This window comes from Ixodes scapularis, unplaced genomic scaffold, assembly GCF_016920785.2.
Source record: "Ixodes scapularis isolate PalLabHiFi unplaced genomic scaffold, ASM1692078v2 PGA_scaffold5__190_contigs__length_132052651, whole genome shotgun sequence".
Taxonomy (NCBI): Eukaryota; Metazoa; Arthropoda; class Arachnida; order Ixodida; family Ixodidae; genus Ixodes; species Ixodes scapularis.
The window spans coordinates 65,897,519-65,969,607 of record NW_024609880.1 but is presented as its reverse complement, the minus strand read 5'-3'; the positions used below and the strand labels follow the sequence as shown (position 1 = coordinate 65,969,607).

Below are 72,089 nucleotides of genomic sequence, written 5' to 3'. Positions count from 1 at the left end.
GGGGGGGGGGGGGGGGGGGCAAGAGAGACCTTCGTGTGGGCAGGATAGGGAGCCTAGATTAGGGTTAGGGAGAGTTTCCAGCTGCAATATTGGGGCCACGTGGTTTACGGGCCGCGTTTGCAATAAGAGCCGCGAAGAGGTGACGAACGCGTTGGTCGTCTGCGTCCCCGCCTATCCTTCTGCTTTCCCCCTTACAACGCCAAAAACACAGCGCATGCGCACTTGCGACCAATTTCAGCCGGCGGCGTCCGTCATTAAGTTTCAGACGCTCTCCATGGTTTGAGATGAACCAGAATCGGCATACTGACGATTGCAAGCAAGGCAACTGGCCGCCGCCGTGTCTCGGCTCGTGCAGGAAAACCCGTGCAGTTTCAAGTTTGCCAAAGCTATGATCATGCGCACGCTGCACGTGCTTGCACGCATGGGGCACCAGTTGAGGCGCCATGCTTGCAATTGTCTATACGAAGCTAGAGTGCACTAGAAGGTACGAGTGGGACGATCTGCAGGCTCCGCTCATGCTTTCAGTTGCACCTCAAAATGTGGAAAGCGGTCAGGTGGAACCAAGCCACTTTGATCGCAGCGCCAGCTTCGCTGCGATCAAGCAACGACACAGGTCAAGGTGATATGGGCAATATAGCCCCTAAAGCGTGTTTCACATGCAGCGGTTTTGGCCCTAGAGCAGCTCGATTTCTGCCGTCGCGGCGCTCTGGCCAGCATCAGCGTCTGAGCGGCTCGAGCGCCGCGACGGCAGAAATCGCGCCGCTCTAGGGCCAAAATCGCTGCATGTGAAACACGCTTTAGGGGCTATATTGTAGTTTTTATGATTTTGACGTGCGAGGTAACGTCAAAGCGTCACGACACGACTATGCCACGACGTCTTCGTCGACGACGTTACGCGACGCCAAGATGCTGTCGTAAGACCGTCGTGACATCGCGTCGCGTCGAGGACGACGCCGTTTGGCGACATCAAGTCGCCGTTGTAACGCGGTCGTGACGTCGCGTTGAGGACGACGCCTTTACGTGACATCAAGTCGCCGATGTGACGCGATCGTGACGTCCCGCGCCACATCGAGGACGACGTGGACGTCGATGCCGATGTTGACGTCGACGTCCCACGCAACGTCAAACATCGCTATGACGTCACGTCAACGTCCTCCTGACGTCATCGTGAACGTCAATGTCACGACGAAGCCTTGACGGCGTGTCACGTCGTCGCCTTCGCCAGCATCAACGTCGACGCGCAGTCACGACAAAGTCTTGACGTCGTGTAACGTCGTCGACGATGACGTCTGTTATGTTGGGGCGTCTCGGCCCGTAGATAGAGGGAGACCACTTCAGTCGCTGGCTGAGTATGAACTGCTTTATTCCCACGATCTTCGTACGGCCCAGCCTGCTCGCGTTGCGGGCGGCTCGGGTAACCCGATCTCCGGATGCCGCGGCGGCGGGATGGCGGCACTACGTGATCGCCCGAGTGGCGCCGTAGAGAGTTCAACAAAGCGGCGGAATGTTGCTCGTATTATACATAACATCCCTTCCTCCTCAGATTCAATCACCGTAGCGGTCCGGGCGACGCCGTTCGCGCTGGGGTCTTGGCACCGCAGTGGAAACTGGCGCTGACTCGTTCTTCCGCTGGTCGGCAGGTACCGTGTCGCACAAGTCAGATTGCGCGGCAGCTCCATCTTGGGACTCGGGCGCTGGAGGTCGATTGGATTCGGACGATGCTGGAAAGTCCGGCTGTAGAAGATATGGAGCCGGAACATGGCTTGTCACCGGTTCCTTGCTGGAATTGCGTGATGTCGGGCTCGTTGTCTGATTCTTCTCTGCACCGGGTTTAATGTGATCCAGGTGTCGACGAACCGTTCCATTTTCGCACTTTACCAGCCAAGAGCGGTGTCCGTCTCTTCATAACGGTTCCTTTAATCCAGGTAGGGTTTCCAACGAAGTTGCGGGCGAAGACGGGTTGTCCTACTGTAACTTCTCTAGGTGATTTTTCTCTGCGGCCTTCCGATGCCGGCTCTTCCGGCACGCGGGGCTGTAGGCGTGTGAGCGCTGTAGAAAGTTCGCTGCCGAACATGAGCGCCGCTGGTGTTTTTCCAGTTGTTGTACAGACGGTTGTGTGCTGTTTTAGTAAGAACCTTGCCAGTCTGCACGCGAATGTTGCTGTTTCGTTTTGACTTTTTGCCAACGCCTGCTTCGTCTCGAGGACCATTCTTTCCGCCTGTCCGTTTGTGGCGGGATGGTAAGGCGCACTTGTTATATGAGTCACACCATTTTTCTTTAGGAAGTCTTCCACTTCGGACGAAACAAAGGATGGTCCATTGTCCGTTACCATCTTTTCGGGGACTCCAAACGTTGCGAAGAGTTCCCGCAATTCCTCAATCAGTGTGATTGACTGTATGTTGCGCATGCAGCGTACTTCTAGCCACTTGCTGTACGCGTCGACAACAATCAGCAGCATCTTCCCCTCCACGGGGCCAGCGAAATCGGCATGAATGGTCTGCCAAGGCGTCGTCGCGCGCGTCCATTCGGGGATTGGTGCCTTGGGTGGTGCCTTCTGGTGTCGCCGACAAGTTTCGCAGCTTCTTGCCAGTCTTTCAATGTCGCTGTCAAGACCTGGCCACCGAAAGTAACCTCGTGCGCATGCCTTCATAGCTACTGCGCCTCTATGACCTGCATGCACCAAGTCAAGCACATCCTTCCTCGCCTTTGTGGGAATGACCACTCTGGATCCTCTCAGGAGGCAACCTTGTTGCGCTGAAAGTTCTGTGCCGAGTCTGCAGTACGGTGAAAACTGCTTCTTTGACAGTTTATGCAGTTCTCCACTTGAAATAGCTGTGAGCACTCGAGACAAGAGTGGATCCTGTCGGGTCATTTGAGCGAGTTTACGTGGCGATAGTTCGACACTTGGAGGTGACGCCAACATAAGTACGTCCGCCGGGGGACAGGGCTCGTCGACTTGTGCCGGAAGCGGCAACCTGCTGAGTGCATCAGCGTTTTGATGGAGTCGCCCCGGTCTGTAGACTAAATTGTAGTCGTAAGTGGCAAGCTTGAGGCACCATCGTGTCATCCTAGGTGGCAAGAACTTGGGGCACTTGCTTTTTTTCTCCCAAGATGCCAAGCAGAGGTTGGTGATCTGTTAAAACTGTCACGTGTCTGCCTGCAATGTACTGGTGAAAATGACTGACACCGTAAACTACTGCCAAGCCTTCCTTGTCGAGCTGGGAGTAATTCCTTTCCGCGGCTCCCAGTGTTCGCGATGCGAAAGCTATAGGGGCCTCTCTGCCGAGTTCATCTTTCTGGGCGAGCACGGCACCGACTCCGTACGGTGACGCGTCGACAGACAAGAGAAGAGGCTTCGTCTCATCGTAATGAGCAAGCACAGTGGAAGATTGAATCAAGCTCTTAAGTGCATCAAAAGCGGTCTGGTGCTTCCTTTCCCACTTCCAAGGCGTATTTTTCTCCAGGAGCTTGTACAACTCGGCGGCAACTGTCGCGCGGTTTTCCAAAAAGCGGTCGTAGAATGCGAGAAGCCCAAGAAAAGCTTGCAGCGATGTCTTATCGGTTGGCTCGGGCGCTTTAAGGATAGCTTGCACTTTCTCCTCGGTAGTGTGCACTCCTTTAGCGTCAATCCTGTATCCCAGAAACTCAACCGACTCGATGCCAAATCGGCACTTCTCTTGCTTGAGGCGTAGTCCTGCCTTGCTTAGCCTCGATAACACCTGGTCCAGGCGTTCCGCATGCTCGAGAGTGCCCTTCCCACTGACAATGATGTCGTCAAGGTAAACACTCACCCCCGGAATTCCGGCCAGTGTGGTCTCCATCATGCGTTGGAAGATGGCTGGTGCTGCAGAAATTCCGAACGGGAGCCGTTTGACTTGGAACAGTCCCTTGGTGGTGTTGATGGTGAGCACAGCAGCAGTTTCGTCGTCGACCTTCATTTGCTGGTATGCCTGGTACAGATCCAGAGTGGAGAAGACAGTTCCACCACGCAGATTTGCGAACACTTCGGTTGTTGTTGGCAAGCGGTACGATGCCTTCTTTACGGCTGCGTTAACAGTGCTCCTGTAATCGCCGCAAACACGAAATGTGCCGTCGCCTTTGCGTACGAACACCACTGGTGTGGCCCACTCAGCATGTTGTGTCGGTTCCAGGATACCTTGATGTTGCAAACGATCAAGTTCTTCTTCCATTGGTCCTTGCAGGGCCAAGGGCACAGAACGAGCCTTGCAAAACTTGGGTGCTGCTCCGCCTTCCAGTTCCAGGTGAACCAAAGGGCCCGTGTAACCGTCGATGTCTTCCTTAAAGACATCCGGGTGGCGTGCGAGGACCTCCTGTATCTCCGGTGTCGTGACGGCTGCTGGAGTGGCCTGCATTTGGTTTATGCCACAGACGCGAATCCGAAGCGCTTGGAACCAATCTCTGCCAAGAAGGTTACATCCAGTCCCTTTCATGACGAGTAGTGGCAGCAAGAAGTCTTTAGACTTGAAGCGAACGGACACTTGCGCTGCACCGAGAAGTTGCAGGCCTTCTCCAGTCCAGGTGCGCAACTGCAGGTTGTTCTCGTGGAGCTGAGGAGGGTTATGGGGCCACACCTTGCGGTACGTCTCCTCGCTGATCAGGGTACACGAGGCACCGGAATCCACTTCAAATTCTAGTGATTTGCCTTCAATCTTCAATTTCACAAGGAATTTTGGACACGGTCCGTGCGGTGTCACGCTGTTGAGGTCATGGTAAAAATCTCCATGTTCCTCTGGCTGCCGGTTGACTGCTGTGGGCGTGAAGTCCACGTTGTGCTGACTGCTTTTATGGCTTGCACTTTTACCTTGCTTTCTCTTCGTGATGCAGGCTTTTTCGATATGTCCACGCTTGTGACAGTAACGGCACCCCTCGTTGCGGAATCTGCAAGTTGAAGGACTGTGTTGGCCTTCACATCGAAAACAAGGTCGAGTGGACGATCGCCCGGGGTTCTCAGCTTTTCCCTTCGATGTCTTGTGAACGAGGGAGAGGTCCGTCTTATGCTTGATACTCTTTTGCTGTTGTGAAGCGCTTTCGACTCTGGTTGCGAGCTCGAAAGTCTTCTCGAAAGTGAGATCCCTTTCCGCAAACAGGCGCTGCTGCAGGAACTCGTCCTTTACACCACAAACGAACCTGTCACGTAGCATGACGTCTAGCGGCAGTTTGGTGGTATGTACGGGCGTCGTCGTGGCTGCTTGACCCGGCGAACCCGTTGTCGATACGGCAGTCGTGGTCGCTGCTGTCACTATTCCAAAATTGCAGTCGGCTGCAAGTTTCTTTAGTGCTGCGACGTAGCTGCTAATCGACTCGCCTTGCTGTTGATCTCGACGCTGGAATTTGTAGCGACTGTAGAGTTCAGACGGTTTAGGATCGAAATGCGTTCTGAGGGTTGAGACCAGTTCTTCAAAACTGACATCTCCTGGTGTTCTTGGTGCAACTAGAGCACGAACAGTCTCGAACGTCTCCGCGCCACACAAGGTTAGTAAAAGTGCACGTTTCTTCACCGGATCGGTGATCGAGTTGGCCACAAAGTAGAAGCTCAGCCGCTCGCTCCAGGAAGACCAACACTTGCCCGTGAAAACCTCGATTGTCCGCTCCGTCGTCATAACTTGTGGCTCGGTGTCCCACCGTAGAAGTCAGGCTTCGTAGGTTCGGATCCAGCTTCTCGTCGCCAATGTTATGTTGGGGCGTCTCGGCCCGTAAATAGAGGGAGACCACTTCAGTCGCTGGCTGAGTATGAACTGCTTTATTCCCACGATCTTCGTACGGCCCAGCCTGCTCGCGTTGTGGGCGGCTCGGGTAACCCGATCTCCGGATGCCGCGGCGGCGGGATGGCGGCACTACGTGATCGCCCGAGTGGCGCCGTAGAGAGTTCCACAAAGCGGCGGAATGTTGCTCGTATTATACATAACAACGTCGACGTTGTGAAGCTGTCGGGACATTTTCGTGACGTCCAGTTGCGTCATGTCGACAACGACGTCAACGAACTGACACCAAGCGTCCTTTTGACGTTGCATTGACAAGGGCGCAGTCATTTTGACGTTCCGTGACGTTGTCGTCATCGTCATCAACGTCAAGGTTGACATTATCATCGTTGCAACGCAATATGATGTCAGAACGCAGTCTTGATGTCGTGTAACGCACATTGTCAACGTCGATGACGACGTTGACGTTAAGGCGTCGTCCTGATGTTGCATGGCGTTGTGACGACAAGTCGGTTCGCGGGGAATTTATGTACGTGACGCCTGACGTCTAGGTTGTATAAAAATATTGTCCGGCGTTCTATTGTTTCTATGTCCTTGACCACTGTGCCGGTCGAGCTTGCCGTTGGAACGAAACGCGTTTTTCATAAAAAGCGGCTAATCCGAACCACTTTGCTCGTAGCGCCCGACAGGATATACGAGCGAAGTGGCTTGGATTAGCTGTTTTTTTTTTTTCCACATGCGGAGGCACCAAAATAGCACTCCGGTGGCCCACGCGTCCTTTCTAGTACACTCTAGCGGAGCGCATGTTAGTCTGCTTCTTTTGGAAGGATTGCGGTGACGTCAGGAGGCCGAGCTCTGATTGGCAATGATTAAAGAAAGGATAGTGGGTAGACCTCAAAGCAAGCTGCCTGGAGGTCTAACCACTATCCTTCAATTAGAGCCAATCAGAGCTCGGCTTTCTGACGTCACCACAGCCCCTGCAAAAGAAACAGACGAACCTGCGCTCCACATAGCCTCCCAACGTAGGTACCGCTGTCTAGTGATGCACACGGGTGTTAGAAGAGGACACAGTCGTCTTCGGGAAGCGCTTCCGCCAGGCATGCAGTATACAGGAGGCATTGTCACAAGTGAATAGAAAATTATTACACCACGGCCAAAGAAACATGTTTATATTGTCAAATCAATCTAGTACACGACGCCCGCATTAAAATCAATAACGCAATAAACTTGGGAGCGTGCCACAACGTTGTTCGATCGCGTCGGGTCAGATAAGATGGCTGCTGTGGCAAGTCGAGGGAGCGTTCGTTTAGTTCAGGACCCAAACAGGACGTTCCACTGGATCACCGCCTGGGAAGCCCGGACCTGGGTTTCCACACCCGCAGCAGATGTGTCCAGCTGGCTGCTTGACGGATCGCATTCCTTGTCTGTGTACCTGCGGCCACAGACACGATGATGATGACAATGATGATGCTCGCTTCGAATCGGTGACCGAGTGGGTTAGCGCACACCAGCTCGGTGCACATGGAGCGAAAGTTCGCGCTGTAGAACCTGGGAATCCTGGGTTCGATCCCCGCCCCTGCCCGTTTCGATCTGGCTAAGCATCGTACCGGCGTGCAGTCACATGTATCACTAGTGCGTGGTGCACGTTAAAGACCTCAGGCTAGCGGTTGTACTGCACTGGCTAAATTTTTCTTCTACAGCTGAGAGACAAGTCGCCCGTTGAGGCAGACTAAGTTCTAGGCTGTATAAACATCTACCCACAAACAATCTTTTTTTGGGTGAGTTGGTTTTGGGAGACGTCCGTATTTGGAGCTGCTCCAAATAAAACTATGGCACGAGCGTATAAAACCTAAAGCCTGCTTTCAGGTACGAAACTTTTAATATATAAGGGACTATTTCGTACCTCTTTTCCTTCTAAAACTCTCCACCGCTTCCACAGTGCCTACAGCTCGACTCTCTGACAGCAGAGGAAAACAGGAGTAAAAGCAAGCATTCGAACGGCTGTCCAGTGGTAGGTGCAGCACTAGCAGCAGAAAATGTGGAACCTGTGAAGGGCGACAGTCTGCGTGAGAAAAGCTTCTGATATTTTAGCTTCAGGACAATTCGATTTAGGTAAAATCTCGATTTTAGGGCTTAAGGGACTAATAACAAGCTAGAAACCTTCGCTTACGTTTGTTATACATTACTCGAGGGTTGATATAAACAAGTTTACAGATACCACCCATGTAGTCCATTGAAATACTATCCGAATCCAACAAAGGTCAAATGCGAGCAATGTATATTATAAATGTATCTTGTTTTCTTACTTTGCCCCCGCAATTGGGCTGCCGTACTTGTGATTCTCTCCCCATGGCCCAGACTGTATTTAGTATGTTGCTCGAACAACATGCAGATTTTCTACTTCGGCGATCTTGTTTAAAAACAGATACAAAAAAATATAGTATACATAAACTGCTCATTTATTCAGACCATCAGCAGTATGTATTGTGCGAAATGTAAATCTATAGTGATGCTCCTGCAATTGTGGCCATATTTCTTCATTTTCATATACCAGCTGCGATTCATGCGTTGCCTGCCCTGTCAACCATGCTTCAAATGTTGGTTGACGTTTCGCCTGTAGCTACAGGCCATACCTCAATAAAGGCGCATATAAAAATTTACACTTCCTACGAAAAACACGCCAAAAAAAAGATTAAATAGAAACGAGTGCGCCGACAGCTAGCGTCGTCACAGCCTCCACAGGGCGAGCGGGGCGAGTCGGGGAAAAATTCTCTCCTCGCCGTGACGTCACCCCGGTTCGCCGTAAGGGGGCGCCATGCGAACTTCTCGGGACTAAGTCCGTGATCGAGCGTTGCTTTCTCGGCCTTGCGGGTGGCAATATTACACCTTTGAACAGTGATTACGGTGCATTAATGCAATTAGTTTATCAACTGGCTCCGTACACAGCCTCTAAAAGTTTGCACCGTACCGCGACAAAAAAAAAAAAAAAAAAATGCCATGGAGAAATTTTAAAATCTTAGAAATTGCATGTTAGTCTTTGTTATGCGAAGTGTATTTATTAAGATAATATGTTAAAAACGTATGCATAATTGTGCTAATGACTGTGACAAGACGATCAAACAAACTAAATATGTGCACAGACGCTTAACATTACCAGATAACGAAGTTAAATATTAAAGTGACAATACATACCATGGGACATGCACGGCTTAACTGTTAGCTTTAATGAAGACGAAGGAAGTGAGTTGAAATAATCCGATATCCGTCGGGCGAGTGCAGACATAGCAAAAGGGGCAGCTATCATCCAAGCATTTCGAACTTCGTAAGACAGCAACTGCTGTCGAGCGAAAATAATCAAATTAAACGAACAACTGCCCTGCGCAAAGAGCGACTCGCTCGACCTCCTTAAAGGGGTGCGGAAACAAAAATTTAAATATTCAAATTTCATTCGGAAATTAGTCAAGCACGACGGATAATAACCGTAAATGCTAATCACACGTTTGTATTTTGAATGACTGGCTATATTTTTCGTTTCAAACGGTGCACTCGAGCAAGCGCTCGAAGAGAACCGAACGGAGGGTGCGATGCGTCATGGGATATCCGACGCAAACAAAAACAGAAAGAAAAGATTTCCCGCGTTCCTGGCATAGCAAGGCTGTCGTGGTTATGAGCTTTGCACTCTGTGGCGTCGTCAGCGTTGTTGTGGTGTCAATAGCGTCAACGCGTTACAACCGAGCCGTTGGAAGAACCCGTGGGGTGACGAGCGTAAGGCTGGCCCAAGGAGCACGTAGCTTCCACAGCACTGTCAGCTTAGGGGTGATCGGGGTGAAGAAAGCAATTTTTGTCCAATTTTGAGCGACAGGCTAATCTTCTAGGGGGAGATTAACTGTTTTTCGGATGCACAAACGATGGTTTGGTACAATGCGCGATTTGTGAGTTTAGGAAAGCTAGGAAGGAAAATGTTGAATTCCAAAGAGCGGCGCTGCTCCGTTGGAACTTGCTACGTCATGACCACGTAGCAAGTTACCCAACGTTGCTGGATTACCTCCCAAATAGGCTCCACATGCATTCACCAGGTGCAACTTGAAAAATCGTTTAATTAGCTTTAAAATTAGTTTTTTTGTGCCTTTCAACGAAAGACTGGTATCTTTGAGGGTATGCTGCAACATGCAACACATTAAAGCTAGAAAATGAGCGCTGGAATTTCGTTTCCGTACACCTGTAAGACGCGCGTTTGGAATTTCGTTTTTTTCTTTTTTTCGGTGGTGCTCGAATATTTTTTTTTTCATTAATGCAAGACCCGTCATCGTCCGTTCACTGATTATAAATAATAAAATTGAGATCTTAAAAAAAAAAAATTCGGCAAAGAGACTTAAAACTGCCTACGTGTAGGAATATAAAAGCATTCCTACACGCAGCGCATTGCTACAAGCAGCGCGACACTTCTTCCTTTTGCACACGGCGCTCCGGCGGTGACATCAGGCTCCACCACTGCCAACGTTACTAGATTACCTCAGTTGTGGCACTCCCTCGGAGGGGGATCAATCCAAGAAACAAAGTAAAGTTGAAACTCTCCAGATGCTTAAGTAAAGGCGGGAACTGAGCATGCTCGCTCACCACGCGGTCTCTGTGTGTCTCTGCTTTTGATGATATATTTTTAGTACGTATGCAATAAATACAAAATGTAAAAATATCTGACAGTATGTAGGATCAGTCTTGGCAATAGAAGAAAGAAATACACACGCAAGTTTTGCCATTAAGACCAATTATTGACAGAATTGGCCCTGAACCGCTTTCGTTGAACCGGTAACCGCAACATGACGCGTTCAAATTTGATTTTGGTTTCTATACCGGTTCGGTCAAAAATAACGGTTTCGATCCGGTTTTCCAGTTCGCCTTCGGGTTTGGTTCGACACCCTGCTTTTAATAAGTGGTTTTATTGGAAAGGTAACTTAATCTCCTTTTCTCTGGTTCAATTTATGCCTTGTTTTATGTTGTACCTGGATATTTACACCCTCGTAATTAGGCAGGCGCATAATCTTACTCGCTCCGGAGCGCGGCCTTGTATGTCGTGAAGGGGCCAACAAACATAACACACTTTCCATAGCGTTGCTTCGTTGAAGATACGGATGAGGCAGCAGAAGTGGACGAGAGGTTGTTCTGAATATTGTATTACTTTATTTCGCACATCTGCCCAAATATTTCCCTAAAATTAATAATTAATCTTCGGAAAAACCTCCCAATATTGCTGCAAATCTCGCAGCAGTACTGCAAAATCTTCAATCTGGTTAAACGAATAAAAACACGCAGATCACGAGTGTTCCGGGGTAGCACAATAGATGGCGCGAGTGTTTTTTTCTGGTTTTGAGCGGTCACAAGGTGATTGAGCGCGGTTGATCACACTCCAACGCGAATGGGTGAACAATCCTTAAGACTATTTCTTGAAAGTCAAGAGCTATTTTTGTCTGTTTCGCGTTTTGAGGTTTCCTTTTCGTTCTTGCTTCGGATCATTGCCTTTCCCCCGTTGTATACATTTACAGTACACCGGGCCTCTTAGACTCGTCAGACACAAAGTTCAAGCCGAAAGTTGGTGGAGTGCGTTCACTGGACCTCGGCGACAAAAGCGCTGCGTCATAGTTGCGTGAGTTTAGTCGGCGCGTTCCGTAAACTTAGGCCCTAGCCTTGTGTTTCACGAGTCTAGAGCCCCTGGAGTACTGCTATGGTGCCTGGAACGCGTCTCCGACTGGTGTGTGTTTACCGCATCCTAAAAACGGGTCCCTCGATTTCTCTTGATGACGCCAGAGAAGTGTCACACTGTTGCCGGTCGCGATCCTGGTGGTGGTGGATGTTGCAGTAGTGCTGTAAAACTATCGATAATGTTGCCGGTACTATCGATAGCGCTATCGATAGTCGACTATCGTAAAACTATCGATGGGTGACTATCGTGAAACTTGATAGCTTACTATCAATAGTCAACTGGCGTAAAATTGTTTATTGTCAAATATCGAGAATCTATCGATATCTAACTATCGTAATGCTATCGATGGGGTTTTATTAGGTGACGGACGAAAAACTTCCATGAAATGTCGTGTAGCTCGTAAAAAAAAAAACGCAACTGTGGTTAGGGACTTCCGCATAATTAAGGGGGAAGCATCTGAAATATATTGAAAAACAATCACAAACCGGTAGAAATTCTGCTTAGAAACCATTAACAATAAACTATGAAAATATCTAATCTATACTATAGAAAAACTAGGCATAAAAGATACCAACTTTATAGGTTGTCGAAGTTGTTTTGCAGTTTTAGATTGCATTCCGGGATGTGCCCTTTGCTTTTTATGAGCTCAATCACACGCACACACACACACACAAAAAAAAAAAAAAAGATATCCCTGTCGCCCCTTATAACTAAACTATATATTGCCGCGCGCAAGGCTGAGAAAGCAACGCTCGGTCACGGACCCCCAGAGAGTTCTCGTCTATTCATGTACCGCACGTAACTTCTATCATTTATTCCTGCTTTTGTTTTCTAGAAAGTGCGTGTTCATTCTCGCCCGATCACGCGACGCTCGAGCCGCTTTCGCCGAATTTTCGAGATAGTGACACACTCTAGATAAGAGGCCGCCCGCTACCTTGTCGAGTCAGTTTCGCCCCAGCGTTCGACTCTGCTGCTACGCCGACTTCGACGCCCGCGACGCTCTGTTATTATCTTTTATACCCTTTTATTTTTGGCACAAGTTCGCCACATTAAACGTTTATTTATCCCTGTTTATTTCTTGTTTATTGGTCACCACTCGTGACATTTTGGTGGAGATGCCGGGTACCGCATGCCCGTGCAGCGTTCCCCTCCCAGGGACCGCAGTGCAAGTCCGATTTCCGGCTCAGTGAGAAGACCACTCAGCGCGGAACCTGAAACTCGGGCCAGCCGCCGCACCAAGGGAGAAGATCCGGAGTACGGTTTGCTGCTGGACAAGCCCAAGCCGAAGAAGACGCCGATGGCCAACCAGTCGCAGAGCCCCGCCGCTCCTGCCGTCGTCTACCTACCCGTCGCTCCTCGGACACCGGCTCCCTTCCACGGCGAAAGCCACGAAGACATCGACGACTGGGTGCAACAGTACGAACGAGTGGCTCGCCATAATGGGTGGACACCGGAACAGTGCCTCCAGAATGTTTACTTTGCCTTGGAAGCAACCGCGCGGAACTGGTTCGAGAACCATGAAGCATCAATCACCACCTGGGAGCATTGCAAGGCTGAGTTGGGAAGAACATTTACCAACCAACACCGAAGAGAACGCGCCGAAGACCTCCTTCAAGCGAGGGTTCAGGGCCCTAATGAGAGCGTCGTTAGCTTTGTCGAAGATGTTCTTCGACTGAGCAGCCGCGCGGATCCTGACGCCCCAGAAGAAAAGAAGCTGAAGATCCTAAAGCGGGGCGTGAAAGAAAACATCTTCGGGGGCCTCGTGCGGAGCCCGCCTACAACTGTCCAAGGTTTCATCACTGAAGCCACCAACATCGAACGTGCCCTTCACGCACGGGCCTCGCACTACCAGAGACTTCCCGGCTTCGCTGCCCTGTCGACGTCCAGCTGCAGCATCCCGGACATCCGCGACATCATCCGGGACGTCGTGCGGGAGGAAATCAGGAAGCTGCTACCTGCTGCCACAAGCCCGGCTACGGCCTCAGTCGCCGAGATTGTCCGGGACGAAATTCATCAGGCGCTGCAGCCAGAAGTTCTCGTCGGCGCCACTCCCGAACCGCCCACGCTGAGTTACGCCGCAGTTACCCGACGACCATCGCCCCCAGCTCACCAGTATACGGCGCCACCCCGACGTGAGCCTCCAGCGCCGGAGTATTCCCGACGCCAACAAGATCGGGCGCACGTCCACCCAGAACAAGCTGCGCCGCGAAAGACCGACGTGTGGAGGACGGCTGATCGACGCCCGCTCTGCTACCACTGCGGGGAAGCCGACCACATCTACCGCAGCTGCCCCTACCGTCGACTTGGGCTGCGCGGTTTCCACCCGAACGACCCACGCCCGAGGTACGGCGAACGCCCTCGCGACATTGAGGAGTACCTCGCACGCTCGCCCTCCCCAGTGTCGTCTCTCCGCCGTGGAGCCCGCTCCCCATCGCCACGACGTTCAGCGTCCCCAGTGTCACGACCCCGCCGAGAAAGCGTGTCTCCCCTGCGTCGCCGGGAAAACTAAGTGCGGCAACGCCTGGAGGTGGCGTTGCCGAAGACGAACGTAGTAAAGAGCCTCCAAGAACGACGGAGCGCTCCCACTCTCTAGGCGCTACGGATCACAACGACGTCCCTGCATCGGTGTCGAACAACCTAAACGTTATAATGGACGGCCACGACGCATCGGCACTTGTGGACACCGGGGCAGACTACTCAGTCTTGAGTGGGAGGCTCTCCCGCCGCCTTCGAAAAGTCATGACGCCGTGGGAAGGACTCCAAATACGAACTGCCGGAGGACATCTCATCACACCAGTCGGGAGATGCACTGCTCGCGTCGAGATCCACGGTGAAACGTGCCCTGTCAAGTTCGTCGTTCTGCAAGACTGTTCGAGGGACGTTATCCTCGGAATGGACTTTCTCTGCGAGTATGACGCCGTCATCGACCTCGGAACAAACCGGCTGACGCTACGAAAACCAGCTCCACCAGCGGAGGAACCCCAAGCGACGTCACCCACGGTCCGAGTCCTCGCAAACCACGTAAACCTACCACCGCGGTCGAGTGTTTTCGTACTTGTCGGGATCGATGAAGCTTCCTGTGGCGAAGTTCTTCTCGAGGGAAGCCTCCAATTGCTACTGGGAAGAGGCATAGGCGTCGCAAGGGGAGTAGCTGAACTTCAGGATGGGCGGACTGTGGCCCTCGTGACGAACTTCCGATACGAAACGCAACACCTCACGAAAGGTGCAGCATGGGCCACGTCGAGAAACTCCGAAACCCCGCCGAAATCACCGCGATTGCTGACGAATCCTCGCCGCCCCAGCAAGACAGTACGTCGCCAGCGCAGCTCGACATTGACCCTAAGCTTCCGGACCCTAAACGGCGTCAGCTGGTTAACCTCCTCGCCGAATACCGCGACTGCTTTGCGACGTCATCGAAGGTGCGCCAGACCGCGGTTGCCAAGCACCGCATCGTTACCGAGGACGACGCGCGCCCTGTGCATCGATCGCCGTACAGAGTCTCCGCTAAGGAAAGGGAGGTGATCCATCAGCAAGTTCAAGAGATGCTGAATGACGACATAATTCAACCGTCAAGCAGTCCATGGGCCTCTCCAGTCGTGCTGGTTAAGAAAAAGGACGGAACTCTTCGGTTCTGCGTTGACTACCGGCAGCTCAACACGGTTACGAAGAAAGACGTCTACCCACTCCCCCGCATCGACGACACTCTAGACCGGCTGCGCCACTCTCGATACTTTTCATCGATGGACCTGAAGAGCGGCTACTGGCAAATCGAGGTCGACGAACGGGACCGAGAGAAGACAGCCTTCGTCACGCCGGATGGACTGTACGAGTTCAAGGTGATGCCCTTCGGACTATGCACGGCGCCAGCAACTTTCCAGCGTGTCATGGACACCGTACTGGCAGGGCTGAAGTGGCAGAGTTGTCTCGTCTACCTTGACGACGTCGTAGTATTTTCAGCTGACTTCGACGAGCACTTGAGACGACTCCGAGCTGTTCTTCAAGCCATTCAGACCGCCGGACTCACACTCAAGCCGTCAAAATGCCGGTTCGCCTATGACGAACTGAAGTTCCTTGGCCACGTCGTTGGTAACGAAGGCGTCCGCCCAGACCCCGAAAAGACTCGCGCCGTCGCGGCATTTCCAGTGCCGACAGATAAGAAGGCCGTGCGAAGATTCCTTGGACTTTGTGCCTATTATCGACGCTTCGTTCGGGATTTCGCAAGGATTTCCGCACCACTTACGAATCTCACGAAAGACGCCGAGAAGTTCGAATGGGCCGAGGAGCAACAGCAGGCATTCGACGAACTGAAACGACGACTCCAGACTCCTCCTGTACTTGGACATTTCGACCAGGATGCGGAAACAGAAATTCACACGGACGCAAGTAACGTGGGACTGGGCGCAGTACTAGTCCAAGTGCAAGAAGGCATCGAGCGAGTCATCGCCTACACAAGTCGGACATTGTCCAAGGCGGAGAAAAATTACTCCACGACTGAGAAAGAATGCCTTGCGGTCGTCTGGGCAATAACGAAGTTTCGTCCGTACTTGTACGGGAGCCCGTTCCGTGTAGTCACGGACCACCACTCGCTCTGCTGGCTTGCGAACCTGAAGGACCCGTCAGGACGCCTCGCTCGATGGAGTCTTCGACTACAGGAGTTCAACATGACAGTGGTCTATAAGTCAGGCCGCAAGCACAGCGACGCCGACTGCCTGTCCAGAGCCCCCGTCGAAACACCTTCCGGCTGCAGCGACGACAATGACGACGAGTGCTTCCTAGGAGCAGTGAACACCGACGATATGGCACGACGTCAACGGGACGATCCTGAGCTGCGCGCATTAATCGAGCACCTGGAAGGGGGCAGGAGTACCGTGCCACGTGTCTTCTCACGAGTACTGCCGACCTTCGTCATCCGACAAGGTGTACTCTACAAAGAGAACTTCGGCGACAACAGCACACCGTGGTTGCTGGTAATCCCGAATGACCTTCGAGAGGAGATCTTCCAAGCCTGCCACGACGACCCGACATCCGGACACCTTGGTTACAGCCGGACACTGGCCCGTATTCGTGAAAAGTATTACTGGCCGAAGCTCCCCAAGACCGTCCACCTATACACACGATCATGCCACGAGTGCCAGCGACGCAAGAAACCGCCGACGAGGCCGGCCGGACTCCTGCAGCCTATTTCTCCTCCAACTGCACCCTTCCAGCAGATCGGAATGGATCTACTTGGTCCTTTTCCGCCTTCGACGTCGGGGAACCGCTGGATCATCGTCGCCACAGATTATCTCACACGGTACGCCGAAACGAAAGCTCTTCCTTCGGGGACTGCTGTGGAAGTTGCCAAGTTTTTCATTGAGTCCATCGTCCTCCGGCACGGCGCTCCAGAAGTTGTGATTACAGATCGCGGATCATCGTTCATGGCACAACTGACCCAAGAAATCCTCCGACTCAGTCATACCAGCCATCGTCGTACAACTGCGTACCACCCGCAGACCAACGGGCTGACGGAGCGACTCAACAAGACAATCGCCGATATTATCTCTATGTACGTCGACGTAGAGCACAAGACGTGGGACGAGGTGCTGCCCTACGTCACGTTCGCCTACAATACGGCGGTTCAAGAGACCACTGGATTCACCCCTTTCCAGCTGGTACATGGTCGGAAGGTAACGACCATGCTGGACGCCATGCTGCCCCATGAGCCATCTGACAACGAGAGCGACGACGCCCAGGCGGTTGCTCAACGCGCCGAAGTTCGCCAGCTCGCCCGACTCCTGATTCAAGACCAGCAACGCGTCGACGCCGGCCGCTACAACCTTCGTCGCAGGGACGTCCACTTCCAGCCCGGAGATAGGGTGTGGGTATGGACGCCCATCCGTCGCCGCGGCCTCAGTGAGAAATTGCTGAAGCGCTACTTTGGGCCCTACAAGATCATCCGACGCCTCGGCGATCTGAACTACGAAGGTCTACCCGACGGAACGCGCCCATCTGCAAGACGTCAGCCGCGACCCGAGGTGGTGCATGTCGTCCGGCTGAAGCCGTATTACGAACGATAGGACTCTCCACTCTCGTCGACGAGTGAACTGTGGACTGTGAACTCCGGCTAGCAATTCTGCTGTCTTTTTGTTTTTTTGTTTTCCGTTTTTGTGCTGCATCGGGACGATGCACTTTTAAAGGGGGGAACAATGCCGCGCGCAGGGCTGAGAAAGCAACGCTCGGTCACGGACCACCAGAGAGTTCTCGTCTATTCATGTACCGCACGTAACTTCTATCATTTATTCCTGCTTTTGTTTTCTAGAAAGTGCGTGTTCATTCTCGCCCGATCACGCGACGCTCGAGCCGCTTTCGCCGAATCTTCGAGATAGTGACACACTCTAGATAAGAGGCCGCCCGCTACCTTGTCGAGTCAGTTTCGCCCCAGCGTTCGACTCTGCTGCTACGCCGACTTCGACGCCCGCGACGCTCTGTTATTATCTTTTATACCCTTTTAATTTTGGCACAAGTTCGCCACATTAAACGTTTATTTATCCCTATTTATTTCTTGTTTATTGGTCACCACTCGTGACAATATGTGTTGCATAAATCCGGAACCCAGCTTGAATATGATGCTCGCGATGGTGATCGAAAGTGCAAGCATGGGTACATGAATTTACCCGGATGAAAAGATAAGAGTGGCGTTTCTTCGAAACAAACCGGTTGTGAGATTCGGATTCACTGGGCGTTCTCACTGAAATAATGCGTCATTGCCAACATCGTTACAAAGATCACAATACATTTTTTTATAATTGATTTTTGATACATAATGTTATGTTCCCAACCTTATTGTATTTGAAGAATCGAAGAACTTAAAACATCAGTGATTACGGTGTAGTATAATCCAGGGGGGCCTGGGTGACCCGTCCTAGAAGCCGCAAACAAAACCACTAAGCTTCCAAGAGCCGCCAGGAAGAGAAAAGGCAGAAAAAAAGGGGGTGAGAATCAATTTTGTCCAGAGCAATAAATGAATCCAACGACTTTAAATCTATCCGTGTCAAAAGCACACTCTAAAAAAAGTCTGTGCGTCTACTTTCACGCACAACACTCGGAAAACCAATCAGGGCAACTTACGGAGGTAGCTCAGCGAATGACGATGCCGAAACATATGTTTAGACCAAAAAACGCAGACTGAGTTGTGACATTAAGCAATGCAAGCGTGACGTTTTGCATTGCTTAATGTCACAACTCAGACTGCTTTTTTTTTGGTCTAAACGTATGTTTCGGCATCGTCACTCGCTGAGCTGCCTCCGTAAGTTGCGGTGATTGGCTCTCCGAGTGTTGTGAGTGAAAGTAGACACACAGACCTTTTTTAGAGTGTGGTCAAGGCTATGAAAGGGAATATGTGTCAATTGAATAATAAAGGAAACACAAGCGTGAAACAAACTTGCCAAAACCCCGATGTTAAATGTGTTCAGCGAGTGCTTTCCCTAGCTCCAAGACGGGCAAAACATTCTGGATGAACTGCATAGTCTTACAAATGCAAGCACACTGAAGTTTAAACCCCACACTCTAAAAAAAGCCCGTGCGTCTGCTTTCCCGCAGAACACTCGGAGAGCCAATCACCGCAACTTACGGAGGCAGCTCAGCGAATGACGATGCCGAAACATATGTTTAAATTAAAAAAACGCAGTCTGAGTTGTGACATCAAGCAATGCAAGCGTGACGTTTTGCATTGCTTAATGTCACAAGTCAGACTGCGTTTTTTGGTCTAAACATATGTTTCGGCATCGACATTCGCTGAGCTACCTCCATAAGTTGCGGTGATTGGCTCTCCGAGGGTTGTGCGTGAAAGTAGACGCACAAACTTTTTTTAGAGTGCATGAACATACAAAATATGTGTTATGGATATCTTATATCTTGACCAAAAGTAACGTCAGATGTCTTAAGTAACTGCACGCGTTTTGAAATACAAAATAAATAAAATTGTATGGTCCAATTTGTCTACACGTGGAGTCTGACATCTCTGTGTGGCGTGTTGGGCGGCGCAGTGGATAATTGAACTAGTAGGGCGCTTCAGGGAACCGACACTTCAACATCTTCGTTCTTAAAAGTAGTGTTGCCAGTTATCTGAAGCTTCATCATAGATCCCAGGAAACGCTTTTCCGTCCTTCAGAATGTTACAATAGCCCGCGACAGACCAAAACGATATCGGACTTAGCTTTCAGGTATCGAGCATACAAAACCTTGCACGTTGCATCTTCGAATCGCAACGACCGTCTGCTGCGGCCACTTTGCTTAGGGTCACAATGGTGGAGCCCAGAGGACAATCGAGGACTAGAGTCACGATGCTTTAAACGTAGACTATTTCGTAAATGCATCTTAATGTGTTGAAAAGGCAAAAAAAAAAAAGAAAAGACAAGGACGGAGGAGTTTGAACCGAACAAGGCACACTTGCAATGAAAGTTTATCGAAGAAAAAAAAAGTATAATTCAAAGCCATTTAAAAGTTTCCAGTCATATTTGTTGAAGCCCTGAATAATGCAGTCGTGCTTTTGTTTTCAGGTAATGCCACATATTTGAGTTTGTCATTTTCTTTACCACGAAAACGCACAAGTGTTACGATATGGCCCTTTAAGGCCATATCGTAACGAAGAAAGGGTCCTAGCAGTTTCATCTTGCCACTTTCCTCGAAAAACGCATCTGGTTTCGCTAAAACTATACGACCCTTCCTGGTGCGGAATTCACAATGCGCAGCTGAATGTTTTGAGGGAAAGTGCTCAGGGTAAGTGCAACGCCTTTTCTGTGGACATTGAAGATCGTTTCTATTCCGTTCCACACAAACCGCTGTTTGTGGCGGTGAGAGACCGTACTGAACGAGACGAAGTGCCGTTCTGAAGATCTAACGCCTTTAGTATTGATAGTTTTTTAGTTCGTCTGTCCATTTATTTAATACGCACGTTTACTTCGTCGAAAGGGATACGTGTGGGCGAAAAGGGACATTTGCGCCTGCCCTGTGTGATATACTTTGTTTTTAAAGCAGATGCGGCAACGTCATTTGAGAGAGACCGGGGGTATAAAATATAATGGAAGATATTTAAGTATATTGACGATTTTCTAATAATCAACCTTGCAGCCAACGATGCTTCAGATTATGACATGGCTAAGATACTTGACGGTTTTCGTTTGTGCGCTAGCGGCCTAAAACTTACGCAGGCAAAACCCGTCTGATCGAGAAGAATTAAATTATTGTCTATCTTTGGTTCATGCATGGTGCATAAAATGGAATATGGTTCTGAACTGTAAGAAGTGCGTTCAAATGGTCGTGACGCGGAAGAACAACCCTTTGTTTTTTTACATATTCTATCAATGAAGTACCGCTCGAGACTGTGAAACAATATCAATACCTCGGAGTTTTTATTACCTCTGATTTGCCATGGAGTTCATATATTGAGTTTATAACTCGTAAACCAACGAGGAAGCTGTGGTTTTTGAAACGAAATATTAACAAAATATTAACCTCTGTTCACCTGAAACTAAACTGACTGCTTATAAAACTATCATAAGACCAATGCTAGAATATGCATGTATTGTATGGGACCCTCATACAAATCTGTCAATTGATATGTTAGAGACTGTGTCAAAAAAAAAAAAAAAAGCATTGGGCTTGTGTACAACCGTTACGGTTTTATGTCATCCGTTTCAGATTTGTACCCAAGATCGGGAATGAGTGATTTAGCAACCCGGATAAAAAAAAAGAACGGCTCGAGTTTCTTTATAATATGACGCAAGGTAATTTGCGACTGCGTCTTTGTGATTACACTTCATTTAACGAAACAAGGCCCACGAGAAGCAAACACCGATTAACACATATCGAACCATTGTGTCGAACCACTTTGTTTAAAGCATCCTTTTTTCCTGGAACCACGTGCGAGTGAAATAAACTTCCTGAGAGTGTTGTAAATTTGAGATCATTAGATACTTTTAGTGAAGCACTACTCTCCCACTTTGTTGAGTAATGGCTCTATCTGTTTGTTTGCCCTGCTTGCGCTTCTTTTTGAATATCGTTTTTGTACACCTCCTGCCTGGGCGTCCTACAGGATGTTGGCAGTGTGACCAAATAAATAAATGAATAAAATTCAGAGAGAGCTTCGCAGTCAAACGTGTCTGAGTTCCAAAAGTCTGCTGATTGACAGTATCTCCTGGTCGTACGATCCACAGTCAAAAGAATCCCCCCTTTCGCCTCACTATCGTGGCAAGGGCAAAGGTAACATAGAATATGATGCAGCGCGAAGCTAGATGCTCAGCGTATATAAAAAAAACAAAAACAACAACCGCAAAACGTAACTCTCAAGCTCTGTACCTAGTTCTATCCGACCTTTAAGATTCTCAAAAATACCTTTAAAAAAGAAAGAAAAAAGGTGTCATACACTCAGAATACTTGTCGCGGCAAAGGGAAGAAGTCTAATTTATTGTCTGCTTTCTTTCTCTGTTTTTCTGTCGCTCTCTTTCGCGTTCTTTGTCCCGGGAAGCTGGGAGCTCGTTATTTTAGCCTCTGCGAGGGGTAGAGCGCCTATGTTCGATCACGTGATGTGGCCCACGGAAGTAACTCGGATCTACTCGAGCAAGAGTTGGAGCAAAGCCAGCATAATGCGGACAAAAAATGATGCGTAAAAATGCTTAAAAAAAAACAAAAAAAAAAAAAACGCCGTAGCGTTTCATTTTGTGCAGGGCACCTACCGGAGGACAGTCCGGTGCACAGGTCGAAAACAACCTTCGCGGCAGCGTGCGGCTGGGGTCGTGTCTAATCAGTGAGGACACACCTTCCAGCCTTTACTCGGGTGACGGTCTTCCGTTTCAGGAGTACGAAACCGGAAACGGTGAGGTGCTCTACCACATGATATAACATATTCTGCGTAAAGGAAAAGGGCACTCTGCCCCAGAACTCTGCGCATTCTGAGATAGTCAAAATGGCTGTAACTATATAGCACGTCTCTGGTGGCTTCCCTCAAAAAGTCTTGCAGGCAGGCCGTACAAGACAGCTTCGCGCAAAATTTAAAGCTTCAATAACATCTCATGAAAAAAAAAATATTGTGGCTCACAATTCGAAAGCGGTAACGTGTTACAAGCAATGGGGTTACCGGTAACGCGTTACTTTTTTTAGTAACGTACTCGCTACATTTTTCAAAACTAACGGGTACCGCACTTAGGCTACTTATTTCGAGTAACGGGTAACGTAGTTAGGTTACTCGTTACACTACTTCCCAAGACCTGAAAAAAGTGCACTTAAGTTTTTTTTTTTTCTTCTTTCTATATATACTTCGTTTCACCTTCAGGCCAAACGTAACCGACGCTACCAGCCGATGGGACCAATCACACAGCTTCAAAAGAGCACCATTATCCCCATTTTTTTGTATATGTTCTATCATCGCTGAGCCAATCATAAACAAAGCAAGAAGGCCCGGCGACTTGCGGATGCATTTGACTCTACTTGATGGGCCCTATAAGCTCGTAGCGTCGGCTGCCTCCGTACTTAAAGTGACCATAAAATAATTTTTTCAACTTCTCCTTCCTTATCTTTAATCCTCAGCTCAAAAGCGAAATGAGAAGCCACGTGGTCGTGACGTGCTTGGGCACCGGATGAAATAACTCCGAGCTTCCACCGTGCTTTTTAAGCACACCACGGAATTAGTCATTCGCAAGTGATGATAAGTGCTGTCACGGTACATCATTCATCGGCCACAAACGCGAACCCAAATATTCGTCGATGAAGTTATTGTAAACGATCGTAGTTCTCGTGTCCAATGGGTGAACTGGGTTCGGCTGACGTGCTTGGCCACCGCTGACGCATCACAGTGAAACGGTGGAGAGCTACCGAAGGAAAGGCGGGAAGAAATAGTCCGCTATAATTTCTAGCTTGACGTCACGAAAAGTAAGCTTTTGACTTTCTACCCTCTTTCTTTTGGCTCAGTAACAATATGGGATTAAGAAAATCCAAATCTAAACAAGTTATCCCATCCCAAAATTCATTTAATGGTCCCTCTAAACTCAAACGAAGCATAGGTGCAAAGTCATTAATTATTGCACTTATTACACGGGCCTTCAAACGTTCGCCTGTCTTTTCCCAACTCAAAAAGTCCCACTTTATAAAAAACCCCAACGTACCTGCCCTTTTTCTCTTTGTCAAAAAACACTGTCGCAAAAAGAAAAAAAAGAAGAGAAAAAAGAAACCGTTGTTACCGTCAATTTATGATTAAAAAGTAAAGCAAAAATAACGTGAGTTACTTTCTATCGGTAACGGTAACGGCAACGTGTTCCTTTTATTTTGAGGTAATGCAGGTCGGTAACACGTTCTTTTATTTTGCAAGTAGCGAGTAACCATACCTCGGCAAACCTCACTTATCGGGTCCCTCACTCACCCTCACTCACCCTCATCTTCACAGGTGAGGTGAAGGTGAGTGAGGGTTGTGAGGGCTGTAAGGACCGTGAGTGCGTGAGGGGTATGAGTGCGTGAGGGCCGTGAGGGCGGTAAGTGAGTGAGGGGCGTGAGGGCGGTAAGGAGCGTGAGGGCCATGAGTGCGTGAGGGGCGTGAGGGCCATGAGTGCGTGAGGGACGTGAGGGCGGTGAGTGCGTGTGTGGCGTGAGGGGCGTGAGGACAATGAGTGCGTGAGGGGTATGAATGTGTGAGGGCCGTGAGAACGGTGAGTGCGTGAGGGGCGTGAGGGCTATGAGTGCGAGAAGGCCGTGAGGGTGGTGAGTGCGTGAGGGTCGTGAGGGCCATGAGCGTGTGAGGGGCGTGAGGGTATGAGTGCGTGAGGACCGTGAGTGCGTGAGAGCCATGAGTGCGTGAGGGGCATGAGGGGCATGAGGGCCATGAGTGCGTGAGGGGCGTGAAGGTAATAACTTCGTGAGGGCCGTGAGGGTTGTGAGGCGGTGAGTGCGTGACTGGCGTGAGGGCCATGAGTGCGTGAGGGGTGTGAGGGCCGTGAGGATCAGTGAGGGTGAGTGAAGAGCTGAAGGTGAGTGAAACTGTGAGGATGAGGGTGAGTGAGGGGCTGAAGGTGAATGTAGCTGTGAGGGTGAGTGAGGGCGACTTAAAAGGCCGACCTCTGCGAGTAACGTATTTCATTCCTTTTTTTCGCTAATGCCTACAACACTTAGTTCAGATGTGTTTATTAATGCTTAGAACCAATTTTGAGACAAATCAGTTACTATCGAAATTTCGCCACAGCAACAGAGATTTCATGTCCATTTTAAGAAACGCGCAATGTTAAGGTGGTAATAGATATATGGCCGTATATGGCCTTATCTCCGCAATGCTTGATATGGTCATACATGGCATTTCTGTACGCTGGGGCGGATTTATGGGTGACGCTTGATTGGGGGGGGGGGGGGGGCGGCTGCTTTGCAACGATATGTCACGTCACTCAAAAATTTAACATCGCGGGCGGATGTGACGTTACAAAAAAGGTAATTGCCATTTCACCAAGAACGAGGCGTAAAAAAAAAAAAAAAAATTAAAGCAGAAAATATTATATGCCCTTTTTTAAATAAAAAATAAATTACCTTATGGTGTAGAGTAAAAGCGGTCCCCCCACCCTCTGAGACCGACGCTCCATGGAAAGGCCCGTTTACACAGTTGCAACTGTTTATGACCAGGGAGGCTAAAAACCGATTTTTAAGCTTACGGCTTACTACCGCTTCCGTTGCAGCGCAACCAGTCGTAAGGCGTCACAAAAGGTTTGAAAACGGTCTAGTGGAAGTCGGTTCTAATCAAACGCCAGTGTGTAAAAGGAGCATTGAGGGTCTCCTTTAAGGTTCGTCAGCCTAGTTCGCCGTACGTTCTCGGACCTGTGAAGTACACCCTGGTCTCCGTCGGTGGCCTTGACGCTGCCACTGAGAAGAGTCTCCAAGTGCGCCACAACCAGCCGAGACTTGCCCATCTCCTTGAGCCTCTTAGAGCGTGACAGGCGCAGGCCGTGAGCTCCGTCGCCTTCTCTGCATCGGCGTGGAGATAATGGAGTTTTAGCTGATCGTTCCGTTTGCACCGATAATGATACCCGATGACAAAACGACGCATGCTCAAAGGCGTCGGCGGAGTGTCGAATATCGTTATCGGAGTAATCCGAACGATCCACTAAAACTCCCGAATAGGGGTTTCAGTAAATCGTTCCAGTTCCTCCGATAAAGATATCCGATAATGGTATGGTGCCTACGCAAAGGCGTCGGCGGAGTATCGAATATCGTTATCGCCGTAATGGGAACGATCTACTAAAACTCCCGAATAGAGATCTTTAGCAGGCCGTTCCGATTCGTCCGATAACGATAATTGATGATGGTAAGGTGCCTCCGCAAAGGCGTCGGCGGAGTATCGAATATCATTATCGGCGTAATGTGAACGATCTACTTAAAGTCCCGAATAAGGGTTTTAGTAGATGATTCCGATTCCTCCCACAACGATACCCGATGAAGGTAAGGTGCCTCTGCAAAGGCGTCGGCAGAGTATCGAATATCGTTATCGGCGTAATGTGAACGATCTACCAAAGGTCCCGAATAGGGGGTTTTAGTAGATCGTTCCGATTTCTCCGATAACAATTCGCGATGATGGTAAGGTGTCTGCGCAAAGGCGTCGGCGGAGTGTCGAATATCGTTATCGAAGTAATGGGAACGATCTACTAAAGCTCCCGAATAGGGGGTTTTAGTAGATGGTTCCGATTCCTCCGATAACGATACCCGATGATGGTAAAGTGCCTCCGCAAAGGCGTCGGCAGAGTGTCAAATATCGTCATCGGCGTAATGTGTACGATCTACTAAAGGTCCCGAATAGGGGGTTTTAGTAGATCGTTCCGATTTCTCCGATGACGATCCCCAATGTAGTAAGGTGCCTGTGCAAAGGCGTTGGAGGAGTATTGAATATCGTTGTCGGAGTAATGGGAACGATCTACTAAAACCAAACTTGTACACGTTACTAAAAAAAGTAACCAATTACGATTACAACTACTTCAATGTAAAAATTACCCGATTACAATTACAATTACAGCCTCAAATAGTAATCCAGAAATTGCTCAAAAGTAATTGATCACTTCCCACGTTACTTTACATTCAACTTCTTTTTGATCAGAGTAGCATAATCCTTGGGGTCTCGCGCTCAGTTGTTACGAGAAAAAAAAAGGACCCAGGAAACGAAGCATAGTGAAGTGGCCTACTAATCTTCGAGGTCCCGTGCTTAATAATTTCGAAAAAGAAAAAAAAAAAAAAAAGACCATTGCCCAGAGCCGAGTAACTCCAACTCATCTACCCCCCAGCCCCTCAAAAAATAAAGTAAAAAAAAATTAAAGAAATTGTAATGGGCAATTTCGTAATCAATTACAACAAAAAAGTAATTCTATTGCATAGTTAGTTACTTCTTAAAGGTAGGAAATAAAGCGTTACAAAATTACAGTAAAATGTAATTGATTACAAGTCATCCATTACTTGTAACGCCTTACGTACAAGTCTGACTAAAACTCCCGAATAGGGGGTTTTAGCAGATCGTTCCGATTCCTCCGATAACGATACCCGATTATGGTAACGGCTTTTCGTTACGCTGGAGTGTAACGGCTTTTTGAATGAAACTCGGCCTTTAAACGTACTCAGTCTTAAAAGTGAAGGAAAACAGGCAAAGAAGCTTCAAGACGGATAATTGTATCGACTATACTCCGTTTCATACTTAATATACAACGCTGTCAAAGTTACTGGTGCGAGCGCGTCGCTTTATCTAAGGTTTTGTTTGCGCGAGAACGCGTGGAAATTATAAACGAGATTAAGTTCCACGCTCGCGCCGGTGGCTGGCAGCGTTGTACAATAAGTATGAAACAGGGTATAGAATACACTTCCCCATTAGTCATCCTGTTCGCTTCACGAGAGCACCCAGCTCGCCTGCGTGCTGTAAAGTTTTGCAGTTTGCGCAATTTACAAAAAAGAAAAATCTACATCCAACGAAGGAAAACGTAAAAACGTATGCGAGATTGCTCACGGACGGCGTACAGGCCGACATACAGTTTACATGCGAGTTAGTGTTTGCCCACACCAGGTGCTGCGCGTGCACACAAACCAGATTCGCGTGAAGTGAAGTTACTGCGCATGCTCTGTGCCGACAGCAGCGCCACCGCAGCACCTTGACACCGGGGCCGCGTGTTGGTGCACACGTTTTCGATTCTTACCTTTCCCTAAATGTATCAACCAACTTTCTGTTCGACTGTTCGACAGGTGGAAACCGCATGCGCGAAACGGTAGCCGGTGCTCATGGATACGGTGGTTCTAAATTAGCGCTAATGTATCCTAGATCTTGGATTGAGGGCACGTCCGCGGAGATGCAGACCGAAACAAATAATTTAGTGTTCCCATCCCCTCCTGAATTAGACTAGAATTTGCAACGCGGTATCGACGAAGTCGTAACCTTTGCTCGTCGAATCGAGCATCTTAAACAACGCACGAGCGGTCCGCCGAGAAAGAGTACTCCGCGAAGGTCGTGCTCTATCTGCTTCATCTGAAATACATGGCGCGCGTTTGAGTGAGGCCCGCATTTTTCGAAGCGTCATCAAACTCGGAAAGAGTAAATAAAAGGGGCGATGCGATTCCTGTCTTTTGCGTGGAGTACATAAAATAATGTCAGAAACGACGAGCCAAAGGAATTTATTATAAAAAGAAGCTAAGGTTCTCAGCGTGCTTACTTGATAATTTTGTTTCCCAATCTGCTAAAATGTATAAAATAAATTGGATTTTTTTTACTTAACAAAATGTTTTGTAACATTTCATGACTTTTTAGCTCATGCGTCTACAATTTTTGATTAAACAAAACACATACATTTCTGGAAACACATTTTTATAGTGCCACCGTTCTTTATCACACTCGCATAACCCGTGTGAGGAAGCGGCAACTACGGGTGAATAAGTATTGAAAGAGCACGCGATAGACAAGGACAGCGGAAGAAGTAGACGGACACTGACGAAAAAGAGCATACCGCGGCAATGTATCTGTTCATGTTAGTCCTTTGCGTGTGCGTCTTTACTATGAATACCCAACTTAGTCAAACTTCCGTCTTAACGATAAACTGTCCTAAATAGAAACCACCTTGCTTAGACATTCCGTGAAATGCGATACAAATGCCAAAACACTTAATGTCTTCATTTTTCTTTTTTGCCGGAGGTATATTTCCGCCAAATTCATCGGAGGGGGGGGGGGGGGGGGGTGGTGAGGTCACATCACATGACACTGTGGCGTCACGTGACAATGTGACGTGAGGTCGTGGGACATTATGACGTCACGTGACATATGACGTCATCCGGTGTGCTCAACACGAACACGAGCGAGAGAGGTCCATGTAGGGTTCCCGTGCAAAGCTTTAGAAGTGATCAGGTCCCTCTCACAGAAAGCTCTTAAACTCGGAGGGTTTGCAGACGCACTTGCCTGCAGAAGTTTTTGCAGGGCAGGTTTACGAGCTGGCGTCCGGTGGTGTGTGCGGGTCGCCACCCACGACCGGCCGGGTCCAAGATCAAGAATTCGTTCATCTCGACGACGAGGAGTACGCTGACTTTGTGCCGCATGCGCAGGGCGCATTCGTAAGGCAGCAAGTCCCGGGCGTCCGAGCGACTCCACGACAGGTATTGGGCATCAAAGTAGTTCACCTGTACCACAAAAAAAAAAAGGGGGGGGGGGGGGAGTGAGGATCAAAGACGAGCTAGCGAAAAGACTTCGCTACACGTTGACCCCTCAACACAGTACACGGCAGTAGATTTGGTTAGCTTCAAACCCGTTTAGCCAGTTGCTTCGTTGTTGTCTACATACTCACTTCGGTTCTGGGTCGGGCGAAGGGGAAAGCGTGGTTTGTGGACTTTAGGGGTGCTAGATAAGCAGGCGCAAGTGAATGTTGCTGCTGGCTCTATAGGGAGAATCTGCGCACAACCTGAGGGCGTGTCCGGGCCAAGTCACGCGGTGCTCGTGAAGTCTGCCACTGATTCAAGACGGCCGAGTAAGATTATGGTCACTCGTATGGAATGGTCGCAAGTGATTAATTGTGCTTTGGTCCACGCTGACACACGGAAGGGAGTCAGATGTCACATGGAAGTAACCGCAAATCTGGATTCCTAAACTTCAGCGGCTTACGGCCCTTCTGTTACGCAATTTCGGTTGCCACCATTTTCTTGGATCTATCAGTCGACAGGCCCCAGAAAAGAGCGGTTTTAGAAAACGATTCTTCTTAGTTACCTGCAAGCGGGCATGTACGTACGGGCGGACAGCGCCGTATATACAGACAGTTTGGCCATTCACTGGGAAGTATAGGAGGCAAATGAGGAGACACCATTGGCAGAAAGCTGACTGGACGTGTTCCAGGGCGTCTTCACAAATTCGTATGTTGCCAACCAGAAGCTGGACATATTATCCTGGCCAGGAGAAACGAAAATAATAAGCGCGTCGGACTAACTCTCTGTGACTGAAAGTATGGTGCACGTGATGTTTCAGTCACGGCCATCAACAATCATAGTGGAGGAGCGCGACTAACAGAACAATCGACATAATCCGCACGCCAGGCGCTGAGGGTCGGGAATCTGCCGCTCGAACGGTCACACTCTGTCTGAGCAAAACAGAGTTCGAGCGGCGCATTCGTTTCCTATATTCTTTTGCACGATCATAATTGAAATATCACGTGCACCTTCTTTTCAACCAGGAAGAGTTACTACATTTAACCCTTATGCTCTTATTAAAACTGTTTCTCGCTACCACCGCCAGGGGATTCTTTTAGACCTCTGGCTGCCCAAGAGGGCATGCCACGCACTCTATCTGCGTCCGGTGCCCTGGCTGTGCCCGCTCCTCCCATTGACCAAACTCTCTCTATACACGGCTCTGCGGCGGCATAGCGTTTCTAGCGCCACGAGCGGCACAACGCGCCCACGGGCAACGGAGAAGGGCCGTTTTCGAACGATGCTCTTTATGCGCAAATGTTTGCGCAAACTTCATGTTCGCTCTAAGAACCTCAAAAGAATCCCTTCCCACTGCAGGCAATGTGCACCCAAAGTTCCACTGGCTGCGCCGCTTCTATTCAAAGGGTGGTTGATAGTGTAGCCAGCGTCACCAAGCAAGGCGCCAGCCCTTCTTGCCAGCTTGTCAACTGACTTTAGTTTATTACCGTTGGTCGCATCGTCCTTAATTATAAAACAAAAGCAGCGATTGTCTCAATTACATCAGCAGACGAAACACAACTTCTACCGAGATAATAGACGTATTATATAAGCTTTCCAGTATAGACAGCGGAAGGCGGCACTATTAACAAACAGCTTAGAGTACGGCTGTTTGTCGTTTACTGCAAATATATAAAATTTCTTGGAAGCTTTGTAAAACTTTCGGCTACTACGCTAAGCCTACTTTCTCGATGATTTTACGTGGAGATAATCCACTCGCTCTGGCTTACCAAGGCAGTCTAGCGAACAGCGTTTGTGGAGACGTGACATGTGAAACGTCATACTTGGTGTTGAAACAGCGTTGGCCTTTTGTATAGAGGACGCTGGAAGTTAATTACTGTGTGACTTTCCTCAAGCTGCGGTAAGGCTCGTCTCCGACTGGCGTTATTTTCCCAGTTATCAAACGTGGACCATCGATTTCCCCTTGACGACGTCGTTTAAGTGTCAAGCTTTTGACTGTTGCGAACCTGGCTCTGGCACACCGGAGGAGGTGGACACGGCAGGCGCTTGTTCCGCTGTGGCTTACTCTCAGCTCGACAGCGAATGGAAGCTTTTGCAGCAGCGAGTTTGGACGCTGCGACGACAGCGACATTGGTGTTTGCTTGTCTTCTAGATTTCATTGGTTAAATACGGCAGTCGAACAGGCGTTTAAGCACCATTCTCGAAACGGTGTCTCCGAGCGTCACTCACCGCAACAACGGCGTCCAGAAAGCGCCTCGCCTGGCGCGTCTCTGTCTGGTTGTAGAAGAGGAAGTGTTCCACTCCGAGAAGCAGGTAGTGGGCCACGAACTCGGCGAGTTTCAGGTCACTCACGGTGCCTGTCCTGGACAGGACACAGGCGGCTATGCTTCCATCTCCGTCACCGTTGCCGCCGTTAGAGCGTTCCTTCCACGCGTGCGTCACCGGCAGCCAATGGACGCGGACGGTGTCGACGAGCCGGAGGCCCACTTCGTCGGCCTCGAGCTGCGGGTCGCCCGAGCACAGCACGTAGCCCGGGTCCAGGGCGTTGCCCGTCCACCAGAGAGGCTCCGTTCGAGCGGCCACCACCTGCACGTGCCGAAGGACGCCGGTTATCTCTCATAGAGACTACTACAAGCAAGGCCGCTGGCCGCCGCCATGTCTCTGCTCGTGAGGACAAGTCCCTGCAATTTCAAGCCTGCCAAAGCTATTTTCACGCGCGAACTGCACGTGCTTGCACTTATGGGGGCGCCAGTCGGGGCGCCATGTTTGCAATTGTCTTACCGCCGTAAAAGTGACGAAGAGCAAACGCTACGACTTTTTCGGGAATATCATTGTGACAGAGGCGAAGTACGTTTCAACCTTTATTAAACGTACAGATACAAGAGCATACCCCAAGGTGCTGTGTTAGAGAAGAAGAAAAACTTAACCGAACCCTCTTTTGTGTGTCACAGACGTGGCGTTTTTTTTCTCCCTTTAGAAGATTTGCCCGTCACTTAAAATGCGTATAAAAACTACTTTTCTCTCTTTCTCTCTTCCTACCTGTGATTTGGGCAGCCCTGCACGCAGATTGATTAAGAAAATACCTCTCAATCTAGTAGAATTGTGTATAAGACTGTTCTAATAGGGTGAGAGGAGAGGGGGAAAGGAAATGGGTTGCCATGTTTGGGCAGTTCCGGTGGTAGTGCTCGCTCACCGGAACTGCTCAAACGATGAGAACGACGGGTGCCCTTTCAGTCTCTATACTCAGCAATTGGTTGAATTGCCGGTGGAGGACTGCCGGTTTGTCGTCTGTTATCGGTATCTGGCGCATGCCAATTCTTCTCTTTTAGGCCTACGATTCTGTTGCAATCGCGGATGTATGTAGATAGCGCTGCAATCGAAAAAGATGACGCCGTAGAGAGAGCATTTAATAAAATTACCTGTAACACAATACAAAAAAAAAGAAAAAAAAAACTGCCGAAATTGTTATTAGATGGATGTGGCGTATCTGTTATCTTCCGGGCAAGGTGAAAAATGACAGACGCGTCAGGGGTGGTTTTCTGTCCTTGTTTATGTGATCACCACGCGCGCTGCTGCGAAAGGTCAAACTACAATCCGTCTATCTTGACTGGGAGCACAGCAATGTTAAGGAAACCGATACCAAAGTCGGGATGCTAGTAATGCATGGTCATTCTTGAAGTGTATAGAACTTCCAGTGTTCTCGCCTTCCGGGGACTCGTGTGTTCTATTTCATTTTTTTGAATACCCGGTGTTTGTGTGACCATGTGAGAATCGCCGGATGCACATAGTAAAATATGGTTAAATACAAATATGTGCTCCTTGTGAAAAAAAAACTGTTTTTATATCATTACTGGGATCTAAAGTAACTATCTCTTGGGAAAGTATAGGTTTCCGTTTGGTTCATAGAATGAGCAGTTTTTCCTTGATAGTTCCATTTTAGGCGAGGCGATCGAAAGTCGCGGTGTCAAATTGCTTGCTAAAGATATTTCTTGTATACCCAGATTTCGTTATCCACACACCGGCGAAACAATCGCACATTTTTGTACTGCTACCGTATGCGGCGTCGGGGCTTGGCGGCGTTAAAAAACAATTTCTTTGTCTTGAAATACTCAAGAATAACAGCATAATTTCAACATAGCTGTGGAGGTACGCCTAATAGCCGATTCACACGACGGACTGATCCGCGGATGGATTGATCACGTGATGACATATGCGCGGTTCATCCGTCTCCCAAGCGCATCCACACGAGGGAGTCGACGAGCAGACGCCAGCGAGGACGGACCGATCCAGCTCGCCACCCCACAGTACCACGAAACTCCAACATCGCACCGTGGCACCGTTGTCCAAGAGAGAAATCGACGTTTGCTACAGCGATTGAGAATCGTACGCTGCTGTTACGCACAGATCGAGACAAAACACCGGGGCAGGCTTCGCATCAAGCGCCACCAATTTTACTAACCCAAAGCATGACAGTGACACAAGCATGGTCCTGCTCGAGAAAGCCTCGGCGTAGACGCGACGAAGTTCTGGGCTCGCGGAGGGGCGTTTGGAGATGCCTTCACGCACTCCGCGCTCGTGCGCAACACTCAAGCACACCACATTCACAACTTACAAGAGAGGTCTTGCTCTGTGAAATCCTGATTGGACGTGCAAGAATTACCGCGGCGTGCTAGACAAATTTTGACGGGAGCTTCTTGACACGGACCCGGAGGAGTACCGAAACCTGCGTCGCGTCAGCCAGACAAGTTTCTGAAGTTTCTTTCACTCGTGGAACCAAGAATAGCGCGTCAAAATGAACCAACAACGCACAAAACACAACGATGCGCCATTTTGTTTTGAACGCCCAGAAGCAAAAAACCAAGAAAACAATGTACCGTTGCCAGACTAAACGCTTTCCAAGTCAATCTGCCGCCAAACGTCCGCCAGTGAAAAAGGCGCTCGACTTTATCAGTCCGCGCCTCCGCGGACGAGGCGCGGATCGCAGGAATCGGTGACGTGCCGGTCACGTGGTGCACGGTCCGCGGGCGAAAATCGCGATTCGGTCCGTCGCGTGAATCGGCTATAACGGGGTATTCACACGAACGAGAAATCCGCTCCTTTCCTCCGCGGAGCGCGCATCACGTGAGACATACGTCATCCCTTTTTGACGCCTCGCGGCGCCGTTCTCCCGTTCTCCTCCGTTGCGTAGGCGCGGAGGCTTCGTGCTGTCAGCACGAAAGCTCCGCAGGTGCACGTGGCGGGGCCGGGGACGGAGTTTCCCGGGATGTTGACGTCACGACATCCGTCCGCGGAGTTCTCTTTCGTGTGGATAGCTCCGCGGGTGGATGTCGTGACGTCAACATCCCGGGAAACTCCGTCCCCGGCCCCGCCACGTGCACCTGCGGAGCTTTCGTGCTGACAGCACGAAGCCTCCGCGCCTACGCAACGGAGGAGAACGGGAGAACGGCGCCGCGAGGCGTCAAAAAGGGATGACGTATGTCTCACGTGATGCGCGATCCGTGGAGGAAAGTGGCGGATTTTTCCTTCGTGTGGATACCCCTTAATAGACCATTTGCTATATTACCCAAGCGTCAAGGAGAATGCAGGGATTGGTGTTCCACGCGCCACACGCGGACGCCTTCCCCGTATAAAAGATTCGAAGTAAATAACCAATATAAAGCGTTTACGAACGCGCGTGCAAGATGCCATTTGTTTTAGGTATTTGCTTTAGAAAAATTACTACTGCTGAGGCCAGCACGTGCGGCGCGTGGAACACTAATCCCGGCATTCTCCTTGATACTTGGGTAATATAGCAATAGGTCTATTGATAAGTTGATTGATACACAGTGTTAAAGACGCTCATTTTGGCGAAGAATGCTTTCAATTAGAACCCTTTGGTGCTTACAAACACGAACTGCTTGCGTCCCAAGCGACTTCCGGCCGCTCTTTCTTTGCAAGCCTGTGGACCTTGTTTATGTTACCAGTGCTGGAAAGCATAAATGCTACACATAGAGCAAAGGTGGAGATTTAACGAGGGTCTTGGTTTGTACGATTTAACGTCTAGGAAGGGACCAGTTGGTTTACAAGAATATTCGAAAAATTTAAAGAGATATCGTGCTTCTTGGTTCTTTTGGCGTTCGTCTATAGAATTGGCGGTTAGATGTTTCATCGGCGTTTCAAACTGCGGTGTTAAAGTGGGCTTTGTTCATTCTTTTCATGAACCGGAAGTTAGCTGGGGCGTCAAAGACTGGAGCAGCACCTGGTGGCTTTTGAGAAGAAAAGGGTCTGTACGATGAAGCCTATGTGATCCTGCTGCCTATGTGATCTGTTTGTGTCCGTCTACCAGGCAGCGAAGGCAGGGACTCAGCGGCATTAGTGGGATATTATCCGCTTTCATGTATAGAAAAGAGGTAAAGTCAAAGCGTCGATCAACTTTGATGGTGTTGCTTTTGAGCATTGTACACACACTACCAAACTTGATCATCGTAACTCATGGCATAGGTCAACAGGATCACGGCTTTTGAGTGTTTTAGTTGCCGACATTCCTGGTCGGGAAGTCACAGGCTGCAACTGGAAGATGGTGTCACCGAAACAGACTGCCGCCAATACATGAGTGGCGCTGACTTTACATCAGCTGCAATTATGGGGGTCTTGCTGCTGAGCTCATAGATTCTGCAGTATTAATTTCGCCCCATCGAACTTGTTGTTCTCGTCAGGAAAAAGTAGAAAAGCTCGTCGTTCACAGCCCCTTATCAAAACAAACTCCCACATATCGTCAATCTCGAAGAACAGTTCTGACGGCGTCGAACACTCATCGCGGAAGCCTTGTGTAAACTTGCCGTCAGCACAGGTATCAGGATAAAATGTTCCTGAACATAATAATTTCGAAGAAAATAGTTCGGGTCAAAACTGATCTAGGTCAATATGGCCCCGTAAATGGTACTTTTTGAAATTTGCGACATTGCATTTATAATCGTTGGGTTTAGTCGATTTATTGTACTTGGTTAAATTTGAACACACATAAAACGTATTTAGAAAATACATTTGAAATAATATTTCCGCCATTTCTAAGTGCATTTATTATATTTTGAAACATACATCAAACCATTAGTTGGGACACATGTACAAGGAAACATGCTTCAAATATAGAGAAGTAGTGATCTAGTGTAACTATATTACTCATAACAGCACGAGTCTTTCACCATTTTGGCTGTTTCTCGTGATCAACTTCTAAAATAACTTGGTGCGTACAAAAACATTCTACGAAATATTAGCACCGCTCAGTTTCACTTATTAATTTTTAGGTTAGGTTGTGTTGTAATAAAACCAGCGGAGGAAGTGGATGCACTTAGGTTAATCTCTTTGACCATTTGACTGAAGCCTAGTCCACTGTCCCTTGGAAACCCGCCAAACGTTTTGTGGATTGCTGTTCGTCTGCCCACTATCACCTTCGTGAATTCAATTTTTATTTGTTTATTCATGTGACAATGGAGCCATGGGTATAATTCGCTGATCACTCAGGTCGCCTAAAGTAACTTCAGGATTCATGAATGTATCCCTCGGTATTGAACTCACTAGTAACATGGAGCCGACAGTTAGAAGGACTCTGTAAGACTTTTTTATACCTACGATTGAAGATATATTGATCATGTTTTGAATTATTCTTCTGAGTAGAAATTAACACGAAACATTATTGATAATTTAGTCTATCAAAATATTTACTTGAGATAATTTTGTCAGGGTTGCAGTTGGAAAAAGTTTTGTCCAGGGCCTTTTTAAATGGGACCATATTGACGGGGACCATTTTTTCAGCAAGTGCATCGTCCTGGATCATTTTGTTCTAAACCTGGCAGCACACGTTCGGTATCAATGAATTCAACGATGGCCAGCGGTAAACGGAAACTATTGATTGTAGCGTGCACATGCAGCCATCGTACCACATGCTTCCCACGACACCAGAGCCCACCTGGACGTGCGAGTAGTTGGTGTAGGCCAACGTGCAGAGCAGTCTTCCCCTCAGGGCCCCTCCCGAGGCAAGCATGGCCACCACCCTGACGCCGTGCACGGGGCCCCTGCGCTCGGCCCAGGCCGAGTAGATGTGCAGTCTGGATGGCGCCAAGGTCACCCAGGTGTCCTTGGACCAGTCCCGCCGGCAGTAGAACCAGAGGTGCCAGAGCAGCGCCAGCAGAGCCAGGGCCACGACGAGGGCGAGCAGGCGTTTCCGGCTCCAGCGAAGGCGTCCGGCACACGTCAGGTGGTCGTCGAGTTTGCGCAGGCAGCGTCTTCGGCAGTGCGGTTTTAGGAGGTAGCCGTCTCCGGCGTGCCGGGCCATGGTTCACGGGTGTCTTCTCAGTTTACTGCGGTGGCAGAGGAACAAGCAACAACAGACGTCGTTCGCTGACGCGCCACGTAGGCCTTGTTACCAGATTGCTCGCAAACTTCACGATTTATGGATAGGACGCACTGTCGCCTATCAAAATGGCTGCCATCTGTATAATCATCGTAAAACAGTAGTATGAGGCCGGGTCTGCTATGCATAAGCAACTCTTTTTTTATTTAAATATGGGCACTATTAGAGTTTTTGCCTTCTACGTTTTTCGTCAGTCGGGTGTAAGCAAGCGTCAGTCGGGTGTAAGCAAGTCGGTGACAAGCGCCTCACGCCAATCCCTTCATTTTCCCCCTTTAGCAGAGGGGACGCCGGAAAAGAAGCTCCTCGGCCCTCGCCTCCTCTCCAGCTCTCAATTCTTTTGAAGTGGATAGAATGGAGGACTTTGAGCGAGTAGCCTGTCCGTCACGCTTTACGTGACACCGCCTGGTAGGGAGCGCGATGAACACACCGAGGTGGCGCCATCGCTGAAAGCCGCGAATTTGGAGGGCTGTCCACGCAGATACGCCAGACGCGGCACACCCAATGTTGAAAGCATATTTGGCGTCCGGATATAACGTTTCAGCTGCCGTTTACACGAGAGATTCTGTCCTAATAATCTCAGATGCGTTTTAGTCTTTCTGTTTCGCATTTGTTTGTTGACTTCACATAACGTTGCACTAAAAATATGGCACTTAAAAGTGCGCGGCCTTTTATGTTTACCCTTCTTGCTTAGTTGAATTGTCCTTCGGAGTATTTATCGGCGAAAGCCGCAACCTCATTGACTGCTGAGTGATAATTAATTGATCGGGAGTCGACACGTCCTGCGTTTATAGCTGTTGGTGGATACAGTCATGTCTCGTTAATATGGACCCCGTTAATCGGGACACCCCGCAAGGGGTTGGCTCAGCAGGTTTAAGAGAAGGCATGGAATTTCAAGCCACCGTATTCATGGAGAGAGTGGAAGCGTGGATACAGCCGCCGTTGCCAGTGCTCGGAAACAGCTTGCGGAATTTCTTGCTCAGTATTCTCCAGATGATATTTACAACTTCGACGAGACTGGCTTTTTTTACAAGTTGGGCCCATCTTCGACTCTGGCATCTGAACCTGTGGCTGGAAACAAGCGAAGCAAAGAGAGAATCACGGTGGGATTTTTGTGCAACGCAAGCGGCACCCACAAGTGGAAGCCCATTGTCGTGGCAAAAGCGGAGCGACCACGATGTTTTGGAAAGACATTTGACCCGAACATGTATTGCTCTTACAATTGCAACAAGAAAGCATGGATGACAGGAAAGATATTTGAAATCTTCTTGGCGAAATTCGACCGCTTCTTGAAGGCTGAGAAGAGGAGGGCTGTTTTGTTGGTTGATAACGCATCATGCCATTCTGTTCGTGCGGACTATGGAAACCTTACCTTGAAGTTCTTTCCACCCAACATGACTGCCAAAATACAGCCCTTGGACGCAGGAATTATTCGCGCGGTTAAGGCACACTACAGAGGTGAACTTGTGCGGCACTACATCGCTTGCGCGGAAGACAACGAACGGCAAACTGTTGACTTGAGGTGGTGCCTTCAAAAGCTGAAGAGTGCGTGGGACGCGGTGAGGCCTCAAACCATTGTGAACTGCTGGCGTCACGCAGGTATTCTTGTTAACAGCTCTGCTATGGAGGTGGAGGATCCGATGGATGAACTTCTGCTCGCAGCCCTTCGTGAAGCTCTTCGACAACTCGGGGAGGAAAACCCAGATGAAGAGGTATCGGCATTCTTGGATATAGACGAAGAGACTAACAGCTGGGAGCCTATGAGCGACGAGCAGATCATGGAGCTTGTCGGTGAATCCGCTCAACAGGGCCATCAACTTGTCGAAAACTTTGCGCCGACAGAAACAGACGATGAAGAAGAGAGACCAACCGTTACTCGATGTGAAGCTCGCCGTGGCTTGGAGACAGCAATCGCCTACCTTGAGCAGGAGGGGGACGGAGAACGTGCACTTCAAGTGGCCTAAGTGTTGCGCTTTTTGGACACTAAAGTGGGATCGAAAGCGTCAGTGCAAACTCATATCTCCTCATTCTTTGCGAAATAAACAATGCTTTTTTTTAACAATTATTACCTAATGTTTGTGTTTTTGACCTTGATTCGTTATTATGGACGATTCACATTATGGACGATTTTTCTGGGGAACGGAGGCGTCCATATTAACGAGACATGACTGTATAAGAATCAAAACCAGAAGAAAACCAGGAAAACATTGTGACTATACCATGGTTTAGAAGAACTATAAAGCTAAATCTAGAAATATTTTTTGTAAGTTACACTGGCCAGTAGGCGTGGGGAAAGGAGGACCTCACACTCTGAATACAAATGAAAGGTAAGGCTGGTGGTCAACATCCGTCCTGCCCCTCGTGCATACGGTATATTATCCTTAGCAAAGACTGCCGAACATTTGATGAAAAGGACGTAGCTATTGATACCGAGCATACCGGTGAAACCCAGATGTCAACTTGGTGCTTGTCCTCTAGGTTCCGTCGTCTTCTTCCTCGTTGTTCTCGTTCTATCCGCATGCTCCAATAGGCCGATATAGACTGCCAGAGACGTCTCGTGTTCAGCTCGCGCAGCGCTCCAGCGCAGGTATGGCAGGTGCAGAGAGAGTAAAGTTTCCTCGACACATTGCGGTAGCGGTGGCCTACCAAAACTGGCTAATGAGATCGGTTTATTATTTGTCCTCAACTCCTTCCCCTGCAGTGACAGTTAAAAAAAGAAAAAAGAAATGACTTTGTGTTGTTATAATAAAGACTTGTATAGGTAAATCTGCTATTTTAAACTCAGTTGAGGATTATTATTAGCGACCAATATAAAAGGGGCCGGGAGCAACTCACACCGTAAAGCGTGTTTCACATGCAGCGGTTTTGGGCCTAGAGCGGCGCGATTTCTGCCGTCGCGGCGCTCTGGCCAGCACCAGCGGTTGAGCGGCACGAGCGCGGCGACGGCAGAAATCGCGCCGCTCTAGGCCCAAAATCGCTGCATGTGAACTAGGCTTAAAGCGGGTTTCACATGCAGCGAATTTGGCCCTAGAGCGGCGCGATTTCTGCCGTCGCGGCGCTCTGCCAGCCGCAGCAGCCGAGAGGCACGGTTCCACGAGGTTGAAAATTTTTCGTCGCGGCAGAGCGGCAGCTTCCGCGCTGGCCACTCACAGCGCGGCGGAGAATCACGTGACAGGAGGCAAAACAGTACCTGAAAGCTGACACATTGGCCGAACCGTATGAACTATTCTGGAATCAAATGTCGTGGTATGGATTGTCCATGGGATAAACTGTCTTGAGGTGAAACATCCTGGGATGAAATGACTTTGCTATGATATATCTGGGATGAACTGGTCCTGGGATGAAGTGACTTGGGATGAAGTGCGGTAGAGCCGGCGGCGTTTTTACGTTCTTGAGGCAGACGACAAGCAGAGAAAGTACTCAAGCGACTGGTTTGCGGTTCCTTTTTTTGGACGGGTCGAGCTTCTTCGCGTCAGTAGTCGCGTCGGAACTGTTCAGGGGATCATGGAGGAGGAGGATTGCTGTCCCCTTCCTCGGAATTTTTTTTCTCAACGAATTACGCGGCTCTTTTTTTTTTTACTTTCCTCGTCAGAATACTAACTGTAGCGAGCGGAAGAGACGCTAATCGGGAACGGCTTGTGCGAGCGCTAGTGAGAAAAACAAAAGAAGACAACAACTGAGCGACATTGACGTATCTTTTGCAACACAGATCGTCACACCAAGTAAGACAAAATGTATCACGCCCAGTTCAATGAACTGCTTATCAGTGAAGTGTCGAAGCATCGGGTTCTTTGGGACGCGCAGCTCAAAGAATTTAGGAACAATGGGACCAAAGGTACTCTTTCAATCTCCGTAGACGGACACACTCCGGATCATGTGCGCATGCCAGACTTGTGCCTATCTCAAATACTCTACTCAAGATACTGTATTTCAAATGCTTTTTGAAGTATCTTGGTATCTTACAAATACTTTTGATCGTGAGTGTCTGATACTGTACTTTAATTACAATTCTGAGTATCTTGTACTCATTATCTCAAATATATTTTTGAAATTCCGCCATTTTACGAATATTTCGGTATGAAGTGGCATGGGCGTGGCACGAGCAAACGTGAACATTCTTTCGAGCAACCAAATCCTGTTGCTAGCTCCGATTAGCTACGTTGACTTTGGTGGAGCTCGTGAAAACATCGCTTTTTTGCCGATTGTGACTCATATTTCAGCCCAAAGTTCGTACAATGATGGTTTCCCCCTTGCCTTCCGAAAGGCGCCTATTGTTTCCATAGAGATTCCCCCCAAAAAGTCCTCAAAGAAAATGTGTGATTTTACGGAAGTAAAGATGCTACCCTGAGGCGCGACGCAGACCGGGAAAGGACCTACGACAACAATGCAGACTTGGGTGTCAAGGAAACAACATATAGAAGAAAATGAAAAGTGAACACACACACACACAAAATAAATTGTTTTGCTTTTTGTATATTTGACCCCGCTAGGGCAAAACGTCGTGGTTTTTTTTTCTTTTCTTTTTTGTCGTCAGTCCGTCACACATTTCTCTCGCGAACACTGTCTATAAGCGAACATTGATAAGCAAGGAACACAGGAAACGTACTACGAGCTGCATGACCTCTCAAAATACCAACAAAATGTCCCCCACAGTTGAGTGACTTTCTGAACGCAACCTAGTTGAAGAAGGTGCGACCACTGCTGTGGCTATTATGTGGGTTCTCTTTGTTATCCATTCACTCATATCATTACCCCAAGTTCGTTAATAGTGAACTCCCCACATAGGGAATATGGGTTGTAGTTAAACGATGCGTCTAAGGTACGTCGCAGGACAGGATATTCAGCGATGTCACTATTGGCGAGGCGCCCTGACCCATTTGTCACCCCACACCTCGGTGTTTACCCAACACAAGACCTGTGCACATTCCCATAGGCCTTGTGGGCATGTTGATGTCCTCTTTGTAATAGAGCGCGAGGCACAGTGTAATGTAAAAATACCAAGAATTAGTGAAGTGACGTTATGTGCCGGATCCCTCCCAAAAGCAGTCGTCAGAGGATGCGAGCTTGACCTACTTGGGCTTTTGTGCTGAGCTGGGCACTGTGCATGCTGCATTGTTCATGCAGGTCGGAGTGGTAACAAAAGATCCCCTTCTCCCCCTCATCGCAGAACACGAACGCCAACCGAACGCTGACGCCGCGTTCGGTTAAATCAGCCGTGCGCTGAGTCATTGTATTTGTTGTCCCTATCTATGTAGTTCTAAAGTTAATCACTTGGGGTTCCACGGTCTGATCGTCTCCCCAAATAGCTAAAGCGACTTTTTTCCTTTCCCAGAAATGTTTTGTAACATGTATCAGCGATATTGCCACGCGTGGCCGAATGATTACTGAACGTATGCGAACGGATCGCCGAATGATTACCTCGCTTGGCTCTCGCGCCGAGGCTCCGGGTTCGATTCCAGAGAGCGGACTCTTAGTTTATTTATTCTTTCAACTTGACATTTTGGTAAGTTCGAGAACCTTGTCGTTTGATGGAGTTACGAATGTTCTACGCCCCGAAATTTCTACGCCCAATCTTCCAGAAACCCACGTGGGTACAAAAGGTGCTCCAAGTGGCGATTCGGAGTCAGTCTCGCCCCAGCGCTCGATCCTGCTGATTCGCCGACATTGACGCGTGTGACGCTAGCATTTCTCTATTTTTTGTTTTGGGCTCAAGTTCGCCGCATTAAACGTTTAGTGTCTTCAGTTTTGGCCGCTTCATCATTTGTCATTCGTGACAATATCCTGCTCCTTATAGTTAGACTACTTAAAATAGCATTACAATACTTTTTTCCCCGTTTTGTGTTGTTGTGGGCTAATAAACCACTCTAGCAACCCAGAGTATTTAGCAAATTAAATACTTTTGTCGAGTATTTTGTCCTACACTGGAACATACCCCCCTTTCGAAAATACCAACTCTCCAAGGAGCTCCAAGAGGTTCGGGTCGACCATATCAGTTGAAGTCTTTATATCTGAGGAAGGCGCTGCCCGTGACGCTGCCGATGATGATCCGAGGTTTCAACCTCCGCGACAACGAAGTCAAACAAAAAACATAAGCAAATAATACCAAGGTTTATATAGTAGTTCAAACGCTTTTGCTGTTTTATTAAGGTGACAATAAAGGGGAAACCGAACACTAAGGCATTAGATTTATTGTTAGAAGCCGCTGTAACCGACTGTGCGCATCTGCTTGATGCAAGCAACATTGGCCATCGCAAAGGCAGAAAACGCTCATGTGAAATGAAACCTCGCGATCCGTGCCGCCGCGCCGCTAGCGGCAGCGATTTTGGCCGCAGAATCTCTGCATGTGAAACCCGCTTGAGTGTAACGCCGTTGCTTCAACCAAACCGTTGCTAAGGGCGCTGCTATGGACGAATACATGAGATTGAATTTCGCCCCGAAGAAATGATCGTTCCAAATTCAAACGATAAAATAAAACGTCTAAAAGAAAACGCAAATATATGAAACCTCGATCTTACAGTTACCGTGACAGAAGTTTGTCGAGGTTCGACTGTTTCTAAAATATATCCGACCGCAACTTTTGGTCTTCGAGACATCTCGAGATGCCTGCAGCAGACGACGAACGTATGCAGAATGACAGAAGTATTTCGTCTGCAACAGTTTGAATCATCTGCATAATTATATGTCATTTATATTATATTTATCTGGATAATGAGAGGTTGAAGAAAACTCATCCGATTTATGAGAAATAAGTGCATTGGCGTACCATACGGGATATTGTCTGGCGAAAATCATCACATGTCTAGAGATCGCTTGCTAAAAAATGTTAAGGCTGAACCGCATGCAAGCGATTTAGCGAGCGACGAGACGAGCGATGGGGACAGTGACGAGAGTCAGTGACGAGCGACGGAGATTCCACACTGTCGCTCGCCCTGTCGCTCGGTTTTTGGATTTCTAGAAAACATCGCTTATCAACTTAGTCGCTTGCTCCCGTCACTAGCTGTCATGCGGCTTGCCTCGTCGCGCGACTGACCGAGCGACAGCGAAGCTGGTCGCCGTCGCTTGTCTCGTCGCTCGTCAAATCACTTGCAGGCGGTTTATACTTCATACTGCGTTGGCGTGAGAAGTATCTGTTTAGTACATGATATCAAAGCATCGCCAGGCTTTTGTTTTTATTTTACATACTGATCTGTATCGCAATAAAGGGGCAATTAATTTAATTCTAATATCACCATTTCGACACCCAAAAGTTCGCTTGCGGGCTCGCAATGGGGGAGTGCGTTTTTTTCCTCTTGTAACCATCACGGTGGGAAAACATCTCGCTGGTTCTTCCGTTTTCAACAAGACCCCAAATAGCGGAAGCACTGGGTGAAAACACAAGATAAGTTTATTTTTACTGCGGACAGTTCGTGTGACCACACAAATGTGCACTGAAGTAACTTTTGTGCCGTAATAACTTTTTGAAACGTGTGATGGCCTGCAGTTCGACGTTGTGTTCGTCGTGATTTATCATCATTAGGTGACTCGGTACCACTAGGGCCACTAAATAAGCTACGCTTCAGAGTGACGATCCTTGCCCATATTGTGGCTTAAAATCAAGATTGCCAGTTATCTGAAGCTTCATCTGAAATTACAGGAAGCATTTTTCCGTCTTCCAGAAACGTTTAAACAGTTCGCAACAGAGCAAAGCAATATTACATGGGCTTCCTAACACCGGATCTAATGCTGAGGAAGTCGCATTTTTGAATCATGACAATTGGCAGTTGCGTCTGCTTTGCATACGAACCCAAATGGCGGCGCCCACAACAATGTCGGAGAGCAGAGTGCCGATACTCTAAACGCGTCTCATTTAGTGGCTCTAGGCCTCACATTGTTCTCACCCTTCTTCAGGCAGGCGTCCGCGCGCTCGGGCACCTGCGCAAGGGTACTCTTCGCTTCCGAAATCCACCCGCAAGGTGTCTCCCGGTATAAAAGGTTCATCACTCGTCACTAACTTAATTGAACGCAGTCGTGTGCTCCATCAGAAACAACCACGTGTCGTCTACTGGCAAAGCGAAACTGGTTGGAAAACTTTAGTATGGGTGTTTCACATCGCTATATGTCACCGGTATTATAAAAAAGGTCTTCATGATTAGGTATTAAGAAAACACAATGGTTACCATAGTTATTCACTTTTTTATCAGAAATATTTTAACTTCGCGCGTAGCCCCTATGAATTTGTCAACAACAACGGCTCTAGCAACAGTTTGTTTGGAGCACGACGCATTCATGTGAGTTCATAATTAAAAAAAAACACTTAAATTAAAAAAAAAAATTTAAAGGGCCCAAATGAGACACGTATCAATATAATTACCTCGAATCTTTTTTTTCCGGGCAATAATTACGTTGCTATACGCAATTTAGATGCAGATGGTGGAGATCGCAGCCCTCTAAGCCCCGCCCTGTGCTTATACGGTATGTACTTACACCTCTCATTGTCTGGAGGGACGATTGATGTGTAAAAGTTTGGATATAAATTTGTATTTTTGTGCCGTAATAGTGTTTTAATCGACTATTTGTTATGTTTGAGAAACAAATAACCAATATATGCATTATTCTTTACAAATGTGTTCTAGTATTGCTTCTCCCCCTTTATTCTAAAACGTTAAAAAAAATGGCTGCCGGCGTCTGCGAAGATCTACGCTCGTTGCAATTCGTGAATTTTATGAGTGCGAGTCGTTTTGGGGTCACAGAGGTGTTTACAGAAAGATCTCTTCAGCCGACGTAGTGTGCAGCAAACAACTGTCGCAAGTACGCGCTCTCGGAAGCGCTGTGCGGATGATTAGGGAGTTTTCGTAGACCGCGTTGCCCCCTCCGCTAAGCGTTCCGCAACGAAGAAGTTGCTACTGCGCCTGCGCGCCGATAGCCTTGACTGTGGAGTTCCCGCTATCGTAGCGGATTGCGGAGGGCCTTGCGGGACGGCGAAAACGATCTACGAAAACTCCCTATTGTTTTCGTAGCGGGACTAGCCGAAGCCTAGCGTCCCACATTCACTGTTTCGCTTGATTTATTTCTTTGCACGTGTTGATGCTGAATAAAGATGTTAGTTTCCGTAAAAGCGGGCTCCGCTGCTCTGTAAATCGTAAAACCGTCGTGATTGCGGCCATGGTTTCAAAACCGAGGAGATACCTACACAGGTAAGAATATGAGAGCCATATCTCTGGAAACAATCGGGCGTTCGGCTCGCATCAAGTTTGTCCAATTATGTTCCCGTCATTTCGCTTCGAAATTTAAGTATAGCTCTCAAGGTTTGCAGTTCGCCTGAACTGCTGAAGCGAAAAGTTTTATGTAGCGTTTTAATCGCGCATCATGACGCTCACACACCTCGCTCGAAAATGGAATAAAAAAATAATAAATAAAAAAATAACAAGAACTGAAAAGCTGAAAGGACTGCATATTTATTTCGTTGATTTTTTTAGTCCTCCAGATCGCTTTGTACTGCCATACCCTCCTCTATGCTCATAAAGCCTCGCAGTTCCACGACGGTTCTATGAGTGCCCGGTCGCAGATTTGGAGCGCGAGGATCTGGTAGCACAGAGCATCGAAGAGCCATTTCTCGGGGAACCTGGACGTCAGAGCACAGCTTTTGCAGCGGCGAGGCCCCGAAACACGTTTTCGGGTGCTCGCGTGTCACTGCAGCGTCTCGTGGCGGCAGCGAGACGCTCTGTTTCGGCGTCTCGCCGCAGCGAGGCACCAGTCACGTGGCTGTCCTCTCATCCGTTGTCTGTCGCTCCACCTCTTCCATTTCGGCGACCGCTTCCCGTGGCCATCCGCCAGGCCTTGTCAGTATATAGCAGGCTATGGTACTGCGGATCGACCGACGCTGACCGACATTTGTAATGGACCTAGACTTGTGCATAATAAAACGCTAGGACGCTGCTTTCATAGTGGCGTCTTGCGAGTGTTGCAAAAGTTTTTAGGGATGGGGGCGGAATAGCAGACGTCCCGTCTGCTATTCCGCCCCCATTCCTAAAAAAAAAAAAAAAAAAAAAAAAGGCGAAAACAGACGCCGATGCGCAGCTTTCATGTCCGCGTCTTACGGTCACTGCGGACGACAATAGGCGACCTTGGAATAGCAGACAATGCCGGAGGCTGCCGCTCGTCTGCTCGCACGGCAACCAGGTGGTGTCAGACGCCATGCTGACTAGACGCATCGAATGTCACAAAAAAAAGCCACAAGGCTTGTTAGTGTGCCCTGTTGAGCAGCCAAGCCAATCCAGTAGCCAATCCTGTTGAGCGGGCCGATGATCTGTGGACGGGGCTTAGAGGGGGCCGCGACCTTCGCCTAAATATTGCGCAATCTTTTTGTTTTTCGTAAAAAAAAATATATAAAAAATACTTGTCCGATCGACCCTTTAATTTTTTTTTAATTCAGTGATTTTTTTGAGTGATCAATATACACGTCTTCAAGTGAAACCTGCATTACCCGGGTTTCTATTTCCTTTGTCAAAGGGAGGCCTCTTATCTTGTTGCACATACGCAAACATTCACAAAGGCGGTGTGGTTTGCAAAATGCGCTCTGACACTATAAAATATCCTGCCTAAAGAAAAGTTTCTTTTTTATTTGAAAAAATAATGACGCATCGGCGAAAACTCATTTTCCGCCCAAATGTAACGATAGCGGTCTAAACCAGATGCCAAAGTTTCAGAACTTACCGTTATCTTTCAAAAGCTTTAAGTAATTTTCCAAAATTTTGAACGGAAAAATGGCGATCAACGGAACTCTCCACACATCGAGCGGGATGGCGTTGCCACGGGCTCCATTTTTTCATTAAAATTAAAAAAAAAAAAAATATTATTCACAACTTCAGAAGGAGATAACGGTTTGTTCAGAAACTTGGGAATCTGGTATGGGTTCGCTACCGCTGCATTTGATTAAAGAATGAACGGCGGGCAATGTGTATTAAGGTTTGCGGTAAAAAAAAAAAAAAAAAAAAAACAGCAACAATGTAATTTTATTTTTATTTTGAGGGTTTTGTTTTTTTAGGGGGTCGGGGGGGGGGGGGGGGGGGGGGGGGGAGGGGGTGTGCGATGTACAATTTCAAGTGTTGATGCTAGCGGAAAACAGATATCCGCATGCTTGTGAATCAGATCGTATTCTTTTGACATTGTTCCGCATTCACTGGCGTGTCAACGTGTTTTGCACGTACGCGTATATACCGTACCTGAAAGGTCATTGTATATAAGTGTAAGAGTACCTGCATACAAAAGCTCGTGTTTCATGGTGCAAATGCATGCGCGATTGTCACTGCGCTTATGTACCCATGATTGCAACAAATTTAGCTTATAGTACTTGTGAATATATTTCGTGATACCGTGCACCCTCTCTTACCAGCATACATATAGCTTCTAGAGTCACCAAACAAGCTACAGTACCGGCACTCCACTCCCAAATTTCTTCGAGTGCGCCGCCATTTTGGGGCTTAGTACAGAGTGGGCGCGAATTGGTGATTGTTAAGATTCTAAAATGCGACTTCCTGAGCACTATATAGGATGTCAGGAAGCTCGGGCGGTGTCGTTTCGCTCCATCGCACATGTTTTTAACGTTTTGGTCACGGAAAACCGTTTCCTGCGATTTCAGAGAATGATTCAGATGACTGGCAACTAAGGTGGCTGAAGTGTCTCTGAGATGCAGCATATGTACTGGCTCTATACTTCATTTCTTTTGAAGTTCAGACGCAGCCACCGCTACGAGCTGGTGGGACCAATCAGACATCCTCCAATGCGCACCATTATGTTTCTGTACGTGTTAGCTAGCATCGCAGAACTAATCATAAACAAAAAGGGCCTAATGACTTGAGCTTTTAAACCCGCTTGATTGCTCTAATTATCCAGTAGCTTCGGCTGCGTCTCAACTAAAGCTGAAACAAAGTTTACCAGCGACAACAAACACGTGTGGCTGTGAGTCCAGTTTGCGGAAAGAAAACGACGTTTCCCCGATCAATTTCCTTCTCAAACATTTTTTTTTTGTTGTTGTTTTTTGTTCAGTGTTTGAAGCGTCACGTCAGTCTGCGGTGCAAAGTATTTAATTACAAAGACGCACACATGTAATGTGCGCGTCTTTTATTTATAAATTTGGCGTGGATATACACACTTACAACTGTGCCAGTAACTAAACAAATTTTGCCCTGCATGCTTTTTTTTGTATTTGCTTGAACTTGAAGTTGCGACTGTTGTCGCGGCTTCAAGTTCAAGGCGGTGTTCATGCAGCTACGAGAAAGCGACCATTTTCGCCTCGGCACTCAAAGGACACACTCCAGTTTGAACGTCTTCCGAGTTCATACCGAGCGCTTACCACAACGCTTGCCAAACCGCAAGCACAATGCATATCCCATATAAATAATTCAAATCCTTAAAAAAAAAAAAAAAAAAAAAAAAAAAAAAACAAGAAAAAAAAAAACCATATGGCGGACGAACATTGCACCAGAGTGCGGTCGGTTGTCACTACTGCGTGGTTCACGTTAAAGACCCCAGGCTTGCAATCCTATACTCCCCGACTATATTTATTGTCTACAGCCTGAACCAGTCGCCATCCGTATCACGAAGACAGACCGACCTCACTTTGTCTACACACTGAAGTTTAATTTGCCTCGCTTCGCTGAACACTATCCTCCTTACTGCGACACAGGAAGAGAAATCGCAAACAATTCATTTTTCCGCACAAAAACAAACAAAAAACCAAAAAAAAAAATTTTTTTCTTTGTTGTTTACGTAAGCGTTTATGATAGACGGCGGTTCTAAGCAGCTTATCGGGGGCCATTCTTGGGCTGGGTATTGCAATCCACAGCTGCTGCTGAAACCTAAATGTTTTTTTAAGCATTCACATATGTTAGTGAAATGCCGTTTTTGAGAAAGGCATGGAAGCGAAAGGAAGGGTCCGGTGTTTTTCTAATCTGGCCCTAGCTCGTTCCCCAAGTTTAATGGGGCTTCGGCATCCTGCTGTGCCGAAGCAATCTTTCCCGCTTTGAACTTGATATTTCCTATAGTTTTTAATGTCGCCATATTTTTTTGTTTGTATGAATTTTTTTCCGAAGTTCTAAATATGTATATAAACGAGTAAACAATATTTCTTCATAAGTGTAAAATATTTCTCCACGTTTATGCTTAACGACCGTGTAACGACGTGGGCAGTATGAAGTACGGGAAAGCATTCTCTCCCTGGCCGAGTGCGCTTTTTGGGAGCTACGACTCTGATGGATTGTAGGCAATAAAAATAATAAAAAAGAAGAACAGCTGCGGTCTTAGTGAAAGCCGGGTTGGAGAGATTGAACGCAGACTTAGTATGTTAGGCACGGCTCAGCGAAGCGTGTAGCTATTTTATTTGGACACACGTGTTTCCAGTTAATTAATGCACTCGACATTTATTAAGTTGATATTTTCGCTAGGAACCTGATAAGCTTCACATCGTTTATTTAGCTCCCAAGGCACATACGTTTTTTTATTTATTAATTTATTATTTATTTATTTATTAATTAATTACTTAAAAAAGAGAAGCATGCGGGAGAAATCGAAGCTTAAAAAGGGCCGGGGGGGGGGGGGGGGGGGGGGGTTGCAGATGCGGCGTACCAAAGGATGTGGTTAAATGTGCAATGAAATGAATTTATGATTTTTGTGATAACTTGACGTATCTATACTGTAGTGACAAAATATTGTGAAAACTCGATATTGACCCATTTTTTTTACGGTGGTAGTCTTATATGGCCCGTTGTACCCTACGATTGGTGGTGTGCGATCGTCGTCCTAATCGCCGACACAACCGACTGAACGGGCTAGTAAACGGCCGTGGAGAATGTAGCGGGTCGCAGCATAAGAAAGGGAGCGCCACTTGTGTGACGTTATCGCAATGGAATGCAACGCAGCGCAGATTTTGGTGGTGCTCAATTCACGTGATAGGGGAGAGCGTTTTCACTGCGCAGCCGGCGGCTTCCGAAGGAAACTTTTACGAAGTTATGCGAGGTGAATTGGGTATTTGTAAACGGCGGGCTACACTTCAAAATGTAACCAGGAAGCCACCAATGTGTGTTTATAATTCAAGCAAATCAAGACAGCGCGGAAAACGCTACGGCTACCGCCACCGCTTTGTTTACAAAATACAAAAATAAACTCGGGATTTTTTTTTTTTTAGTTTGCTGGAACATTGTGTTTACGAACAGCGATTTGTACTGCCCAAGATAATGTCCGGAATGAGCTAATTTCACCTCAGTGGTAGTTTTGCCTGAATTCCTTCAGAAATAAGAGAGGACCAATAAATATTTTGAAGCTAAAGAAAGAATTAAATGTTTAAGGAATAAAACTACTGCAGAAAGATATATGGTAGATTTGCGCTTCAACATACAACAAATGTTCAGTCTGTCAATGCTAGTTCGGAAACTCTGGCCACTGGTCACGTGATGAGATGTGATGTTGCGATTGAGTTTTTCCCTATAAAATTCGAGATATGCTGGTAGATTAATAACATTAGTGGTGTCGGCAAAATGTTGTCATGTTTCAGTTTGTCAATGAAGATATAACTCTCTAGTCGGGAGGCAGCCTGAGTTGTACTCCATCCTTAAAGATGGCGACCCTCACGTATGGGGCGCTTCTGTTACGTTCCGAATTGGAGCGCGTTTTCTGGGACCACCGCGACGCCGTCGACATGTAGGGGGTGATAGGTTTGTTCGGGAATACCGCCTCACGAAGGATCTAGCCCGTTGGCTCTGCGACGACCTTCGCGGAAAGCTTCAGCAACGTCGCGTAGGGCCTCATGTGCGAACCGTGAAGTTGCAAGTGCTCGTCCCCTCCGTTTTTTTGCCGCTGGAGGATTCCAGGGTACAGTGGCAAGCGACGAAAACATTGCTGTGCACCATTGCAGTCTGAGTCGCGTGCTGCAGGACGCCACGGAGGCGATCATCGATTGTCTCGGTTCAGAATGGGTGACGTTCCCGGACACAAAAAAAGACAAGGCAACAGCCAATAATAAATGCGTCCTTTGGTGCGGGTTCAGTGGCTTGATCGGTAAATACCATTTTGTGTATTAACACGGCTGTGTTCTGACAGTCAGAATGGAGCAGTTAAGCACCCAGTAGAGCAGCTGCCCAATCCGCTTGGTCGAGAGCTTTCGGTGAGGAAGGGGATTCATTAGAGTTGATCAGATTAATGAACATTATGACTCATTGGAGCATACGGACATGATGGGGGCGAGAGCCACTGAAAGTTGTCGCCCCCCAGAATCAGGAAATATTTCCTATAAAGTCTACTGCACCATGCTGTATTCATTTTCATGCTTGCATTTGCTATAGTATGGCCCCAGCCCTGCTTTTTGAACAGGGCTGGTGCCATGATAGCTCTGCTCAAGGTGCTGAAATTACCTTGTGTTACAGGATGCGTCGATGGCACTAAGGATGCCATCCGGGCTCCATTTTAATATGACGCACGATTTTTCAAGACGGCATACTGGTGCACGAAAACTACACCCTCAACGCTATGGTGGTAGGTGCGTTTTCATAATTGCATGTAATGCATGTTATACGTGGCCAGATGGTGCTTCCGCTGTGCCCACCATGTATAAAGCGTGGGTTGTTAAAACCAAATCGAAATAACAATGTGCGAGCTGGTATGTGCTCGTCAATTCCCGGACTGTCTCTAAAATCTCAATGAATAACATTATGAAGACAAACTTAAGAGTCATTCTCATGCAGGTGTGACATGCTTGGCTGGAAATACTTATTCAGTGGAAGATAAATAGTACACTTTGAACAGTTCTTGAAAGACACATAAAGCAAAATAAGTCGAACACACTAAAGGTGCCCTGAGAAGCTTTTTGAGATCGCCTAAGTATCACGATAACTCACCCCCTGCTGGCTCAAACCATCCTAGAAACACCTAAATCATGACGAAACGTGGCTGATTTTCCTGTTAAAAATCAACGAAAATTGAAATACACCGAGGTTATCTCCGGCGTTGGGAGATGATTTTCTTCGAAGGACGAGAGAAGACACTGGCGCTACCTATCTGGTAACCATAGAACACTTGATCTTTTCGTATTTCTGCGGGGTTTTTTTTTCGGCATCATTTCTTGATTTTTTACTTGAAAGGTTTGACAATGTTATAAGCGCCCATTTCTCATATATAGTACCTACATATTTTATTTTTCAAATACTGTAAAACTTTCGCTTTAGTGAACTGGGTGATTTCAGATAAGATCGACCAAAGGGTGGCTGGTCGACATTTTTAAATCAACTGATGATTTTATATGACATTGTCTAGTGTCTGGTATAAATGAATCCACACTTAGTTTTGACCAGAAAAAAAAAATTGGAGACAAGAAAAATCGTAAGGCAGGGAGAGGTGGACAGTTGCAATAACGCGCACTGATGGAGGGGGCAAGTTTGAAAGTGAATAATTAAAACAATAAAATTAGGAGAATTTTAAAACTTTTTACAACCAAACTATGGGTACAACTTGCTTGTAATATAAAGTAATAATATTTATTAAAAATTTATTTAGTTTTCTAAAAATTGCCAAACATGCCTGCTCGAACGACAAATGGCAAACTTTGGAAATCTTTATCTCATGAAATAATTTAATCATTATTACATAACTTGCAGACATTATTTTACTAATATATGGCTATTATTGAAAAAATAAATAATGTATCTGAGTGACACAATAGTTACAATATATTTAGGCAAACATGGGAAAAAATCAAACAAAAAAAAATTCCAATGCGAATAAAAAAAAAAAAACACCTTCGATTTTTTTTTAAATTTGGGTACCCTGTTATACTCTATTTCGGCATTCATTTCTATTAAAAGCATGTTGCATCATTGCACTGTGAAAGAAGAAACAACTCCCCAAAGTAGGGTCCTTTTTCAAAGCCTACACTTAGCAGTGTCCTATACAAGAAGTGACTCTGAGTTCCAGTTTCATGAAACTTGCACAAATCTTTTATATACATTTATTCAGATGAGGTCATTGATAAAAAGAGCGATCGGTCACACAGTAAAAGGGAGGAGAAACTATATACAGCATTTTACATAAGCGTACAAAGTGGTATCATATTAGAGACTAATGATTTGAGAAAAGATGATGCAGTGTGAAGTTGTACCTTCCGGTATATTTTACATCTAGAGTAAAATAAATAACTTTACTTCCACACACAAAAACAAAGATATAATAGTAAGATATTTAGGTTGGCTGTGTATTTACGATTACAAACAATTTCAGGTGACGGATGCCATAGTGCCTAACTGGAGCAGCTTCGATGCTCTCGGTGTATGAATGAATCGTGGCAAGCCGATATATTTTATCCTGCTCGAGGATAACATTTTGGGATTTTTTTTATAGTGATCAGATAAAAATTATTAGTAACCACCAACAAAAACAGTAGGTTAAATACCCCGTGAAGAAAAATGTGATAAATAAGATGTCCCTGCATTCAAAATGAGCAGTCCTTGGGAAATCAAATTCGGCACTTTACGCTAAGGTTTTCCTCGCTGTACCCATTTAATAAAGTTGCTTCCAAGCAGATCCGACTGTCCGTGCTACATATACGTCACAGGTCCCTTCTGTTGATGACTTGCTGAGCCGCCACGCGTGCCAAGACTGAATGCCAGGGAAGGCGCGCACCGTCAGCCACTCTTCTTTTTTTTTGTTCACGATACCGAACAACCTCATTTTCGTCCAGATATACAAGATGCACGCCTTTCAGTTTCTTTGATAGAACGCTCACCATTGTCCTGGCCGTCTGAATTGCGCTTACTGAGCGTTCTCTCAGGTTGTTCAGCGTGGCCTGGTGCTTCACGAGTCCGCCAACTCCGTCACATGCATTTTTCCCATGTCCAGATGCAGAAAATAACCACTGGGCTTGTGGGCAATCGTCCTTTGCAAATTGGTGAAGCTGGTAGCGATTCTTGAAATGACTGGCGGCGCCGTCACTTACGTACGTCACGTACGAGTATACCGCAACGTTGTCTTCAACCCACTCCTTCACTTTTTCTAGAGCCAAGCAAGCGTGAGCGGCGTCGTGACACAGGTCCTCACTGATGATGGCAAAGCTGTTTGTAGATTTTCTTGTCGTCACTACACATGTAAATATCGAAACTTTTTTTCCAGTGATATGCTTGCACTTCGTCAGGAAGCACGATGGTCCAGTTTTCAGCAAAGTCAAAATGAAAGACAATGCTCCCGCGTTGCATGCACTGTTTTTCATCGTAGATCGTTTACCTTGCGTTTGCCGGATATGGTTGTGAAGTACCCAACTTCCAACCGTCACTTGGATGACTTTTAGGAAAGTCTCAGGCTCCAAAGTTTTTTTCACAAGGTCGCCGGACTCCCATGTTGCAAGCACAATCTCTTCATCCTCCGGGATATCAAGTTCCTGGAGTGTAAGAAACTGGCCTTTTGGGCAGTGATCACAGTCTCCTTGAAGGCACAGTTCTATTGCTGGGTCGCACAGAAATGCCGAGTTCATCTCACCAGTGTTGAATGTTGAGCCTGTAACGTTCTCTAGAGCGGCAATACAAAGATAATAATTGGCGCAGCGCACACAAACGCACACTTCCTGGTGTGGAATACATTGGACCCATCTAGGGCGCAACGAATAAAATTTCGTTAGCCCAACGCCGGAATCGGGATGCTTGTCTTTGTATATACGGAAGGCCTCTCGTATTGAGCGTGTCATGAAGCGCTTTGGCACGAACGTTTTCTCTCCGTTGAGCATGACAGAGATGACGTCCTTCTGGTTGGGACTTTGGCGCGAACATTGTAGCTCGTCTTTCGTGAAGTACTCTAGGGCAGCAGACAGGTTCTCAGGGCTCACCTTGCACCTCGTGTAAGGATCCGGCTCATACCACACGCCATGCTTTTCCTTGAGTTTTCGGGATTTACTGATGAGGTACATTGAGGCCTGTGGAACCATCTTTTGAACCTCATTCTTCGTCAGTGTTGACGGCAGGAGTGTAAGCAGTTGACAACGTTCCCGGAGAGAGGTGGCGGTTTCAAAGGCCTGCCGAAAGTTGTCCACCAACTTAGTGCATGTGGAGCATGTTGGTTCGGACGACCCCGATGGTGCGTCCCTGTCGTACGCAATACGTAGCCTTGAGCGTATATTCTTGACAGCAACCTGCTCCAGTTCTGTCTGCTTTCTCTTGACATAGGCGGGCCTGTCCCGACTTCTTACGACGCTTGGTTGTCTCAGCGGCGACACATCTGTAGGTAGTATGCTGCGATTTAGATCTTCAATTGCTTCTTCAGCTGGCACAAATATGTCAGGGCACTGCTCTGAGCTTCGCATCGAGATCTCCTTAGTGATGTGCATGAAGCAATGGTAGCACAGGTAGTCCGTCGCACTCACTTTGGTGGAACAGTCAGGCGGAAGAATTTGCTTCAACGAGTTTAGGTCCAACTCGCCAACACTTCGAAAATTCCGCTGCTTTGGTATAGTCTTTTTGTGTTTGCAAAAGTAATCTGCGCAAAACACTCGTTCGGAGCTCCAGGACGTCTTCATAATGTATACATAAATAATTGAAATTAAACCCCAACTGATGGCATATAATTGCCAAGTGAAAGAACTACTGGGTGCACAAGTGACAAGTCCGAGGCTGAGGAGCTCACTCACTGCAAACGTACATTTGAGAAGAGAGGTCACAACTGATGGTGAATTCCGCTCGCAGATCTCGAGCGCTCCAAAAGCGCTCCATTTGGAGCGCGCATATTCCGCTCGCAGATCTGGCTCAAGTTGGTCATCTTCCGCTTGTAGATCTCTGGCAGCGCCCGCTCCACGGAGCGCCCCAAACTCCGCCGAACTTGCTCTGAGGGATTTCACAGATCTCTCCGGAAATCGACAGAGCGGCCCACGTGATTTCCGTCTCAATCGGCGGTGCGCATGCGCGGCGAGGTTGGAGAGATCGGCGGGCCGGTCGGGCCACGGTCGGGTCGTGGAGTTGGATCTGTTCGGGTGCGTCGGTTGTTTACTCTGGACTGTGACGGCTCGAACGCTTCTACCTCGCGTAGATCAGGGATAAAAAGCCGGGAATGTGGAGCGTGGCAAATCGTAAGCGCTGACATCTGTGATCACCGAGGAAGAACGACAGAAAAACCGGAGGCAGACGCAAGGTTAGGCCTATTCATTCTGCAGCCAGTGATTGTTTACCTTTTCACACTGTATTCCATCGGCGTTTTCCCGTGAAATAAAGCAAGAAGTGGTTAGGCAACGACCGCGCAAGTGATGGTTTGTTACCTCTGTGTTTATTAAATTCGTACTAGCAATCTGAACTCCACCGCTGGCAATCGCTGTCCGTGCCCCGCCGCTTCGAGGCGGCCGAAAGGTATGTGACGGTGCCGAACGCGGACGTCTTTGCTATTTGTGACATGGGCGCCGTGGTACGTATAATTCCGCCCGGCCTGTGTCGCGTGTTACTTCTGCAGCTAAGCAGTGACAGTCGTCACTGGTCGTCGGAAAGATCAGCCGGCTGAGGCGTTGGTGGGCTGGTCAAGTTCGAGCAGCGGCCATTTTGAACGGCGGAAGGAGAAGGGGTGGGGAGGGGTGTGGGGGAGGTCGCCCCAAAAATGCAAGTTTATTTTCCCCTCGTGGATACGGAGCGGGTCCCACGGAGCGGAATTTCGCCTCCCTCGCGGATTTTGGAAAGCGCTCCAGATCTACGAGTGGAATTCACCATGAGGCTGTCGGCAAAGCTTGATCCACGTCAAAGGAAGAAAGAGGGAAAGTCTCCAGACAAAAAATTGTGGTCAGCGGCCTTCGAAAAAGACTTTCCGGAATCGCACTGTCGTCCCTCCAAGCGCTGATATGAAAGCACCCGAGCTTCTACCACGTGGTTCATGGCACAGCCTGAGCCATGTCGGCGACCGGTTCGCGAGGGGTTGGCGGTGGGGTAACGTTGATGGTCACTCGGATTAGCCCTTGCTGTACTGAGCTACCGCCTGCAGTGCCTTATCGCCGGCTGGTGTCAACAACGAGAACACACACACCCTGTCTACACCAAAACTACAAGCGTTCACCGCACACGCGTCGCCGCCGCTTTTAAGCTTTTGTGAAATTGCTTTCTTTTGCCGCGGAGAACCGCCTTATCTTAACTACGCGCCTGAAATCCTTCCAGGCGGGCGTACACAATATTAAGCGTTTCGAGAAATGCCCGTGGAGTAGAACTATGGGAAAAGTCGGAGCCCGCGATGTCGATATCGTCGCCGTTGTGTTAGTACGCCGTCGCGTACTGCAGTCCCCCGTTGGGGGAGGGGGGGGGGCGGTCTTACTACGATAACATGGCGACAGCGTTTACACTCTACGTATTTACGCGAGGCTCGAGTATTTGGGGATAATGCTGCCGGTTGGTGTGCCCCTTTGTGCCTGATATTATCGCCCGCGACGCCAGCGAGTGAGATGGCGACAGGCATGACTGCTCAGTAAACAGGCGTCGGCGGCCATGTTTTGCTGGTTGAAGCGAACCCCCTTGTCCTTGACAGCGAGCGGGGAAATGCGAAAAAAAGATTGTATCGGCCGTTTTGCCAGAACTAGCGACGAGTGTCGTCTGCGGTTTCCGGCAACTATTTTGCCATAATCGTGAGCTTAGCGAGGAAATGATTTTTGCTAGCCACAGAACACTACCACGCAGAAAGGGAATGCTTGAACATGTTTTTGTTCTGGATATATATCAGGGATATATATGAGAGAGAGAGAGAGAGAGAGAGATGAAGGTAGAGCGGAAGAGGGAATAGCATATAGTGTCGCAGGAGAATAAAGTAAACAAAGTTCCTAGTGGCCGATGGCTGCATGATCTTTTCTCGGATCACTAGTCCGTAATACGATACCTCTTTGTACACAGTAGTTTCTCCTTAATTTAAGTGTGTGAACGATTTCTTTAGTTATCATTGGCCTCATCTGAATAAAAATATATAAAAGATGTGTGTTGGTTTCATGAAACTGGAACTCAGAGTCAGTTCTTGTATAAAACACTGCTAAGTGTAGGCTTTGAAAAAGGACCCTACTTTGGGGAGTTGTATCTTCTTTCTCAATAAAATGATGCAACATGTTTTTAATGGAAATGAATGCCGAAATAGAGTATAACAGGTTACCTAAATTTAAAAAAAATCGAGGGTGGTGTTTTTTTTTATTCGCATCGGAATTTTTCTTTGTTTCATTTTTTTTTTCATGTTTGACTAAATATATCCTAACTATTGTATCACACAGATACCTTAGTTATTTTTTTAAATATTAGCTATATATTAGTAGCATATTATCTGCAAATTATATCATAATGATTAAATTATTTCATGAGATACAGACCTCCAAAGTTTGCCATTTGTCGTTCGAGCAGGCATGTTTGTCAATTTTTAGAAAAATAAATAAATTTTAAATAAATAAATATGATTACTTTATATTACAAGCAAGCTATACCCATAGTTTGCGCCTAAAACGTATTAGAGTTCTCCTAATGTTATCGCTTTAGTTATTCACTCTCAAACGGGCCCCCTCCATCAGTGCGCGTTAATGCAACTGTCCACCACCTCATGCCTTACGATTTTTCCTGTCCCCAAGTATTTTTTCTAGTCAAAACTAAGTTTGGATTCGTTCATACCAGACAGTAGACAATAACATATAAAAACATCAGTTGATTTGAAAATGTCGACCAGCCATCCTTTGGTCGATCTTATCTGAAATCACCCAACTGCAGTTTTAGCCATTCTCAAAAGGAACGCGGGTGTTACATCAGTAGTAACAAGTTACATTTCTGGTTAATTTGACGGCCAAATACGCAACTGCTTTTGTTTCATGTTTTTTTTTTCCTTTCAGTAGCCGTTGCCCGCAGTAGCTCCCCCTTGTACTTTTCATCCGTTATGTTTCCCCGCTTCATTGAGAATAGATCTCAGGCGACGCTGAAGAGTGATTCTACAGACGCGCTCGAAGGAACGGCAGTGTTGTGCTTTAAGAAGAGCTGGTGACTCTGGGATTTCCCTCTTTCCTGTTCTCTCTGCTTCTAAAGTTCCAAGTTGACAATGAGCTCTGTGCCTTTCCGTGTTGGCAACCTCCGGTTTTCCATTCGGTCTGTACACGACTCTACGAGGTTCAACGAGCGAACTTTATTGTGTTCGCTGGGTGAAGGACATTCCCAGCTGTAGAGTTGGAGTTACATGTTGAGCAATAAATGTTTCTATACTGTCGTACTGTTCAGTAGTTTTTCGGGTTACCCATCTGTCGCAATAGATGCACGCTCAAGTAAAAATTAAAACGAGGCTGTTTAAACGATGTTGTACATGTTACTCATCAAGTATAACGAAACAGCGTTTCTTGTTACTTGGCTTTAAAATTAACGAAGTAAGTTCTTGTTCTTTTTCTAAAAAAAAAAAAGAAGAACTAAATTTGTTACTCGTTACCCAAAATGTAACTAGGTAGAAGTAACTGGTTACTAGTAACGCCTGACGTACATGTGTGGTTTCAACTTAATTGCCTCTGAGCGTATATACCATCAGTGCGCCGCGATGGAATTCCCTGCCAGTTTAGTTCGTCGGCGACAGAAATTCGGTTCTTCCCACCGGCGACGTCACGATGGAGTTTCTTCGTCGCTTTTTCTAGCATAGACAGACAGGACAAGGCTAAGGGAGCAAGAGACTCCCTCGAAAATTGAAGCGATTCTAGCGGCGTAATGTCGCTGCAAGCGCTTTAGGAACCCGCTGGCCACTAAATTTCAATTTCGATTGACCAACCTCATCTCACGACAACACGTCAAGACCAAATATAGTGCTAGCATTTCCAATACGCGACTTCCCTAGAATTTACATACTCTATAGGTATTGCCTGCCGGTGCGGATGGAATGCTGGGGCACGATATTTCGGGCTCCCGACGTGACGGAGCTTGTGCCCAGTTAAATATAGTACGAAGATGGCACATGGGCGAAAACGTATACTGGGCCGGTCATCCTGTTCCTTCGACTCCTCAATGTCTTGGGCCTTTTAAATTATCCGTGAGACGGGTGCGTCATGCTGAACTTAGGAGTTGTAGCCACGCCTCCCACCAGTTATGGGACGCGGAAGGTCGTACTGCCACTCCTCGCTAAGCCTAAGCAAGCCCTTACGGCCGCTGGAGGTTCGCGTTACAACAGGGTCTCTCACGAAGATGAATGAGTACAATGCAAGGGAGCGCTGACTTTATTTTTATGAGGTGCTGAGATGCACCACATTGACTGAGACCAAAAGCATGCCATTCCTTTCCATGGCCCAACAGGTCCACGCGCGCACTGTTGCATGAAGGGATTTTTGAGAGTAGTCTATTGAAGGATTCTTCTGTCCGTGGACGAAAAAATATAAAACAACAGCAACGGTACTGTTCAAATGTGAAATGCATGCAGCGGTCAAAACGACTAGTGAGGAAAGAAGGGCGTCTCTGTCCGTGTAGTTTTTTTCTGCATGACCATTAACCAATAAAAATGGTTCGCGGGAAATCTTTTTCGAGGCTTTTGAAGAAGTTACCTTTTTTCAGTTGACTCGACGAGTTCTTATAAAAATTGAGACGAAATAATTCAGAGTTTGGATTATTTGCACAAACAAGACTGCAAAGTGATATCGCTTACCTAAAGAACCACTCTAATTGCTTGACGCGCCCAGGCTCACTTTGCAGTGCAAGAGAACGGCTCGAGGCTAACTTATAGGTTTCCCGGTTTCGCTCGGGGATAAATGTGATACGTTTTTTAAATGTACTAGAACTTTACTGCAAATAAACAGCTGTAGTATTTCAGGGGGAAACATACACGCAAAGTAAAAAAAGTGTGAATTGGTTCGTCAATTGCCCCTTCGTTGTCAGAAATTTATTTAGATAAATTAGATGTGACAAATATGCAATTGTTACAATCCACGCCGGAGGCTGTAGAACTGGTTAAAATATATCTGGGTGACATTTTGGTTTGTTCCAGGGAGAGGGGGTTGCTGCCAAAAAGAAAATAAAAGTGATCACAAATTTCGCGCTAAAAATGATGTTTAGTTATGAAGAACCTACTGGTGCAGTAATGAAATACTTACATTTAAGGCTCTTTATACACGGAGGACTTTGGAATGTGAAAAACATCGTCCAAACACTCGATACCGTTTAAAAGTTGTCAGTTCAAGTTGGTCAAGAGTGGCATAGTTATGTCCTTGTTGGACGCTGACCTCAAGAAATCTTGTTGGCAGGAAGAGTGTCAGTTGAGAATCAGTTGATGCGTTTGAAGGTTGCGTGATACAACGATATATTGAAAGGGGTGGTGATGAGGCTTGTAATGAAAAACTTGACAATGTTTTATGTATTCAGTTTTTTCACGGTTTTTCTCACAATTTAATGTTCATGGAAAGAAAGTTCAATTTAAAAGTGATCTCACGGCAGACTTCAAGCTGAGCAAACTGATGCCTTTCGTACGGGGACGACATGGGTATGAAAAGACGAAAAAACAACAAAAACACAGATATAGTTTTGTTGGTTGTCTCGAGGTCGGTGTTTATGACATTCCTTTGGTGTGTGGATCTTCTTATGTCGGGCAGACTAAACGTTATGTAAAGGCTTGTTTAAATTAAAATAAAAGGCCTGTAAAAAAAAAAAAAGAATCTGCCAACTTTGAAATAGCAAAGCACCTCTAGGAATGTAGTATCTGTGTGGCAGAATGGGATGGTACGGGGTCTTGTTTAGAGAACGACATTACATACAAAAGAGTTTTAAAAGGTAACCATCTTGCTTCAATAGGGAATATACCATACCTTGATCACGTACTCCGAACATGTATTGAACACGAGGGTTGCATCAGCATTTGGTGAAAAATCAGATCCAATCACGCGCTTCCTGCCGAAAAAATGGCGACTATCAATGTTGCTTGACGGACTTTTGAAAATGATATATTGTAGAAGTCAATCCTCAACGACACTAAATGGAGCAGCCAAAAAAAAAAAAAAGTTTGGTAGTGTGATTAAAAAGAAAGCAAAAAAGAAGAACAAGAAACGGGGAAGCGGGTGGCCCTTTGTTGATTGACGTGTGTACTGGTGACCTCGGTTTGTGTGAGAGTCCGGAAGTATACAGTCGGAGAGAAAGGAGTAAGGGTCACTGATTGAACTTTAGCTGATGTTGTAGTGCGTGTACAAGATTTGTGGGGACCCTCTCCCTGGCTCCTCCGCTCTCCGTGACCTTGCCGGTCCCCGCCGCCGTATTGTCGGGCGCTCCTTCGTTCCCTGTGACCTTCCCGTTTCCAGTCGCCGTCCTGTCGCGGAACGTCCGAGCTCTCCGGGAGGGACGGGGCAAGCGCCCCCTCACCCAGCGCTGACGTCGGAGGATCGGCTCGCAGCAAGGTTCCCGATTGGACGGTCGGCGGGACAAGGACTTGGGAAGGTCTTAAAAGGGGAACTGAGACAAAGGAAGAGGGCTTGGGCGGCCGACTAGACAAGGGACCGGTCATGGAGGCGAGCTCGGACGGCGCCGGACGCTGGCGCAGGGAGTGCGGGCACTACGTCGAGTGGCGGACTCGACAAGCGGACCGGACAGCGACCCTGGACGACGACGTCCCCATGACGCGGTGGGGACGACCACCGCTGGGACTCGGAGAAGCTGCTCGGGCAGCGGACTCTCCCCCGGCCTCGCTGTTGACCGTCCCCCGATCCCGAAACCCCCCCAGGCAATGAGTGAGTGAATAAACCCTTTTGCCGAGAGCGAAGTATTGCAGTGTCATATTCATCCGGAGACAGGGTCTGTGGGAAGCCCTCTTCCTTTGTCTCCGTTCCCCTTTTAAGACCTTCCCAAGTCCTTGTCCCGCCGACCGTCCAATCGGGAACCTTGCTGCGAGCCGATCCTCCGACGTCAGCGCTGGGTGAGGGGGCGCTTGCCCCGTCCCTCCCGGAGAGCTCGGACGTTCCGCGACAGGACGGCGACTGGAAACGGGAAGGTCACAGGGAACGAAGGAGCGCCCGACAATACGGCGGCGGGGACCGGCAAGGTCACGGAGAGCGGAGGAGCCAGGGAGAGGGTCCCCACACCTCCCCTCCCTCAAGGCTCGGACCCCGGGGGGCTTGAGGTTGCGTGGTCCCCAGGACCCTGGGCAGGGAGCTCGTTCAGCTGAGTGTCGCCGATGACGACGAGCACCCTCGATGATGATGATGGCATCAAACCAGGCAGGTCAGCGGTGAACGTTGATTCACTGGGAAGCTCGTGACCGACGGAGCACGGTCCACGAACTGGTCCGGAGCACCACAGCTCGCAACACGGACGGGCACTCAGGCACACACAACACGCCGGCACTTAAAGTTCACTTCCGTCCCTAATGTAACAGACAGCGAAACGCGCAAAAACGAATACCGGCACGCTATATCAAACAGCGTGACGAAACCAAAATCTTTCGATCGTTGGACATGCCACGAAATAAAAACAAAACTTTTCATTTCAATACTAACGGGCAGGCAATCATCAAGAACGTCAAGCTACATGTTCAAGAGGTACATAAGAGGAAATCTATTCCTAAACTAAAAAGCGTGAGCACTCATTGTATACTCAAATCGTACATACGCCCACTATACAACATTTGCTCCTATCAAACTCAACCGCATTCTTTTAAAACAGTAATCAATCTACCAGAGCGTCAGAACCGCACACCTCTGACAACAATATTAATCTCCAACACACTCGCGAAGAACGTACAAAACCTCAAGAACTAACAATAACCTCCCGTAAAACAGAAACGGTCACAAATCCTGTCCCGTTCGCGAGGTGCGACCAGGAAGGAACACGCTGTCAACAGTAGCAATCACCCAAGATAGGCACCCATGCACTCGGCGTTCGCGACACCCGAGCTACAAACACGCTACAGCCAAGCTACGCAGCACGCCTTCATCAGAAGGGGTAATCACCTTACTGAGAGGCCGTTGTTCCGTGGTACCGGCCACTTACACCAGTACAAAGGGAACAGTACCAGGATCGTGCGAACAGCAGATCTCATTGGACAGCCTATTTACACGGCTATGTCCGTAACGTCTGGGCATGTGCCAGATATTACCGCTTCACTGCTCGGAGGCGACCACCCAACAGGAGCGACGAGCGCGTAACGGCGGTCCGCACCGAACCCCGCACGGGCTCGACAATCGCGACAAGCGCATCGACGCACGTTAGAGTTCTCCCTCGGCCAAACCCCGACACCGCATAACTAAAAAGTCTTCCAGCTGATGTCAAGGCCGGCCGGGATCGAGCAATAAAGGTACGCCGTCAACGCGTCTCGCGACTCTTCAACGTTCTCGAATCGAGTAACGTGTCCACATACAAACGCAGTAGGTTACGCACAAAGCTCGCCCCCAGCCAAGTCAACACGCCGCATGACTGAAAAGTCTTCTTGCGACTGTAAGGACAGGCAGGGTTCGAACAATGTAAGTATCCCACACGCGCACCTCTCAACTTCCGCGCAACGAGCGCGATACCAAAATGCCAAATTATCTAACCGGCCAGTCTTGGAGATGGACGAGCTAATAAACTATATTTGCTCTGCATAAACAGTTTCGGCAGCGTCGAAGTGTCTACAGCATTTACCGCCGCATTCCAACACCCGCTACCCATTCGTGCAAAGGCTGCAGTTAGTACAGCGACGGGCTGACCCAACGCACAACAGTTATAGGCCGCCGACGGCCATGCCGCTGCCATAATTTCTAGGCTTCCCGGGCACGTACCAGCCGACGTGAACCGTACGTTTTTCCGGGCCAACCGCGCATCTGTACACGATAAAACTATGAACAACTCGTCACATCCTCGCAAGACCGCCACTCCCCTCGTGCAGGTCTTCACTGCACGAGCCCAGCTCTTTTCCCACCAGCTGTCTTTTCTCCCCTAAATCTATAATTTCACTCCAGCCCAGGTCTCTGCACGACCAATTACGCTCTCTACGCCCTCGCGTCCCAACGCGAACCCAAGCACGGCTGAGAACCATACTGTATCCGGCGGCAGCGCAAAGCGCGCGCTTGCCGCCGCTCCTCCGGAGGCGGAGAAAACGAAATGAAAGAGTGACTCCCGCCGCGAGGCTCAACCTTCGATATGGCGGTGTGAGGATCCGGAACCCACTGTGCGCACAATTAAACGGGATTAACCTCACGACTCTACAACCAGAAACGCACGGGTCATGCCCATCGCTTCAGACTGGACTCCACGGAGCATTACACACGCACAGCCACTGATAAGTGAACACGGAAACTCGGTGGTTTCTGGATTCCAATGTCTGCGCACCAGACATCGCGTATCCGGCACATTTTAGTGGGCTCAGCCCCTAAATGTAGCCTCTGGCCACAAGGTACTCGTTCAAAGCGATCTTGGTCGGAATCACAAGAGCGCATCCGTACCTTAAGACGCTGTCAACTAACGACGCTCGAAACCGCGCCGACAGCTCAAGCAAGGCCAACTGGGAGCTAGCATGCGGTCAAACCGAGACGCTAGTCTCCTCACGGACAAAACGCAATGCGGGAATAATTTCCAAACACAGTCCATGCAACCGCCATCCGCAATGGGAGCGTTCTCCACCCAAAGCGATGCCTCTTTAACGCGTCCGATCAGTAACAAGCGTTACAAACCATTACATCGATACGCGAACAAAGGCGGTTAGGCGCGTCACATCCCCCAAACCGGGAGCTGGCATCTTTCGCAGCAGACGCGGACGGCCGGAGGCGTAGGTGGGGGACGCCCGACGCTACATGCCTCGAGGGGTGCGGTAATTTCGACGCACACGGCGCTTTTGCTCAGCAGGATCAACCTGCCAGCATCTAACCGGGCGCTGAACAGCAAATACTCATGGCGCTTCTCGTAACGGGGGATAAGTAAATTCCTGACAAGCTGGGCAAAAGGGTTGATCCCTTAAAACAGCGGTCAAAATCCGCGCCTCCTAGTCAGACAGGCGATAATGTCAGGGCCTGCGTGCGGCGCTCCCGCAACGAAACTTCGTGCGGCGCTCCCGCGACAAAGATGACCCCCAAAAAGAGCGCGAAACAGTGCCCCAATTCAACCGGAAACAGGTTAGGAATCGGAATGCCTGCCTGATCAAAAATCAGGCCCCACGTTGCGGCGCCAGTTTATGCGGGCATCTTCTACCTCCGATTCCCACAGACCCTGTCTCCGGATGAATATGACACTGCAATACTTCGCTCTCGGCAAAAGGGTTTATTCACTCACTCATTGCCTGGGGGGGTTTCGGGATCGGGGGACGGTCAACAGCGAGGCCGGGGGAGAGTCCGCTGCCCGAGCAGCTTCTCCGAGTCCCAGCGGTGGTCGTCCCCACCGCGTCATGGGGACGTCGTCGTCCAGGGTCGCTGTCCGGTCCGCTTGTCGAGTCCGCCACTCGACGTAGTGCCCGCACTCCCTGCGCCAGCGTCCGGCGCCGTCCGAGCTCGCCTCCATGACCGGTCCCTTGTCTAGTCGGCCGCCCAAGCCCTCTTCCTTTGTCTCCGTTCCCCTTTTAAGACCTTCCCAAGTCCTTGTCCCGCCGACCGTCCAATCGGGAACCTTGCTGCGAGCCGATCCTCCGACGTCAGCGCTGGGTGAGGGGGCGCTTGCCCCGTCCCTCCCGGAGAGCTCGGACGTTCCGCGACAGGACGGCGACTGGAAACGGGAAGGTCACAGGGAACGAAGGAGCGCCCGACAATACGGCGGCGGGGACCGGCAAGGTCACGGAGAGCGGAGGAGCCAGAGGGGGGGGGGTGTGCGTTAAGTGGGTTAATAGCTTTGTAATTAGTAGCTGCATACTGCCGCCGCAAAGCGGCTTGAACGCAAGCGGGGAGGTGGGTTAACGCGCTTCGAGTGTACATGCGCCGTCCAAATCTGAAATTTCAGTTCTTGCGCGTTGCCGAGCAGCCAATCCGGCGTGAGCGTCGTTGCTAGGGGGTCTATCGTCTGCGCCATAAAAATTAGAGATGAGCCGAATCTGCCGAACTTCAAATTCGGCAAAGTCCGGCACATGCCGAAATTTAGAAGGAAAGTTTGGCAAAGATTCAGCAAAAATTCGGCAAATGTCTGAGCACACGCGCAAATGCAACTGGGCCATGGATTGCAAATGGACGAAGAGCAGTCGTGCTGTTACCATTGTACAGTTTAGTACAAACAGCGGTTACGGCGGAGTGCGGAGTAGGCAACACGGTAACTGTGCGTTTGTGAGCCTTTGGGAGTGTGGTTCTCTGTAATATTTTCTATCTCAAGAACAGAAAATTGACCAGTAATTTACGCAGTCCACTGCGCAAGTGACAAATGATGCGGTACATTCTGAATAACGTGATTTTAATTTGACCTTTCCATTTACGCAACGAGGTAGTTGAAACATTAGAGAGTTTTACGGAACCGGAACAAAATACGATCGATAAACAAAAACGATCGATACCTTGGATCGGGCGTGTGGACCGATCGTGTGCCTTGAAACGGCTTTGGGGGAACCGTATTTGCAGGCGATAGCAGACGATCGGTACAGGTCGCGCGCCCTGGCAACGGAAACCCGCATCCGCCTCATCGAGAAAAGACACATTATCGTGTGTTTGTACAAATCGCAGAAACTCAAGTAAATAAAGATCGCACACTTAATATATAGAGAACCTAAAATATTGTATACCTACTTATAGTTCGTCTCGTTCTTTTACTGGAATGAATGCGCTTCCGTAATACAAAACCTTGCGCACCACAGCGTGTCACCCCTGGCACAGCGAAGTTCTAAAATGTTCGTCTGCTAAAGAAGCAGACGAGCTTTCCGACAACAATTGCGCTCGATATTTTTGACAATGACTTGGAGTTGGCTCTAATCAGCGAAAACAATTTAGAAAAAGTTATTTTGTACGACTGTCTGCGCACTAAGAGAAGGCGCTTGTTGGCGGCAAGGCATGGGACGTTCAACTTGGCGTAGCTTTTAAGTAAACAAAGAAGTTGTGATACCAGGAATGATGTGCGGATACCACAAATGATGTGCCAGCATATTTTGGGTTTTTTTTCTTTCAATTTACAAGATTTATATACTCGGGGAATAAAATAATGCTTCGACCGTACATGGTAACTTGTTTTCTAATAAGTCATGCGTTCTCAGCGGGCAAGCTTTGGTGTTTTACATCAACCAAATATGATGTTTACACCAACCACGTCCTGATATGCTGAAACGTTGCCGAAAACAAACTCGATTTGGTACAAGAACACGCTCGCGCGCGCTTGTCATCAACATTCGAAGTCGTCTGCTAGCGATCCTGTCTTTTTCCCTCGAGGCCCACTGCAGGATCGGGTATTAAGAAAGCTATAGACAAATAAAACTAGAATTATTAAATTGCGAAGAAAATACAAAAATAACCAAAATATACTCACTTTCTCAAGTTGATTCGGTCATTTTTCTTGTACAAAGTTACGAGAAGGTTAATCCGTTCCTTCGTTCCTCGCAACGAGAAGTTCTTTTTCGACACTGCGTTTAAGCCTTTAAGGACGTCATTCCAAAGGGCTGGAGTGAAAAAGGAGTTGCGCCTAGCACCTCCCGAGGTAGAAATATGTTGTCTTCTGCTGTAAACCGCTTGCGAGGAGGAGGCGGAGGAACGGAGGTAGATGAGGTGCTCATGTCGCTCTCTTACGGTACAGATAGCAGACGATCATGGTCGTACGCCCGCGTACCGATCGTTGCGCCGTGTACGGTACGACCACGAAGAAAATATAAAGGAAAACCTGTAACTTTACTGCTGTGCACTTATAAAAACTATCACCCAATATTCAAAGGGCTCATTTTATAGGATATCTGTGATTCGCATTTGTACAGAAATTTTTAATTCATGCAACATTTTTAAACAAAAAAGTATCCAGAGCCTTGATCCAGAAGGCTGTTGCTCACTCTGTTGCCACTACAGATAATCCTCAGTCATAACAGCAGCTGTAAAAAACGGGTGATAAGTGCTGGAAATGCACATCCAATGTTTGTATAAAAAAAAAAAAAACTTATAACATGAAAAAAAGAAAAGAGGTGCATGGGCAAACGGGATTCGAACTCTCCATTACTGCTCCTCTACGAGCTCAAGAAATTGGCACTCCAATCCACTGAGCTACCGAGCAGTTTTTTTTTCTTTATTGCCACTGAGCTACCGAGCAGACGATTCTTCGTTTTGCTAAACACTAAGTCCTATTGCGTTTTGTTCTTTATTCTTCTTATTTGCTGACTCAAACTTTATGGACTTGCCATCACACTTTGCACTGCTGCCAGGCACTGATAACGAGTTATTTTATTCATGTTTGGAGCCACGGCATGCTCTCTTCGCCAGCGACATAGCCGTTTTGCTAACCAAGCGAGACTGTCCATGTCGGCCATTGGTCGTGCCGGTCGTGCCTTACGGCTCGACCAGCGCATTACGGTAAGACCGCAGAAGACAAGCGCATGCGCAGTTCGTATCGGAGGGCCCATCGTACTGTATCGGATGTGCAAAAACGGTTCCCTAAAACTCTCTAATGACTGACAACTGAAAATTAAGCTCAGTGTGCCCAGCCCACTTCTGTCAAACGGGCAGAGTCACGAGAGCTGGCCAGGTTGTATGGGAAAGATATTTTCTTTCCTTTTTGTGTACTTTATGTTATGTGTATATTATGTACATATAAATGTCTGTTTTGTGTTTTCACATCTGGTGGCGGGCTGGCAGGTACTCTGCGGAAGGTAGCAGCTTGGACGAGTTGGTTGCTCATATTAATATACACACTACAGCGCACTACTGCAAAAGTACACTCACTCCTTACACACGAAAAAGAAAGGAAAAATTCAAACGAACCGCACTGACTGACAACTCGTTTCTATATATTTTGTCTTCTTCTACGTCTGGAACTACCGAATTTCCCAAATCACGCGCACCAATACCCTAGGCTCTTTTCCAAATCTTACCCTTGGAAGTAACCTGTCTCCTACGTCAGCGGGTAATACCACGTGACATCGCGAGTAAACGATCCGCGACTCGATTTTGAAACGGCTGGAATAATCACCTGGATACTACGCGGATTGGCTTCGTCTCGGGCTACGGCAGAAAGAAAACATAGCAGCGATGGCGGAAAATAGCAGACGATTTCCTTTGATCATGGAGAAACCACACAGAGACGATAATGTTAACCGCTTCGAAGATTTTCTTTGACAGTGACGACGCGTTTTTTTCTGAAATGGCTCAACCAGCTCCTTTTGCTCACCTTCCTTTTGCGCTGTATATTGAGATAAAAATTACTAATTCCTTTCAGTTAGACATTAAAATTTTTGTTTTGATTAATCTGAGCTATCGCTGTAAGTCTAGTCCAGGTGCCATAAACAGCCTCAACTCATCGTAATTAGCACCGATTACGTTTTGAGGATATTGCTTCCATACCGTAGAGCGGTAGAGCGCATGGGGCTTTCTCAACAGTAATATGTAACTTTCGTTCGCTTTGACGCGAATATGATTATAAAGTCACAGAGAGCACTTCGAAACCGCTAAGACATTTTATTAGGGAGGGAAATGTGAGGGGGAGGGGGGGGGGGGGTGTTGACTGATCGTATACGTAAAATCTTCGTGCCTTCACTGCTTTACATGCGTTATCCTCTCATTACACACACTCTGGGGAGAAAAAAAAACACCCCAAAACTTCTACAATATATACAGTGTTCGAATATTTGCATC

General features: G+C 47.9%; 1 protein-coding gene and 1 pseudogene across 1 annotated transcript; one reads left to right on the top strand and one right to left on the bottom strand.

Annotated features, from left to right (window-relative positions):
• Nucleotides 1-25,160: 25,160 nt before the first annotated feature.
• LOC121048123 lies at nt 25,161-31,690 on the bottom strand (annotated as a pseudogene).
• Nucleotides 31,691-38,661: 6,971 nt separating this feature from the next.
• Nucleotides 38,662-39,420, top strand: LOC120847350 (tigger transposable element-derived protein 6-like). The gene has a single exon (XM_040219060.2). The coding sequence runs from the start codon at nt 38,662-38,664 to the stop codon at nt 39,418-39,420; it is 759 nt and encodes a 252-aa protein (XP_040074994.2).
• Nucleotides 39,421-72,089: the final 32,669 nt, after the last annotated feature.

Coding starts and splice junctions, on each gene's coding strand:
- LOC120847350 (XM_040219060.2), top strand. CDS start 38,662: ATGTATTGCTCTTACAATTGCAACAAGAAAGCATGGATGACAGGAAAG.